Source organism: Bos taurus, chromosome 24 (assembly GCF_002263795.3).
Source record: "Bos taurus isolate L1 Dominette 01449 registration number 42190680 breed Hereford chromosome 24, ARS-UCD2.0, whole genome shotgun sequence".
NCBI classification, from domain to species: domain Eukaryota; kingdom Metazoa; phylum Chordata; class Mammalia; order Artiodactyla; family Bovidae; genus Bos; species Bos taurus.
In genome coordinates, this window is record NC_037351.1 from 4,224,902 (window position 1) to 4,295,983 (window position 71,082).

Consider the following 71,082-nt stretch of genomic DNA (forward strand, 5'->3'; position numbering starts at 1 on the left):
TTTCTCATTTCTGTGTTGTTCCTTTGCATTAAAAAAAAAAAATTAGTTTTATTAACTTGACATTCTTCCTTTTCTAGGTAATTTTTGGCCATTAGTTCTTGTTTATGGATACATTTTGTTTTCTTTTTTGGCCATGTCTCATGTGGGATCTTAGTCCCTGACCAGGGGCTGACCCGTGCCCCCTGCATTGGAAGGGCAAAGACTTAACCATTGGACCACCAGGCAAGTCCCATTCTTTTGCATTTCGACCCTGCATACTTGGGTTACATATGATAGACTGTTCCTGGAAAATAAAACTGGATTCTTGTGGTCACACATTTCCACTGTATAGAAAAATGTGGCTTTAATTTCAGAACTTCTAGTCTCAGTGTGGATCGCTGGTTTTGAACAATGGCAAGTAGACAAAGTGGTGACGGCAACCTTGCTCACAAGCCTCCTGTGTTCCAGTCTCATACTCAGCTGGACGTGCATGTTCACCTCTGACCCTCACGCTCCTTGGTCTCCATGTCGCCAGCAGATGCATCGACACTCAGAGAGGTCAAGTGAGACTGTCCATGTGACTCAGCCATGTCAGGGGCAGAACAAGGATTCCATTTACGGGTCTCTGTAGCTCAACAGCTGTGCCCCTGGATACTTGAGCGTAAGACATTTGCAGATTTCCCACTCATAGTTTAACATGATCTTGATTTTCACAGCACTGTCAAGATTTCCCAGACTCCTCTCCCTGAAGGGTGGAAATATGGCTTGTCTGATAGGTGATTTCTACAATGTTTTTGCAGCCAAAAGCCGCCTGGGGGAGCATCTTTTCTTCTCCTGCCAGCCGGACGCCTCAGTGCTCCTGGTCCAGTGGCTGAGTGGGAACATGAGATCAGGGACCCATCTCCCTGACTCCTTGAGTGGCTACTGACACCCTCTCAGCTGTGAAGACAATCCCAGGCCAGGACCAAACCGGACTCCTACAAGTAAAATCCTAATAATGAACAAGGCCAGTGGGAGAAGATATTTATAATGGTAAAAGAAAATGCTCTGTGCAGAGTATAGTTGGTGAGGGAAGATTTCACAGCACAAAGAAACCATTTCTCCTTTTCAGGGATAAATCCAGAACCTAAGTTGAAAATGTAGTTGAACTCAATGACAAGGTTTTAAAACAGACCCAACTCAAACACTTCTCCAAATAGTTCTGCTCAATGTAATTTCGAACAAGGTATTCGAACAGCATATTAAAAATGCTCCAGAGCTAAGGGTTTATTTCTTTTTCCCTCTGTAAAATATTCTGACCAAGATACAGAATCTAATTAACGTAAACCCTTTAAGCACATTAAACAGTCCTATATTCCTTCTCGTTCTGCAAATGTGCTCAGATCTGAAGGCTGTTCTCCTACAAATTGTCACGTATTGTTCATTTCTTTGAATACTGCTTTATAATGTCACAATTTCCATAGAGTGCCAAAGGGTATTTCTAAAGTCCCCTGCAGGTAAGTCGAAAAATCACTGCAGGGTGTCCCTCTGGCAATCCTGTCACGAGGACTTCATGGTAACTTCTGTAAAAGGCATTAAGGTGGACAAAGACCTGAACTATCGAACTCAAGCAACTCATTGCCGTTTCAACCGGACAGCTGGGTGACTGTGGCCATAATCTGTTAAATCCCTTTGCTTATTCCTAAACATGGCTCTCTAATGTCTGATCAGCTGGGTTATAGGGCACTGAAATTATGGAGGAATATCATCTGTGGTTTTAGGATTTTCAGGGAAAAAAAGAGCTCTACTGAAGTCAGGGTTTGGGGGCCAGCTTGTCAGTTACAGCCTGCTCCCTGGTCCTCGTGGACACTTGGCTCTGAAGGGCTCCTCCAGCGCCTGGAGCACAGGGAAGGCTCGGCTGGAGGCTGGAGGACAAGGCTCTGCTGCTTCTCTCTGGGCACGCGGGGAGCCCGACAGAAGTTGCATTCCAGGCGACCTTCTTTGCTCTCACCAGGAACAGTCAGATAATTGACCTCTGCTGCAGGTTAATCGTCCTTCCCAAACTGAGCCGCCATCTGTGAGCCGGTGTCTATTAAATGACTGCAGATGTCCTGTTAGCAGGTGGGAGCGGAGCCCTGGGACATGTGGCTGGGGAGGGGCCAGGACGAGACATTTGAGTTCTGGAGAAATAGCTGTGTGAGTGCAACCCGAGGCAGCATCTCTCAGGGCCATCAGTGTTCATGGGTGTGTGTGTACTGAGCCCTGCTAAGGCTCTGTCCCGAGAAAGAAGATGGTCTGGTTAGAGAGACACCTGCACATACAGGAAACTCAGTGACAAGCTTGCTAAGCAGTGAGAATCAACGGTGGGCTTTCCCCTGGCCCATCGTTCCCGATTTATCCGTGTTACTTGACTATGAGTCCATTAAGAATGACAGATTCTTGGGCCCTGTGATGGGTTAAATGGTGCTCCCTAGTTGGGTACTCAACTGATAAGACTCATCCTCCCATCTTCCGTTCCAGAGACCCAGAGAGCCATCTATGTGTGTGTGTGTATTTGTGTGTGTTAATTGCTCAGTGGTGTCTGACTCTTCACGACCCCATGGACCAGAGTCCTCCAGGCTCTTCTGTCCATGGGATTCTCCAGTCAAGAATACTGGAGTGAGCTGCTATTTCCTTCTCCAGGGGATTTTCCTGACCCAGGGATCGAACCTGGGTCTCCTGCATTGCAGGCGGATTTTTTACCATCTGAGCCACCAAGGAAAGCCCAATATCCACCTGGCCTGATTTAAATCAGGAAGAAGGAACACAGACATTTGTAAGTCTCCGTTACAGTCTATTAAGGAGCTAATAGGGAGAAGATGAGGAGCTGGAGGAGTGAGGTGGGGACTGGAGAGAGAAGAGGGGTGGAGAGTCAGAGAGTGATGGAGAGAAGGGAACACACTGAGCCGAAGAGTGTGGGGAAGTGCCGGTGCCAGCCGGCAAAGTCGATCAGGTCCCGAGAACGTGCACGGTGGGGCTAAGAAAGAAACTAAAGCAAGAGACTACAAAGATGGGGTCGAGAGGTTCAGACACGTCACCACGAAGGGATGCAGTCTGACACCAACTTTATTCAGCATCTCATATTTATACAGAAGAGCGTGAGAAAGACAAGACAGTTGACTTTTTTTTCTTGGTTGGCCTATACATCTTACAAACAGTCACAAGAAATCTTGAGAGCATGGGAATGGCTCCCTGTTATTATTTCTTACACCAGATAACATATCTCTGGGCGTGAGAAGTTTGCACAGAACTCCAGGTGCCTGCAGTAAATAAGCGCCTAATCTCTGGGGTGGCGGGACAGAGAGCTATGTTTGCAAGCAAACCCTCAAGGACTGAGGCAGCTCCCAGAGCTGTGTCCTTCGGACAAAGGACCCTGTTCTCACGGGCAGCTCCCCGCATCTCCCCCTTTCTTTTTATATAGGCGCACGCTTATGTTCCTTTAACCGCAGACCATTTCCATAGATGGAAGCCTTTATGATCCATAGATAATCAATCAGTTTTTAAATTAAACAAGGTGCAAGAAATAAAACAGTTAAAATTATTAAGAATAGTCCTCCCATGGCTGCTCCAAAGTACCAAATACTATTGACAGTAGGTACATTTCGAAAAAGTTCTTTAACAAAAGACTCAGCTCTTTTTGCAACATCCAAATCAGGTCTGGGTCCATTTTCAATGTTCATTATTTCCTGATGTAGATGCAGCAAATCTAAGGAAATATTTTCATTATGCCAAATACCTTCTAAATGAGCTTTCACCTTATCCCGAGCAGTTATACTACCATTATATTTTTTGGGAGTAACACAGATCTATCAAAAATCAGCATGACATTGTACTCGTAATCTCAACTTTATACTTTGAACCTCTTCACCTAAAAATTTTACAACATCATAAAGGGCATTCAATCGATCCTCTAGCTTTTTGTCAATATCTTCTTGAGTCCCCAGGGCAACGGATGCATTTTGTGCCAGATTATTAACAAAAGTTGCAGTTTGTACTGATTGTGCCAAGGACAGGGCTGCAGTAATCAAGGGAGCAATAAGAGTTACCAAAGCTACAAATCCCAGAATTATTAACCCTATTCCCCTGCGATAACGCATTAAAGCACCCTCTACTTCTCTCCAAAGTTCAAGTCCCCTTTCATCATACCAAGACCCATTAATCTTTATAGGAACCATAACAAAAGCAGGCTGTCTTAAGACTAAAACCCTAGTTTGATTAGTAATTCCCCTGACGCAGTTAGTTAAGGTACAATTGTTACAAGTTACATTATAATTTCGTAACCCAGGTTGTATTTTTACAGATCCTACTAGCAAAGCATAAGGGTGAGGCACACATGCATGAGGGTATCTCATGGTGAGATTCCACAAATAACCATGTCTCACTTTTGATCCCACCTGAAGGTAGGAACCCTCACATCAAAGGGCGGCAGCTAGTTTCCAGATTTCTGTTTGGAACACTTTAAAGCCGCCCAAATTCCAAATATGGGATACAAAGTTCCTATTATCTTGAGCTCCAGGGTTTCGGGCCGAGTCTGGAGACCAGTCCCACAATGACTCATTTGTCCCAAATATGTTATAAACCGTAGCAGTTCCATCTCGACACAGTTTCCATGGTGCAGCAGTGACTCTTCCCCTTGTTCCAAAGTCGCAGAAAGGAATATCTAAAGGACCAGTTCCATTACGACATTGAGGAATTCCAGACTCTTTTGTTACTCCAGGAATATACAGGCTCCAACCATTGTCATAATCAGCATATCCGGACTCCCCAACAAAAAGACATTCTGTTGAATTAAAATATCTAGACAGACAAATAGGTAAGCGATCAAACACTCCACGATAAGAGAAATTAACTTGATTAGGAATAACATGTTTATCTGAAAAACCACCCAAAGCCACAGTATCATTAGTGTATATGGGAATAGACTGACCCTCCCAGCCCACCGGTTGGAGAAGGGGAGGGTCGGGAAAACAAGCCCAGTAAGCACTTGAATATTCTTCAGAATGTGCAGTATTAATCTGATTTAAGATAATTAATAAGGTTATTAGGAAGCTTAAAGGCGATATCGAATTGCCCTGCACAGCAACACGATTCTGTGCCTCTCGCATCAATGCCTGAAGTTGTTGCCGAGATGGTAATTCATTATGCTCTTGAATCGTCAATCTCCTCATCTGGTTTGCTAGAGATTGTCTCCGCTGTGCGTACCAACCTTTCCGGCAACCAGCGTGGCGCTTCGGCATCCTGTAGGAAAACACAAACATGCCCTCGTCCCCAGATTAGTACTGGATCTGGTCCATACCATTTTTCCACAAGTGGGTCTTTCCAAAAGACTTTAGGTCTTATTGTTTGTGCATCAAAGTTCCAAAATCGCTGTGTTGCTGAACGGCCACTTATATCCAATTGTAAAAAATTTAGAACAAATAAAGCATGGTTTAGAGAGTTGGAGGGGGTATTGGGATATAATTCCCCCTTCTTTAGTTTTTGCAATTGATGTTTGAGAGTTTGATGTGCCCGTTCAATGATTCCTTGACCTTGAGGATTATAAGGGATACCTGTTTTATGTGAGATAGACAATTGTGTACAAAATAATTGAAAATTTTTTCCAGTGTATCCTGGACAATTGTCTGTTTTTATGGTTTTAGGGGTTCCCATAACAGCAAAACATTTAATGCAATGAGCTATACAATGTTTGCTAGCTTCTCCAGATTGTAGAGAGGCATGTAAAAAGCCGGAGAAGGTGTCAATAGTAACATGAACAAATTTTTGTTTACCAAATTCAGGAATATGGATAACATCCATTTGCCATATATTGTTTGGCAACAATCCTCGAGGATTAACTCCATAATGGGGGATGCCAAAAAATTGAGGACATGTTTGACATTGCTTAACAATCTGTCTGGCAGCTTCTCGAGTAATGCCAAATTGAAGTCTTAAGCTATTGCTGTTTTGATGGTGTAAGCTGTGGGAAGTTTTTGCCATTTGTTCCAATGAAGGAAATATCATACGTGTAGCTTCATCAGCCAAAGCATTGCCTCGTGCTAAAGGTCCAGGAAGCCCAGAGTGAGCACGAATATGACCAAAATAGCATTTATTAACTCTGGAACAAATTAAATGTTGTATATCATGAAAAAGAGTTTGGATAGTAGAATTCAGGGTACCAATAAATGGAACAGTCTCAATAGTGTTTAAGGCTCTTATGATATATTGACTGTCAGAATATTAATTAAATGGAGCAGAAATTTGTAATAGAGCCTGAAAAACGGCAAATAGTTCTACTTCTTGAGCAGACTTACAATTAGTACGCCAGGTGGTAGTATTGTCCTGTATAATCAAACTAGCTATTCCATTAGAAGAGCCATCAGTAAATACAGTTAGGGCGTCGGCAAGGGGCTGAGAAACAACGATTTTTGGGAAGAGAAATTGGTGATAATGAGCAAATTGCAAAATTTTATCTGAGGGATAATGATTATCAAGCCATCCACTAAAACCAGCTAAGGCAATAACCCAATTTAGCCAACACCATTCCCGCCTGCTCATCTCTTATCATTTTACCAATTGCCTCAAGCAGGCGGGCAACAAAATCCTAATATGGCTCATCTGGCCCCTGGCGAATTTTAGATAAATCTTCAGTCTTTTTATCAGAATTTGGAAGCTTTTTCCATGTTTGTAGAGCCGCAGCACTAATCTGAGGGTAGGCTCCAGGCAAATAATCAAGTTGACTATTAGTGTCTCGATATTCTCCCTCTCCCACCATCATTTCATAAGTGGTGTTCAGTCCTTTGTCGCCAATTGATATCGGCTGTGATCCCACATTGCTCAGCAAACTCAGATTTCCATAGTAAATAATCTCTTCCAGATAAACAAGCTCGAGCAACCTGTTTCCAATCATTAGGTGGCAGATTTTGATTTCCTAAAGCCTCTATAATAGCCTGAGTAAACGGCACAGTCGGGCTGTATTGTGCACAAGCCATTTTTAGCTCTTTCAGTTGTTTAAAGGGCAGTGGCTCATAATACCTCTGCTGTTGAGCATTTTCAAACACTGGATAGATTCCTGAAAACCCGGAAATATGTTCTCCTTTTTCATTAGCTCGCTTAATCGCTTGTTGAAGAGGAGATAATAATATCTCACTTTTAATTTTTATGTTTTCACCGAGCAAAGAAGCAGGGATAGATATAAGCTCTCGTGGTTCTATGAAAGGCGGAGGTGGATCGAGTCCAGCAAGAACCGAGGGAGGATATGCTGGAGGCGCAGGCTGGCTGGAGTGGGAGTCTCCCTATGCATCTTTTTTTACTGCTATAACAATCTTCTGAATTAAATTCTCCAGCTGTTCTTCAGAAAGCCCTGAATGCTTTAATTTCCCTTTTCCCAAGGGGGATTGCATGTTAACCATCATTTCCCAAGGCATATCCTCTCTATGGTACTGAGCCGCTTGTTCATTTAACTCTTCCTGTTCATCAGAGCTTAACACATCATCACTCCCTCCAGCCTTACAAGCTGTTCCCTCAGGCACAGCATAAAGCGGCTCAGGTGGAGGGGCAGAAGGCTCTGCAGCTTCGGGTCCGTGGAATCCCTGAGAGCCGTTTGAATTTTATGTCCCTCATGTTCAGGATCCAGACAGTCTCTAATGAGAGTCCACAAAGAAAAAGCATCCACAGGAACACGATTGGGACCATGTAAGGAATAATATGTCTGCAATTGTTTTCTTACTTTTTTCCAAATTTCCAGACTAACTGTTCCTTCCTCTGGAAACCAAGGACAAACCTCTTCTATAAAAAGTAAAAACTTCTCTAGCTGTAACTTATTTACATGAATTCCCCTACCTTTTAACATAGTTTTCAACATATGTACAAATAACTGGCGGCTATTGCATTGTCCCATGATGTATTACTCTCGACAATCACCCTCCCTGCCCTTTACTTTAATTAATTAGGAATTCCTCTTTACTTACCTCAATCTTGGTGGGCAGCGGCCGTCGTCCCGCTCCGATTCTCAAGTCCCTGTTCAGGCGCCATCTGCCGGTGCCAGCCGGCAAAGTCGATCAGGTCCCGAGAACGTGCACGGTGGGGCTAAGAAAGAAACTAAAGCAAGAGACTACAAAGATGGGGTCGAGAGGTTCAGACACGTCACCACGAAGGGACGCAGTCTGACACCAACTTTATTCAGCATCTCATATTTATACAGAAGAGCGTGAGAAAGACAAGACAGTTGACTTTTTTTTCTTGGTTGGCCTATACATCTTACAAACAGTCACAAGAAATCTTGAGAGCATGGGAATGGCTCCCTGTTATTATTTCTTACACCAGATAACATTTCTCTGGGCGTGAGAAGTTTGCACAGAACTCCAGGTGCCTGCAGTAAATAAGCGCCTAATCTCTGGGGTGGCGGGACAGAGAGCTATGTTTGCAAGCAAACCCTCAAGGACTGAGGCAGCTCCCAGAGCTGTGTCCTTCGGACAAAGGACCCCGTTCTCACGGGCAGCTCCCCGAAGGGAAGCTGAGCTGTGATGGATTTAAGTGGGAGAGACCGCATCCCACTGTTCCCCTGGGGACTGAGCTTCTGGGCGAAGATGCCTGGGTACTGGAGCGAGTGGCCCCTGTGTGCCCCTGCCCTGGGATTCCCAACCTCTACTCCTGTCTCTAGAACTCTGCAGGCGGCCTCTGCAGACAGAGGAGGGGTGCTGGCAGCTCAGGCCTGCAGCCACAGCAACCAAATCAAGACCACTTCAAGGACTGGAAGCAGTCAAGCCACAGGCTGCACTCCTCCCCACAGTCAGACGGTATGGTGAGCCCTGCAAGCAAGGTGGCTGCTAGGTGGCATCACTCATGAGAAGCTTAGCATATGTTCTGGCATGTCCTGGTTGCATAAATTTGAAATAAAATGATACTGTTTGTCGTGTCCGACTCTGCGACCCCACGGACTGTAGCCCACCAGGCTCCTCTGTTCCTGGGATTTTCCAGGTAAGAATATTGGAGTGAGTTGCTATTTCCTTCTCCAGGGGATCTTTCCAACCCAGGGATGGAACCTGGGTCTCCTGCATTGCAGGCAGATTCTTTACCATCTGAACCAAATAAACTAAACCAGTATATTAATAATAATACTAACGATGATGCCGTCATGCTTGATAAAAGACAGAAATGAACATTTTATAACTGACATGAAAAAGAATAAACCTGTTGCAATCCAGTTATTCAAAACTACTTGAAAAATGAAATATTTTGATGTATTTCATCCACTTTACATAACTATAGGTTAGATACAAGTAGCTATTAATGACCATGACATTTAGCTTAAAAGCTTGATGGTTTTTATCTGAATTGCTCCTAAGCAAAACTGGGAGCTTCTGCAGGCAGCCCATCACACACAGCAGCTTCTTGGAAAAAATGAACAGCTTGGTCTTCATTGTCTGAGCCTCTTTGGTTCCTTGAGAAATCAACACACAGGCCTTCGTCTCCTCTGTAAGCAGGAATCTGCCGGCCCCACAGAGCACATATTTGTTTGGTAGCGTTTCCTCCTCTCTGAGACAATGGTGACAACTTTGCTTAAATAGATGAACATCCCCGTGTCTCCGTTTGCACGTGGCAGGAACAGTCGGTGAATGTGGATAACGAGTTCTCATCACTGAGGCTCCCCTGGACTGGAGTGTCATTGCTGCCAAGTCACTTGGTTCTTCTCTTCCTCCACTGCTTTTCTGTCTTCTGCCTGTGACTTGATCATGGGATTCTCCAGGCAAGAATACTGGAATGGGTTGCCGTTTCCTTCTGCAGGGGATCTTCCCGACCCAGGACTGAAACCACCTCTCCTGCATTGCAGGCGGATTCTTTACCACTGAGCCACCAGGGAAGCCTGTGATGCTGCCACATGTACCAAATATTAAGTGTGCAATACATGCCCCGATGGATACTAGTTGCCAGAAATAAAGCCAGGATCTCTATAGCTAATGAATTTGACCATTTCAACTAATATTTCACTTTGGCATGCTTCCTTTTAGTACTATTTTGAAAATTCCTTAGATCTTCAATCCATGGAATGGATACATGCAAAATATCTAATGAGGTCTTTGCATTGCTGTTAACTGTTTTTAACAAAAGTTCCCCATAAATTCTATGAAAAGGGGAAAGGACAGGAAGAAGAGGAGAGGCATTTTGCAACTTACCAGAGATCTTAGTAATGATGACTGTAAACAGAAGCACTGACTAATCCTTTCCTAGGTTGGGTGGGGCATCTGGAAACAGGATTTAGTGGAAGAGGAGCAGATGCCTCAGCAGGTCCTTGGGGTGTCAGGGGAAGTGGGGGGCACCTTTCTTAGAAGCTCTGTGTATATCACTGACTGCCCCAGCATCAGATGCCTCATGTTGAAAAGACAGACCCAGAGTATCTGGTTAATGCAAATGGTTATTCTGAGCTGTTTATGTTGGGAGTTTGTGAGTAAATGTGTTAGTCACTCAGTCGTGTCCGACTCTGCCACCCCATGGACTGTAGCCCACCAGGCTCCTCTGTTCATGGGGATTCTCCAGGCAAGAATACTGGAGTGGATAGCCATGCTCTCCTCCAGGGTATCTTCCCCACCCAGGGATTGAACCCAGGTCTCTTGCACTGCCGGTGGATTCTTTACTGTCTGAGCCACCAAAATAGTCACACCATTTTCACTGCAAAGAAATATTTTACCATGAAAAAATTCTTTTTTTCCAAAAGTGCACAAAACTCTTTGGTCAAATCAATAGACATGTATCAAAGCATTAACTGTGCTTCCACTATCTGTATGATCAAAATATTAATTTTTTTCTTTGCATTTTGTTACATAGGACTTCCCTGACAACTTGGTAAAGAATCCACCTCAATGCAGGAGATCCTGGTTCGATTCCTGGGTTGGGAAGATCCACTGGAGAAGGTATAGGCTACCCACTCCAGTATTCTTGGGCTTCTCTTGTGGCTCAGCTGGTAAAAAATCTGCCTGCAGTGTGGGAGACCTGGGTTTTTTTGTTGTTGTTGCATATGAAGTCTTTTTACAAGCTGGTTGTTCTTTTGCTGCAAAACCATCTTTTGCTGATGTATGTGTGTGTGTGTGTGTGTGTGTGTGTGTGTGTATGTATTCTGAAGAGCAGTATTCATGTTTTCCTTTTTCCAAGCCTGCTCCTACAGAAGTTTCAACCTTCCAGAGGCATTAGATGCACATTATTTTGGTTGTGATTTTGTTTTACTAATCCATGAATGCTTTCAGCTGTGACAATACTGCATCTATAATTTTCAGTCTTCTATTTCTTAGAGCCGGCACGCTACGACTTCAGCAGCTTTTAAAGTCAGCTTCTGAGAACTATGCTGTCTGTGTTTTAGAAGTATGTCTAGATGCTTCTAAGGCTTGGATTTAATACAACTTTTGAAAACCTACTATCTTCCAGATATGCTAAGAACTGAAGGTACAAAAATGAAAATGATACCTTAAAAGGTACTGTAAGGTTGAATGCATGAATGAGAATGCCTGTTTCTGGTTTCCAGTAACAGTAAAGAACAGTAGAGCCCCACGTCCCCCATCTAGCCAGCCGGCCCCACGTGAATGTGAGGACTTAATGAGACCGCATCTGGCAGGTGGTACTTTTGGCTGCACAGGTGTGTGACTGGGGCTGCAAAAGACTGATGTGTACCTCTTGGTGTGCTATAAATGCATGGTCAATAACTTCAGGGCAAAAACAATGCCTTGTGACCCCAACTCTCATAGAAGACTTTTGAAAATGCCACTGAGGCAAGGACAAATCCTACCTAAGTGGTAGCTTCCATGACTGCTTTGCCAGGAAAGGAATATGAGAGGCCTGATTAAGAAAATTCCAAGTACCTGAGAATGTTTGGTAGCAAAACACAGATAAAACATCTTAAAACGGTTAGTTCTCAAATATTTTCAAATGTTCATCTCGAGTCTGATTCCAAAATAGATGAAAAGAAGCTGCTTTGGGCATCTTTTTATTCAGTTCAGTCGCTCAGTCATGTCTCTTTGAAACCCCATGGACTGCGACATGCCAGGCTTCCCTGTCCATCACCAACTCTCAGAGCTTGCTCAAGCTCATGTCCATCGAGTCGGTGATGCCATCTAACCATCTCATCCTCTGTTGTCCCCTTCTCCTCTCGCCTTCAGTCTTTCCCAGCATCAGGTCTTTTCCAATAAGTCAGTTCTTCTCATCAGGCCAAAATATTGGAGCTTCAGCTTCAGCATCGGTCCTTCCAATGATTATTCGGCACTGATTTCCTTTAGGATGGACTGGTTGGATTTCCTAGCAGTCCAAGGGACTCTCAAGAGTCTTCTCCGACACCACAGTTCAAAAGCATCAGTTCTTCGGTGCTCACTTTCTTTATGGTCCAACGCTCACATCCATACATGACTCCTGGAAAAAACAATAGCTTTCACTAGATGGACCTTTGTGGGTGAAGTAATGTCTTTGCTTTTTAATATGCTGTCTAAGTTTGTCATAGCTTCTTTCAAAGAGCATGCATCTTTTAATTTCATGGCTGCAGTCACCATCTGCACTGATTTTGGAGCCCAAGAAAATAAAGCCTCTCACTGTTTCCATTGTTTCCCCATCTATTTGCCATGAAGTGAGGGGACTGGATGTCACGATCTTAATTTTTTGAATGTTGAATTTTAAGCCAGCTTTTTCATTCTCCTCCTTCAGTTCCATCAACAGGCTCTTTAGTTTCTCTTTACTTTCTGCCATAAGGGTGGTGTCATCTGCATATCTGAGGTTACTGATATTTCTCCCAGCAATCTTGATTCCAGCTTGTGCTTCATCCAGTCCAGGACTTCGCATGATGTACTCTGCATATAAGTTAAATAAGTAAGGTGATAATATACAGCCTTCATGTACTCCTTTCTCAATTGAACATCTTATTAGTTTCAATTTTATTTCACAGATTTTATACAACATAAAAAAGCATTGAATACTGAACTTTATTTTATTACATGGTGTAAAACTGTTAATAACAAAAATTTATCATAAAAGATGTTAAGTACAGCAGAAACTCTGACCATTAATGCAAAGATTTAACATAAAGTATGCTCTATTTCATGATCTTTCACTCTACGAGAAAATCTCTAATTCAGTTTGTCTAAATGTAACAACTACCCAGTAGCCTTCACTTTTATGAGTTTTACTCCCTCCTGTTTTATTCAAAACAGAGGCTGGCGGAGGGCTGTGATGATCAGAGCCTGCCACACTCATCAGGAAACACAAGCTTGCTTGTTCTTCTGATTGTCTCAGGATCGATTATCTTCAACGACAATAGTTCTAGAATAGGGTTCAAGTTCTACAAATATATACCGAAATTCATATTCACCACTTTCTGGGTTCTGGAAAAAAAAACAAAAACAAACCAAAGAGCATCAAGGCCGTGCTTTCCCCTCGGCACTTCCCGTGAGTCCGGGTTCGGGACCCCTACCCCACACGGCTCACCTCCTTCACTTCAAGGTGCACGGTTCCCTGCTTCCCAGGCTCCGAGCCCTGGATGTAGAACTTCACTCGCATGTGTTTCAGCCCATCTTTCTTGTATTCAATAAAGCTGTCAAGAAAATGAAATAACACAAGCCTGACTTCCTTTCACTTAAGCCTCTCCCACCAGCCCCCCGGATCCCGGCTGATCCGATACCTAACGTGCTGCCTTCGGCCTCGCCGTGTCACCTCCCCGTAGCCTTTGACGGGCTCGCCGAAGACACTGATGACCTAGAGCACACAGACCAGGCCTGCTCCATCAGGGTTATGGTTTTTTAAAGCTTCCTGGAAAAATATTTTCTGACAAACCAAGCGACCCCACGAACTGCAGCATGCCAGGTTCCCCTGCCCTTCATTATCTCCCAGAGTTCACTCTAATTAATGTCCACTGAACATTTTTAGCAACATTTACCCAATGGTGTCTGATACTAAAACTTATGAGAGCAAAATGATACTTTAGTCACTAAACACACATATAAAAACAAATGACCCTATTTAAAGCAAACCAGATCGAGGGGTAGGAAACCATTATTCCTAATGGGAAAACTCAATGAAGTGGAAATGAAATTTTCACTGAACTGAAAATGCAAATACTTTGGAATATTTTCATAAAATACAAATTTGATATGAAAGTAAAACAAATATTGCTTCAACTCTGGAAATATTTAGTTTGTTTGCTGAGTGTCTTCAGTATCAGAATTTTCAGACATAAAGAAAAAGAAGTAATAGGTAAGATGAGACTTATTAAAGAACTATGTAACAATAGTAACTATGAAACAAATGGGACAATTCTTCAAATAACTCACTATAATAGATTAAACATGTCAGTATCAGAACATTAGAATTTTCTGTTTTTCAGTCAGTCACAGTGCCTGGCAAAGAACAGGCCCCTAATAAATGCTGACAAAATCAAGTTGTTAAAGTTTAATTATTCTTTGTAGAGCTCGTTCAGGCAGCAAATTAAGTTATGAGCTTGAAAACATCCCACTCCGTGTTTATTCAGGGAAGTTCTCTTTTGTTCCAAATGCTGAGGATCACTGAACGGCTAGCTTGTGAACAACGCAGCAACTCTTCATCTCTTCCAACATTTAACTACGTGACTGGTCATATTTATCATTGGAGTGTGTAAAGCGTATCTTTTCAGGTAGAATTAGGTTTCCCAGGAACTACAATGGGAACTTCCTTATTCCCTGCTGAGTTTCACTCAGAGTGGCATCTCCCCACAGCTCTCAGATCGCCCAAGTTCAGTACGAAGGAAAGACGTCAGAGACCGTTAGCTCCCGAGGCTTCTGTCCCGACAGGACTAGACACTGATGGAGCATATGGAGGCGGTGTCCAGGGAAACCCAGGGCAGGGCATGGATGCTGACAGGACTTATGCTGACAGCGTCTGCAGGTTCGAAACCTTCCCGCTCTCCCCAGGGACCGTCTCTTTGTTATTAGTCCTTGGTCTATATGAGAAACAGCCCTGCGATTTATGATGCTATATGCCATATTCTTTCAAAGTACAAGAATTAAGCTTTAAATGAATTAGATTTTTCAATGCCGAAGCTTTGCACCCAGGGAGTAAGAAATCTGGGCCTTCACAGGCTACACTGGCTTTCTCTCTGTGACTGGAAAGCCCTATGGAAAACTTCCTTCTCGATGGGATCCTTTAAAAAAAAAAATCAACGCGGTTTTTCTGCGCCTGCCTACTCCTGGGGTGTGGTTCAGGCAGGCTGTGCTTAAGACATAAGATCTGGAATCAGACAAACTTGGACTAGGTTCTGGCTCTCCCTCTTACCAGGCTTCCACCCTGGCTCAGAAGGTAAAGAATCTGCCTACAAATGTGGGAGACCGAGGGCTTGATCCCTGAGTCAGGAAGATCCCCTGGAGGAGGGCATGGCAACCCACTCTAGGATTCTTGCCTGGAGAATCCCCTGGACAGAGGAGCCTTGCAGGGTACAGTCCATGGGGTCGCAAGGAGTCAGACACGACTAAGAGACTAACACGTTCACTTTCTCCCTCTTACTGGCTTGGTCATCTTAGCTTTGTTAATTTACTCTCTTTAAATGTCAGTGTTCTTCTGCACGCAGGATAGAGACTGAGCGCTTAGAGCCTGGGCAGAGCGTGTGGTGTGCACTATGCTCTCAGTAAGCTCCAACAATTCCCACTATGATCATGAGGTCATGGATCAGGTTTTTAAAAAGACTGGACACTTACTGCATGAGTTTAACATGCTGATATAGTCTAAGCTTTTACAATTAGAATTGAAATGTCCCTGTATGGACCTCTGGGTGCTGCCCATAAATCAAAGTATTTCAAGTAGCGAACAAGGAGCTAATAACATAATCAAAACCTAACCATTCCGATTTATTACATAAATTTCACCAGTCTTGGAACCACTATGTGACTTCTACCCACCACTCCCCCGGTCACCCCAACGTTTTTTCCTTCCTATTGTCGGAGTCTGTATAACTCAGCCTTGAAGACTAACCTCGGGATGTGATCTGCACTTTTCTAGGGCTTTCCCATATATCTTATTCGGACTAGATGAAGAAAAAAGTTCTCTGAAGATCGTGTAAAACAAGCCACCTGAAAATCACAGAAAAAGGAGATCTAGCAAAACAAGAACGAGACAAATGGAAAGTAAAAAAGACATTCAGGAGGTTTATACTTGCTGTGATTTCAACCTGTAATGCTGATTCCAATAAGCACCACTATTAAGTAGGTAAAATCTCTTCCGGCTTCTTTCACTGTAAAGAGAAAACACCCCTGGTTACATGTGTGCCGGACATGAGCTGGATACTCTTGGCTTCAGGATGTCTAGCAGGTGAGATGTGGGTTTGGGACATGGGAGGGGTCAGCGTGTGTTCTGGAGCAGCTGCTGTCAAATCTGCGCATTGGAATCACCTGAAGAGTTATTTGCAAAGAACCACAGCCGACTCTGGGAGCAGGGCTGAGGAGTTGGTACTTTAGGTACTTGATCTTAATGCCTCCTTACTGTCTAAGATGAGGAAATCCTTTGATCCAGTTCCTCTGAAGCCTCCCACATGAAGTGGCAGCTCATGCCTCCCTGTTAAAGGCTAGCTCTTCCTCCTGCTCGAAGACCTGGTGGGGGCTTCCACCTTGCAAGACACGTGTTCTGGCCAGGGTACAACGTAACTGGAAGGAAGGAGGAAACGGGCCACCCCAGCCCTGAAGTGGCTGGAGGCCCCACCAGCAGAGCCAGCTATATCCCAAGGGAGATGGGAAGGGGCGCAAAATACAGACCGGGACGAATGGGAGCTGACTGATCAGCACTCTCCGATCAAACACTGAAGTCTGACAAGCAGCCTGGGAGCTGGTGCACAGCTTGGCTCGTGCTTGGAAAGATGGAGCGAGCGGGGTCCACATTAAGTGAAGTAAAAATGACAGCACTGCCACAGCGAACTGTGGGTGTGCTCGAGTGGATGTCAGACACTAAGGCCGGCTGTCCCGAAGGAGGGCCTGGAAAACACTGCTCACAAGGTGCTCTGACAGCCCTGGGGATGGCCCAGCACTGAAGCCAGGTGGGAACAGTCGTGACAACGAACAGCTCGGTTTCTGGACCTGAACCGCTCTTCACTCCTGGCATTCATTTACCGAAGGAAGGCCAACTCCATCAGGAGGCACTTGCGCAAGTATAAGATTCCCCTGGTCCTTCACCAGAGCCCCTCGGCCATTAACTTGGTGACCCTATGCTGGAAAAGGGGACACTTCAATGTCCACTGGACAGTGTCTAAGCTGACATCAATAACCTAAGGAGTCTCTACGGTCCCTCTGTTAAGTACCTGTGGTGGCTATGTAATAAAGAGCCTGGCATGTAAGAGGGTCACAGCTGCGTGGACTTACCAGATGGTCATTTCCCTGATTTTCAAACTATAACTGGAACGGCTATACTCAGTCATCAGCAACAACAGTCCCTAAACTAGGTCCTTTGAGGTGCATTGCCCACCATACCATAATGAGTAAAGTCCAATGGAAGCCTCTAAAACTGCCTCCCACTGATCAAAATAGTAAATAAAAAACAGCACTGCATCTAAGGGCCATATGTCAAAGACAGCGCTATTCTTAGAGGCTAAAGACAGGTGTGGTTGTCCCAAGAGGTACTGGCATGGCTATTAGGAAACTGAGATTAGAAATACTCACACTCAATTTTTAGTTGTGCGAAACCGGGGAAATTAGCCTTATACATACTACTGAGTCCTGTCTGAAAAAGTAAACGGTGAAATTCAAATGAGATGAAGTAACACCTGGGAAATCTACTTGTCTGTTACAAAACATTAAACAACGGTTTTATAAGCTCTCTCCACACCAAACTAATAAAAGTTGAGAAAAATCTTACAGGCATAATTCAGCAAAGTTGCATCAAAATCAAGCGTCAAATGTGAGTTCTCAAATCTGGGAAGAAAATTGTAGGCCTATCTTCTCTGCTTCTGAACTGCCTTCAACGGTTCTACCTTTTAATTTGCGTGTACCGCTTATTCTCGGTTCTGAACTTATATAAAGGGCACTGGCAGCTCCCGTCACGTTTGCTGAGACTGATCGCTACACGGAATCCCCTTTACCTTTCTGTGACGTTGAGAGGACGGTTTCCCCGCCCTGACTCCTGTGCACAGACACTTGCTTGCTGCCGTCCTCCTTCGCGCTCTGGGGGCTCCGTACTTGCGTCCAAATGGATCTCTGGGTGACTCCCCAAATACACCTAGGTCGCGCCGTCGTGTTCTGCTCTTGCAGCCCCCATCTCCACCTGGGCTCAGTCTGCGAGCAAGCTCTGTGAGGCACAGAGTGTGGCAGAAACCATGGCTTCCCGGGGCACCCATGCAGCCTCTCCGTGCACCGCACAGCTCTCAGGAGAGTGCAGATCATGCTCCCGGAAGGCCGCCCCGCTCAGGGAAGACTCCAGCTGTGAAGAGGAGACCTTCGCGACCTGCCACACACCCGGCCGGACGCGGGCTCCAGCGCTCGCGCGCACACCGGTGACGCTGCACGGGTGTGCTCGGCAAAAACGTTAGCTCCAACTGCGTCAATCAAGACAGAACGTCTCCCGAAAGGAGCTGACGCCCACTTTCCCTTCCCTTCGGCTCTCCTTTCACTGGACTGAAAATACTTGGATTCCTTTCTCTGCTGACATTCACCTGATGTCCGGCAGGCCCCTTGCAAAGGGACCTGGAAGACCGCTAGGAGTTCTGGGAGTGGTAGTTCGAGGGCGGCACTCCTCCCGGAACTGCCCCGGCGCGGGACGCTCAAAGACTACATCTCCCACAGTGCAAGGCAGCCGGGGCGCGCGCCGATGCCGTGAGGTCTCCCACACGCCCCTGCGCGGACGCCCCTGCGCGAACGCCGCGCGGCTCGGTCTGACAGAAAGGCGGGGCTTTGTTGGTGGCGGGCGGGATGGGAGCCCCTGGCGCTGCGTACTTCAGGAACCTGCAAAAACCAAGTTCGCGGTTACAAACCGTCTATCCCGATGTCCCTCTAGAAGGGGCCGTGCCAACTGGGGAATTCTCGGTCTAAATGTGGCCCTGCTGTTGCCTCTGGGCAGACGATGTAGCCTTTTCGTTTGGTGTTCTTAAACAGTCGGGCAGGAAGCAGCCCAGACTACCCCAGAGCCAGCAGGTGGGGAGGGCGAAGCCGCCTCAGCCCCCGTGGGAGCACAAAGTCCAAGTTGTGTTCTCGCCGCCGCCAGGCGTCCTCGACGTCGGCGTCGGTGCCGAAGCCGGCTGACAGGCGGAGTTGTCCTCGGCCCCGCCCCCCACAGTAACTCTGCGCACGCGTCAGCGTCGAGGGGGCGTGGCCCGGGGTGGTGCGACGGCCCGGAGGAGGAGCGTCGGCGCTGGGTATCCATGGCGATCGGACGCGGCCGGCTCCTGCAGCTGCAATGGCAATGCCTTTTGGCGCGGCCCCCGCCGCTTGGCTGCTTTGGCTCAGCTTTCGCGAGCCCCGGGGCTGCCGCGGGGCGCGCAGGGTTCAGGTGACTCTCCGGGGGTGGGGTGGCGTGGGGGCGGGCTCCCGGGAGCCCCGACGGGATTAGCCCCTCACTCCCCCGCCTCCCTTTCTCTTTCTTTTCATTGATTCCGATCTGTTTGCGCGGGAAAGGTCTGGAAGGACGGAGAGAGGCAGTGTCTAAAACTTGTAAGCCTGGGGTAAGCCCAAGTCACGGTTCAAGTCGAGGAGCTTCCCTGGAATATTCTGTCTCCTCGGTTCATTCAGTTAGTGGGCCTTGGGGCTACGGGGGCGTGCGAGGCCCTACACCTGGAGCAGCCCTCGCGGAGAGCCGCCGCGTGGACGCGCCCACCTGCGGGGGCAGGTGCGAATCTCCGCGCTCCCGCTCCGGGTAGCCGGCACGGCTCCCCTCCAAAGCGTCTTCCCGAAGTTATTTCCTAATTCTGGGGCCGGGTTTTTGTCTTTTTTATGACTTTATAAAAGTCGATTCTACTTATCAAAACATAATCAATTTTCTCTCCTGCACCCAGTTCAGGAACGGAGGACTCAGCCCCTAACCAGGTAACGCTGTTAGGCAGGTTGGTCTGGGAGCTGCACCTCCGCCATCAGGGCCAGGTTTGCGTTTCTGAGCAGACCCTGGGGGGATGCCTTCTGTTAATAGACAGACACCCCTCGGTGCTCGCTCCCTGATTCTCTTCTGCGGTCTTCCTGTCCAAGCGGAGGAGGGTGTGTGTATGTGTGTTGTTGTTGTTGTTCTGGTGACAGGGGGCTCGTCTTTGCTCCAGTTCTCTTGGGGTACCCTGCGCCTGAAGGGTGGTCCTCTTCTGCAGTCACAGAAGGAGATTGGAGGAGTGAGATCGGGAAGGGGTAGGGCGCAGGAGGCGGCAACTGCTTTCCAAAAGGAACTTCAGCTTAACTCCAAGGACAGTGGCCCACTTCACAGAGTGAGTGGCCCAGGTGTCAGAGGAAGTATCCCTGGTGCTGTCTTCATGTCTTATTATATCCCTTTCTTTCATCCTGAGCTGTTCCCAGCTCTGGACTGGTCTTCCCAGTTAGATTGCAAGGTGGAGGAATAGTGCTAAGGACCGTTTGCATTCTTGAAGACTCTCTTTTTGCTTGTAGATCTCGATTTATGGATATAGAAAGTCTGCCATATTATGCCTTCTAATAAACCAGATGTCTGTGTTTAAGCATAGAAAAGGATTCTGTTACTAAGCAGTGACTAACACTACACGACTACTACTTACCAGCTCAACTACTTAAGGTATATTTTTTTCCCCCTGAATCTCCAGGACTGTGTCCCATGTCCATCCTGCTGGGATCCATTACCCCGTTTACCCTAGTTTCAGAAGCAGGGCCCCCCTCGCTAGGTACTACAGTGATAGTTGGTTCTTGAGAATAGCTGTAAACGCTGTACATATCACAAGCCTCGTGACAAAATGGCGACAATGCCTGCAAAATTTCTATTATGTAGGAAAGAAAGACAGGAATTTAAAGTAGGAAGATTGAACTTTAAATCAATTTGCCACTGTTACTAAAATTAGTCTTTATATATAAGGTTCTGTTAGTGGGAAGCAGGATGATTGTTACATGATGAATCTTCTATTACTTTGTAAGTTGAGTGAACTTGTTGAAATGATGTAATTAGAATGCCTGTAATTATGCCTGGCATGGGAGTGTGCATGGCAGTCTGTGATTTGGTGGTATATAAATTCTTCTTGGTCAAGAAAAGTCAGATCTTAAGAATGGTTGTAGTCTAAGTAAGTGGTTATTTTTAATGTCTGGAGGCAGAAAAAATTAGATTTTAACAAAGAATCACACAAAGTGTTTAATATGTTTAGATCTTTTTAACACAAAATATGAATTTGTATAAATAAATATCTTAAACTGTAAGAATATCACAGAAAGCTGTCAAGTTGGCGTAATTTCTGCTTGGTCTAATTTCTTTGATTTATCAGATATTAAGAATCAGGCCCAGAAAGTAGGTTTTTAAAATACTGAACTTAATTCAAAGCAATCAGGTAAAGTTTGTCACTTGAAAAAAAAATCGGTTTTAAACTAAATGTCATCTTCCTAGTTATAAAGCTTAATACGCACTGCTTAACTTTGTAGCCATACAGAGCTTCATGTCATGCATGGGACTTCCTGTTGGTGAACTGTGTAGCCCTGAAGAATGTGCAGTTAGTTTATTTTATGGAGAAATGCAGATGTGCTCTCAATGGTGCCAAAGTCCAAAACGATAAGATGTATGGTGACACAGTCGTCACTTAATTACCTCACTAGAGCCTCAGTCTTCTGCTCTGGCAATGAGGGGCTCAGGAGATCTAGTTTAATCATGGAAAAACAAAACAGGAACAAATAAATAGGCTGTACTTTTCCAACAGATATGAGCTAGTGGGCCGGGAATTCCCTCTTGACCTGGAACACTAGTGTAACAGTTTTGGGGAACAATGTTAAAGAAGTTTTGAGGTTTCTGCAGGGTGTGCTCAGAGGACCTGGAGCCCAGAATGCTTGGGGGCTTTGAGATTGAAGGCTCCAGCTGAAAGGATGTTTTTTGCTGTGATAGCTGTGCTCCCAGACCTTCTTGTGTGTGGGGTTCTTAGTTTTGAGATGAGAACAACAACCCTCCCTTACAATTCATTACATTTTCAGTACACAGGAAGTATTAGAGAGTACACTGTGTTCTCTCCAGTCTTCCAAGTTCTATTTAAAAACAAGCACCACCAAAAACTCTATAATCCCCTAATCTTGTGAATCAGATGTATTATCAGTTAATACCTTGTTATCTTTCCTGGCAGACTGCTTTTCTTTTTGTGTGTGTGTGTGTTTGGTTTTTTCCTCTGAAGAGAGAAATACAAACATAAGATTTTGTAATGTATGCTGATAGAATGTGCATTTTAGATCAATGTGTTATTAATTTAGAAAATATTTATTGAATGCCTTCTTCATGCTGGGGGTGTTGTGGGTGCTGAAGAATAGGCAGCGAGCAGACCTCATGCAGAAGCCCTGCCAGCACAGCCCTTCCACCAGTGCGGTGGGCGATGGTGTCTGGTGATGTGTGCTAAGGAAAAAAATGGGGGGAGCACCATGTGTGTGTAAAGTGCAGATTGGAGTTTAGAGGGCACGGCCGGAAGACCTCGGTGAGACGGTGATGTTTGAGAGTCAGACGCGACTGAGCAACTAAGCAGGTACACACTGCATGTAGGAGGTGAGGAAGCAGGCTGTGCAGACGCTGTGAACTTGTTTTTATGCAAACACTTCCACCTGTGTTGCAACTGTCCATTTTAACTGGCTGAATGTTGCTTACTTTATGGAGGCCATGGGAAAGAGCTGATCCTGTACTGTTTCCAGGGGCTTCTTCCCTGGTGGCTCAGCGGTGAAGAACCCACCTGCCAGTCCAGGAGATTCGGGTTTGATCCCGGGGTCAGGAAGATCCCCTGGAGAAAGGAATGGCGACCCACTCCAGTATTTTTACCTGGAGAATTCCATGGACAGAGGAGCCTGGTGGGTCACAAAAGAGTTGCACACGACTTAACGACTAACAGCAACAACCAAATACTGTTTCTAGTACTTTTCCCAGTGTAGGCAACTTTGAGATGCATGTTCCTGAGTGAACCCTTTGGGTTCTTTTTTTTTTTTTTTGCCTTGGGATATATTTCTAGACCTGAAGTTCTTGGCTTAAAAAAATACCTGCCTTTGAAGGATCTCAGTATATACTAGGACTTGACTTTCCCTGCCCTTGGCACCAATCTGTGCTCACACTAGTGAAGGAGAATGCCTGCCCATCTGCAGCCAGGCCACCCTTGTCATCGTTTATTTGGTCTTTGCCACTTTGCTAGATTGAAACTGATGGATAGATCTATTAATTTACTTTTCTTCGGTTTCCTTGGAAAGGCCTAGGGTGATCGTTTTGATTATTTTTCATCTTTTGATTGAAGAAATACATAATGGCAAAAAGCTGTTATCAATTTACTAATGCATCTAAACAAATTTGTATTTGATCAGCCACAGCAGTATTTGTTTAAGTTATAAAATAGTATCTATCTGTGAGAGACGCTCCTCAGTCATCAGTCAATAGTATCTACCTGTGTACAGACTCACAGACTTCTGGGCACACTTGTGTAGGGGTCTAAAGGTAACCCATTCAGGACTGGATAGATATTGTTACTAAATGGAAGAGTAAAAAAAATCCTTCAAAGCTTAAGTAAGCTCAGAAACCTTTGTCTCCTTAAGATATTTTCTTTGTATAAGAAGCACAGGTTATCTAGAGTTTGCAGGATTGGTTAGCTGCTTAAAATAAGGAATGCTTTAAAAAACTGTGTGTGTAGTGTTGAATTGTGTATTGTGCCCCCTTCTCCCATTCTTCCCAAGTTCTTGTCTACCCAGAACCTAAGGATTGGCCTCTATTTGGAATTAGGGTCTCTGCGGATGTCATTAGCTAGGATGAGGTCATGCTGGATCAGAGTGGGTCCTAAACTGAACGCAACTGCTGCCGTGTAGGAAGACACATACACCAAGGGAAGGCTGCCTTGTCAGGAGGGAGCAGAGGTTGTGGTTAGCTTAGCTGCCACAAGTCAGAGAGCACGGAGGACTGTCAGCGCCCTCAGAAGCTGGAAGAGACGGGGACGAGTAGGTCCTGGAGCCTGGGGAGGGAGCATGGCCCTCCCTGCACCTTGGTTTTCCTGTTTGGCCCCTTGGTCTGTGAGACAACGCGTTTCTGTTGTTTGAAGCCACCCTGGATCAAGGTACTGTAAGGCACGTTTGCGCGGTCTCTTCTGACTCTACGACCCGCCCTGGACTGTGGCCTGCCAGGCTCTTCTGTCCGTGGGATTTCCCAGGCAAGAATACTGGGGGTGGGGGTGGGGTGGTTGACACTTCCTTCACCAGAGGATCTTCCCAATTCAGGGGTCAAAACGACATCTACATGGCAGGCAGATCTTTGCCTCTGAGCCACCTGGGAAGCCCACTTTGTTAAGGCAGCCCTAGGAAATTAAGACAATTAGGAAATTGTCTTTTACCTCTGGTTGCCAGTATAGCAAGATCAGTGGAATTGAAGCTTGTTGGCTATGGAAATCTTTGCTTAAACAAAAATGTCAGTAGAAGTATAAAAATTACTGCCCAGGAGGGATTCTCTGACTAAAGGGGGAGAGGGCATTGCAGAGCTTTCCAAACGAGCATCTCGCCCTGCCCTGTCCCACTCTGCGTCTCTGCACTTGGCCAGGAAGTCAGGTAAGATGAAGAGCACCTGAGTGCCTTCTGCTGCATGAAGCCGGGATGGAGGGGCAGCAGGAACTGGACGGTACTCTGCCTCTCCTGGGTTGAGATGCCAGCACACAGAGGGTCACAGTGTTTCCTGAGGGCTTGCCATGTGCCAGCCAGTATGCTCGTTTGTGAAGAGAAAAATCTAGCAAGGGAAGAGAAACTTGTGCTCTGGCTGCTCGGAAGCACCTGGGGGATCATCAGGCTGTTTGAGCGCTTGCTGGCATGTCCATCCTGGCATGTGTGTCTCCACGGCAGGCACCAGGGGATGCCAAATCTGTGGGCAGCACCATCCCCAAGCCTCCTGAGATCAGGCTGTGCTCACGGTCAGGGCCATCCTTCATCTAGATCTGTCCATGTGGACTTCATTCTTCTGCTCCCAGAGAGACTATTGCCCTGACTTCCAAGTTCTTGGGGTACCCTCCCTTTGCCCCCCAGTCATCACGCATATCTGGTAGGAAAAATGGGATGGGGTGATTAAACCAGTGGTGAACAGAGTGTATCCTCAGAGCCATAGGGTTGGTGAGCCAAGCATGTGGATACTGCGTGCTCTAGGTTCTGGTTGATTCTGAAATGGTGTGCTGGCTGGGAGGGTCAGTGATCGCTGTGTCTGTGTGGCAGGGGGGTGGGGGTCAGGTGTGTGGAGGGCAGGTAAGGAAGCAGGTTCCATATTGCCCCAGCAGAAGCAGCGTGTCCACCGGGAGGTGTGCACTTGCTGGCTTTCTGGGCATCTCAGGTCCCTGCCCAGCTGCTGTTGAGAACGGCTTGTCTTGAGGGGTGACTGTAGTGAACATTGATTTTAGCAGGTGGGTGTTTGGTCCTCCTGTAGCTGTGACTGCCGGAGCCGGAACTGGAACCGCTCGTTAGCCCTCCAAGATGGGCAAACCTGAAGATGGTGCCAGATCCAGTTCAGGAATTAAAGTGTTTTTTATTTTAAACCCTACTGAGACGTGCTGCAATTCATGGGGTCGCAAAGAGTTGGACATGACTGAGCGACTGAACTGAACTGATGTTAACTTTACTGTTTTTCTATTGTGTTATTTAAACTGGACAGTTGACATATTTTATCTTCCCTTTTTGTTTTCATTCAGTACTCTTTTTTTTAATGTATTGATTTTTTATTCAAGGATAATTGCTTCACTGTTTCCACTAAGTTCTTTCTGTAGCACCTTTTGGTTTGCTGATGGTTTATAAGATGCAGCAGAGTCAGCCCAGCCTTCAGGTTTGCTCAGAACACTGAATGTCTAACTGCCCCCCCACCCCCACCCCCCTGCCTTCTGTAGACGAAGTTTCACAGCGAGTTATCTTTGGAGTGTATGAATCCTTTCTGTTTTGCAGAGGGGAACGGACAGTTCACCTTTGTAATTAGTATTTTCCACGTCTGCTTTCAGAATGAGGCCAGGAGCCATGTTGCCTGCAGGCCCCGCTGCCCTGAGTCGCCGTGCCCGGCAGGACAAGGTCTGCAGAAGGCCCAGCACAGGCTGCTCTGCATCCCTGGACAGGTAAGGGGTGAGGTGCTCTGCCGCAGCTCAGGGCTGCAAGGGCCGCGTTATTAGAGAAAGTTTAGTGCCGGATACACCAGGTTGCTATTTTGAGCTCTCTAAGAATAGACGTGTGTGGGGAGAATGTACAGCGTGGAGAGCTGGCTATGAGTCATCACAGCCTGTCACCGTCATCGTCAGACTAGTTTCATGAAGCCGAACTTGTAGAAGTGACAAGTGCATTTAATTTTCCTTTTTAAAAAATGTTCTTCACAATTATTCACTTTCCACTTGATAAAGACCCTTGAGAAAGGAGAAAGAAGATTAAATTGTGTCCTTTGGAGAGCTCAGGAGGTCTCTGACCTACTTGGCTTTCAGGATTTGGGACACCCTTTTCTGTCACGTCAGGTTCCGTTCTGTGACCCTGAACAACAAGATCTGTAGAAAGTGACAAAAATATTTTGCTTCGCACCGCACTAACATCTCTGGAGCAGCGGCTGTGCGCTCAGTGTTGTGTGCAGTCCTGGAAAGTCGGCACCACCGGGGCCATCTTACAGGGCGGGGAGCGGGCTCACCTAGTCCACGTGCTACAGAACGTGGATTCGTACATAAAGCCTGAGTCCAAGTTTTGGACTTTTAACACTGCATCATAACTAGCTCAGGTAACAGTGTCCACACTTGTACTATGTTTTTAAAAAGAAAGGAAAAGCCAAAAAAGAAAGATTTAATTAAGGACATGAATTTAAACTTTAACCCTAACCATTCACTCTGGGAATTTTGTCGTTGTTGATTCACTCAGTCATGTCTGATTCTTTGCAGTCCCATGAACTGCAGCACGCCAGTCTCCATGTCCTTCACTATCTCCTGGAATTTGCTCAAACTCATGTCCATTGAGTTGGTGATGCCATCCAACCATCTCATCCTCTGTCATCCCCTTCTCCTCCTGCCTTCAGTCTTTCCCAGCATCAGGGTCTTTTCCAACGAGTAGGCTCTTTGCATTAGGCAGCCAAAGTATTGGAGCTTCAGCATCAGTCCTTCCAATTCAGGATTGATTTCCTTTAGGATTGACTGGTGTCATGTTGTTATCCAAGGCACTCTCAAGAGTTGTCTTCTTATTCTTCTCTGGGAATAGACTCGTCATACAATAATCTGATAGGAGAACTAGAACAAATATCGCTTTAGCTGATCTGTCCATGGATACCCGAGGGCCTTCTCTGAACCAAACGCTCTGCTTGGGGAAGGAGGCAGTTGGTGAGCCACTCACATGTGTTCTCATGAGGCTTCCAGTCCTGTGGAGGACCCAGATTGAAACAAGGAGTGGATTATAAATTGGGGTACGTGCTGTCCAGAAAGCAAATGGACTCTTTAATCCAGATTAGTAGGGCAGGATGGTCAGGCAAGATGTCTCTTGAGGAGCTGACATTTAAGCTGAGAACTGAACACGGAGACGACAGGGCCTGGGGAAGAGCCTCCAGACAGGGGCAGTGCAGTGGGGCAGTGGGCGGGGGGCCTGCACGTGTTGCCGGAGCCGGGTGCTGGGGCCGGGGGCGAGGGAGGCAGCCCGAAGGCCCAGGGGAGGGGCGGGCCTTGTTCTCCCTGTGGGCCTTTACGCTCAGAGGTGCGACACCGTCTGCTTTCTGACATTGCCTCGTTTGCGTCTCTGCCCGTGTCCCTGCTGCTCAACGAGGGGAGAGGGAGAGACACTGGCAGAGCCAAGATGGGAGCCCTGGGACTCTTGCACAGAAAGGGCCACTTGCATTGGCAGATGAACGGCCAGGTGTTTTCTGGAAGCTGCTCTGACTCCTCTCCTCCCCCCGCCCCCAGTTTGCCCTCAGAGGTCCTGCTGAAGATCCTGTCCTACCTGGATGCGGCGGCCCTGCTGTGCGCCGGGTGCGTGAACAGGCGCTTCTATCACCTGGCCAACGACAAGTAAGGAGACTGCACGTTGCTGGCGTGTCCAGTGGCATTTTGATGGAAGTTGTGAAAACTAGCGAGAGCTTCTGAGCCATTTTTGAGAATGTAGAAGAATTTCGAGAGTTTGTTTCGGATGTATGTCTCCCGGGTGAAGTTTTCAAAGGTTTGCCCTTCCGCGTTTTAGGAAAGGGATACTCTTTGCGTGAACTGGAAAAGATCCCGCTTGTTCTCAATGAAGCTGTTGGAGAAAGTGGCGTCAGGTCTGTTGTCTGGGAGGACTCGCTCTCCCCCAGAGGTGGGCAGGCTTCCCCACAGCCCGCAGCGCCGCTGTGGGACCTGCCCTGACCCACCCGGCTGCGCCTTGTGGAGCACACCCCGCAGGAAGACAAGGGAGGGGCTCCCCGAAACCCGCCTGCCGTGGGACGTGCTTGGTGCAGGGGCGTGAGGGGAGGGCAGGGAGGACAGAGCGTGCCCAGGGAGCCTCTGCCCCGGGGAAGAGGCCCACAGAGCCCCCGGGCTGGTGGGGGGGGGTCCCTGGGAAGAGGGGTGAAACCCCTTCTTCTGTGCTGTTGCTGTGATCTCTGTAGGCGGCTCAGAACGTTGTCTCGAGGGTGAGAAGTGGGCTCCGCCCAGCTTCTGGCAATCGTCATTGGGTCTTGGCTGTGACGCCCCTCTCTCTTCAACATCAGAAGGTCCCACACAGAAATCCCATGTCAACCAGGGCAGAGAGCATGACGGAGGGGAATGTGGATTTCAGGAGTGGTTTACTCGGTGAGGGGGTGGAGAGGGACAGGGGAGGGCTGTGGTATGTAGACACAGCTGCACAGCGCTCCTCAGTGCGGGGCCACAACAGCTGCATCAGAGCCAGTGGGAAGGCGAAAAAAGTATCGGATCCCTGGTGTACATTTCTGCGGATTTAAATTCTGTGTTCTAGAATCTGTGTTAAAAATCTTTCCAGCCACATTCTCATAATAAGAAGGGGACATATGTCATTCTCTGGTTGGTCAGGGTGGTTTTTTTATCTGTTAACTTAAAAAACATATTTCCTGTATGAGAAAATACGTGTCTGTGTCAGTATATATGTGTAGTGTCAGTTCCTGAGATAGCTTGAGAATGAATGGAAAGCAAGTTTTGTGTGTCTCTCCCTTGGTGACCCTCAGAGATGAAGACATTCACTGAAGCAAAGAGCAGTGAGGCGTATTTCAAGGAAGGGGTTGACTAAATGACCAGAGCTGTAGCTTCTTGGGAGTTCTTACTTAATTCAAGGACAGAACTGAGACTATTCAGATAAAGTGCTGCTGCTACTGCTGCTAAGTACTAAGCCGTAAGTTTCTTAGGCTCTGTCCCCTCGGTCCAAGGCCCACGGGGTGCAGGCCCTGGGCTCTCAGCAGCCTGGGAGCCTCAGCTGTGGTTAGATTCTTTGCACTTCTGTTGTTGGTTATCTGTCCATCCCACTTTCTTGGAAGTGGTTGTGCTGTAAAAATCTGAGCTTCTTCTGAAGTTACCCTCGTGTTTGTTCTCTTTATGGAGGAGAGTCTTAGTGGGATAAGTTGAATTGTATTCTTAAGGGTTACAGTCTGATTTCACAGCCAGACTTCATTAAACAACTTCATGTTAACAAGTGAATAGGTAAACCATGAATGTTCCTGAGAAGTTGGTGGTACTTTCTGAGCCTTGTTTGAAGAGAAGACAGGAGCCATCCCGTGACAAGTTACACTGTTGACTTACGGGGAGATGCGTCAGGAGGGTGGGGTCTCCCTTTGCCCCTGTTGTCTGGGGCGCTGTCCCCCCCACCTGCATGGGGCAGCCCTCGGCATGAGCCCCGGGCTCTGCAGTGGTGGTGGGGGGTCACAGGGAAGCCTGGATAGGGCTGAACCTGGCTCTCTCCAGTCCTCTGGGAAACACTGTTTATCAGAACGTAAAATTGGCCCCATTTCCTGACCAACCTGATGGAATTCTTCTGTGCATGGCTCATAGTCAGATAGCTCTTGCCCTTCAGTCTGCTCTAGCTTTTTAACCAGGTTGGGCATTTTGTGATCAAGAAATGAATGTTTTTGGGTTTAGGGACTGTCTGAAAGCCTCTTAAGCTTGACCTTTGTGTTTTATAAATAGTGAAGTGGAACAATATACGTAGTATTGAATATTTTAATTGTGTAGGATGTTTTTTATTCTCTTGAGGCTCCACTGATGGTGAATTAAGTGAGATAATGTGTGTTAAAGTGTAGGGTGGTGCCTGTGACCAGCCGAGGGTGTGGCGTCACCGCCCTGCCCCTCACGCCCCCCCGGCCTGTCTTCTGTAGTTTGTGGGCGCTGGCCGAGGGTGTGGCGTCACCGCCCTGCCCCTCACGCCCCCCGGGCCTGTCTTCTGTAGTTTGTGGGCGCTGGCCGAGGGTGTGGCGTCACTGCCCTGCCCCTCACGCCCCCCCCGGCCTGTCTTCTGTAGTTTGTGGGCGCTGGCCGAGGGTGTGGCGTCGCCGCCCTGCCCCTCACGCCCCCCGGGCCTGTCTTCTGTAGTTTGTGGGCGCTGGCCGAGGGTGTGGCGTCACCGCCCTGCCCCTCACGCCCCCCGGGCCTGTCTTCTGTAGTTTGTGGGCGCTGGCCGAGGGTGTGACGTCACCGCCCTGCCCCTCACGCCCCCCCCGGGCCTGTCTTCTGTAGTTTGTGGGCGCTGGCCGAGGGTGTGGCGTCACCGCCCTGCCCCTCACGCCCCCCGGGCCTGTCTTCTGTAGTTTGTGGGCGCTGGCCGAGGGTGTGGCGTCACCGCCCTGCCCCTCACGCCCCCCGGCCTGTCTTCTGTAGTTTGTGGGCGCTGGCCGAGGGTGTGGCGTCGCCGCCCTGCCCCTCACGCCCCCCGGGCCTGTCTTCTGTAGTTTGTGGGCGCTGGCCGAGGGTGTGGCGTCGCCGCCCTGCCCCTCACGCCCCCCGGCCTGTCTTCTGTAGTTTGTGGGCGCTGGCCGAGGGTGTGGCGTCGCCGCCCTGCCCCTCACGCCCCCCGGCCTGTCTTCTGTAGTTTGTGGGCGCTGGCCGAGGGTGTGGCGTCGCCGCCCTGCCCCTCACGCCCCCCGGCCTGTCTTCTGTAGTTTGTGGGCGCTGGCCGAGGGTGTGGCGTCACCGCCCTGCCCCTCACGCCCCTCCGGGCCTGTCTTCTGTAGTTTGTGGGCGCTGGAGCTTGTGGGGAACAGAACGAGCCGCAGTTCCTGTGGTGCGGGGGTGGGAAGTTTGGGGTTCAGTGGAGATCTTGTTGAAGTAGAAGAACACTGAAGTGGAGTGACCTGAGGAAATCAGAAGAAAGCACGAACAGGCATTTATGCAAAGGGAGTTTTCAGAAGCAAGCATCTTCTCAAGGGATTTTGCTGAAAGAGCTCAGATTACCTGGATGTTCTCAACTGATCATTATTTTGTATCTGTTAGTCCATGTACGAAAGCCTGTAAAATTTTGAGCTGAAACATGAAGACAGAAACCTTGGAGTGAAATGATTTTGTGAGGGGAGAAATGACTAGAAAAACTCATTCTAGAAAGCGATGTTGGTAGTGGGTAGGGGTCTGACTGCTGGCTTGTTTGCTGGGAAGTCCTGTAGTGAGAGTGTTGGAGGATCACTCTTACTACGCTGTCTGAAAAGGCTGACCCCTCCAGACCTTCCCCTCCAGAAGTCTTGCCTCCCAGGCCTCCTGCAGATCATCCTTTTTTGCATTCATTAGAAATGAGACAGGAATTAGTCAATAATTATGTAAATTTCGCCCTTCATACCAGGAAACCCTCTGTTAACTCCTGCCTAAGTTTCCCTCCTGAGTGCCTTTCCTTCCTGATGGAGAGTTTTGGTGAGGGGAATCCCCGGCTTAGCCCATAATACTGCTCCACTCCTGTGACGCCCGGCCCTTTGCCTCCTCTGGGTCAGAGTGGCATTGGAATTCCAGTGCCCTGGCCGGTGGGCGCTCTGGGTGTGGATATGATTGTTGGCGCCTATGTCTCCGTGCTGCTGAGAGTCAGGGACAGGCAGGGGTTGAGGCTGTGAGGATTCGGTGGTGGTTCTGTCACCAGTGAACACAGACCTGGGCCGGGCACCTTGCAGCTGGGCCTCAGTCACATCGTCCGTGCAGTGGGGACAGTCGTAGCCGCCACCTCCTGGGTTTGCTGGAAGGGTGAAGTGAGTGAGTGCCTGCGAAGTGCTGAAGTGTGCTCAGGGCTAGTGCTCTGGAATGTTAGCTGCTGTTAGGTGTTATTAACCGTCTTCAGTTTTTCCTCTTTGTGCAAGCAGTCCACGTTCATTGTTAAAAAATCAGAAACGTGTCAGTCACCATCAGCGTTTCTCTCTGTGTGTGTACATGTGTGTGTATGCATAAAACTGCTTTCTGATCTTTTCAAAGACACGCATGATATAAGCTAGGAAGTCACACTGTGCACCCTTCTTGCTCTCTCCTGTGTTAGGCCTGTTCGATTATTGGTGTGAGAGGGCAGCTCTTATTTGGGATGACACCAGGGTAACGCGAGACCGCTCGTCTCCCTCGGCCCTGGGAAGCACGCTTTTCCCGTTAGTATGTGTCTCTAGGGCTGGTGAATCTAAAACGCTAACCTTCATGTCGACACTTAACAGCTGTGAACGTTTAGCTTGACTTGGTCGTGGAAATAAGTAGGTAACAGTTACTTGACTAGCTGTTAAATCATGTAAAGCTGTTGCGTGATTGTTCTCTAACATTCGTCGCAGGTGCATGGCAGTGTCTCTTCGTTAACGCGTTTGTTTCCTCTCCTCCCCCAGTTTTATTTGGATCAGAATCTACTCAACTGCCTTTTCACCTAGAAGATCTCATTGGAGAGTCGATCCGGCAGAGAAGACAGACTTGTCTGTGAACTTACTGTCAGCGGGGGATAAAGAAGCTGGATATTGGAAGAAAGAGTATCTTACAAAACAGATAGCGTCTGTAAAGGCGGCTCTAGCGCGGGTTCTCAAACCTCTGCACCCCCACACAGGCCTCCCGGTGAAGACCAAGGAGGCCCTTAGGTAGGCCTCGCGTTAGCCTGAGCCCCGAGTACTGTGCATACAGGTCCCACGCACAGCTTACACGGGGAGGGACTGTTGGATGTTTTCTGGTTTTGTGTACCTGTAAAATGAATGGTATTTTCCCACCCCATACGTATGGTCCAGAGGTTTTGTGAGGCCTGGCAGTCGGCTCTAATGAAGCGGGAGATTCAGGGCCCTGCTGAACGGGCAGAGCCTTGGCCGTCTTCATCTGTGTGTCACTGGCTCCTGGCACAGAGCAGCAGTTCCACAGGTGTTTGTGACGTGAGGGCAGGTCCCTAGAGAGAGCTGCTACGGCTTGAAAACTCGGGTCAGGTGTGTGCTAGGACCTTGGGCTTCTAGGGTTCCAGGTGCTTTAGAGATGACAGGAGGCAGACCTTCTCGCCCGCTCTTCTGTCTTCAGAGTGTCCGGCCTGGGCTGGGTGATCATCCTGAGAGCAGCCGATGGGCGAGAGTACACCATGGAGCACGCCGACCTCTCCGTCAACGACTCCTCGGTCACCGTCGTCTGGTACGGCAAGGACTGGCCGCCTCTGGCCACGCTGTCCACCCTGGACCTGTGTGGGGCGACGCCGGTGTTCATGGGCCAGTCCAGAACCCCCAGCAGGATCAGGTGCGTGCTGCCGGGCGAGGCCGTGTCACGTGGAACGACACTTGGCCTGCCTTTCGTCGTTAAAAAGTATCAGTGGTATGTTTTGATCTGATTGCATCTTCAAGCCTTCTCTTTCATTCTGGGTTACTGTCGAATAGGAAAAGAAGGGGCTTATCGCATCGACAAGCTGATTGTTGTTGTTTAGTTGCTCAGTCGTGTCCAACTCTGTGATCCCGTGGACTGTAGTTCCCCAGGCTCCTCTGTCTGTGGGGTGTTCCAGGCCAGAATACTGGAGTGGGTTGCCTTTTCTTTCTCCAGGGGATCTTCCCGACCCAGGGACTGAACCTGCATCTTTTACATCGGCAGGAAGGTTCTTTTCCACTGAGCCATCAGGGAAGCCCTGTCCATGGCTTAGGAATGGTTTTTTCGTGACAATTGCCTGGATAATAGGTGGCTGACTGAGTTTTTTAGTTTTAAAAGCACTTTAACACAGAGACATATAAAACGATTATATTTTCCTTCTTTAGTAAATGATACAGTAATCATGGTTTATGCGTTAGATCGTACAGTCACTATTTTCTGTGCTTTTCTGTTGAACTCGCTCATCGTGTCACCTAGTGCAGACGGCTTGCTGTTCCAAGTCTCCACATTCCCATCTGTGGAATGGGGTGAGGCTGGCTGTGATGCAGTGTTTAGTGTGCATGGCTGCTGTGAGACCACAGAATTTCACCGTCCACTGCGAACATCGGGTCTTATTGCTGCACCTACATCGGGTCTTATGTGTTCTATTGCTGGTGCTTATTGAGTCCTTATTATTATTCCGTTGTGAGGTAGCTGTGCCCTGGGTTCACACTCATTCTTAGGCTTTTGGTTTTCCCAAGAACTCGGTCGTGCTGACTTTTCTAAGCTGGATGTTGTCACGTGTGGTTTCCCGAGCTCTGGCTGTACGTGTGTGGCAATGCAGAGGTGGCGGCTGCCTTCTCTGGCGCCGCTTTCTCTCCCGCCCCAGCCCCTCTGACCTCTCAGTGCACTGCTGTCGCCGCCCTTCGAGCCGCAGCCCCACCACAGGCTCCTCTCCCAGCCCCTGCCGCGGAAGGTGTTGAGATCTCACTGCAGCATCTGCCTTCTGCTCAGTAGAACTGCCTTCTTTCCCGGTGTCCCTGGATGTAGAGACGATTCTGCAGTTTGTAGCCGAGCCCCTCTTCTGTGGTCCTGCCTCTGGCGCTGGCTCTCTGAGGGCTCTTCCCGTGATCACTGGTCCGGTTGTCATGCTGTGACCGTAGGGGTGTCGTATTCCTAGTGCTAGTGAGTCCAGGTTTTATTGTATTCCGAAAATATTCTTACTACTGTGAAGGAAAAGATTGGCATCACTTCCCCTGGCTATATTAACTGAAGGTATTTTGGGAACAGCTACTTTTTTGGAGTGGTATCTTTATTTGCATGACTCTCTGAAATTCTACCTGATATCATGGTGGACCCCAGATTTTTCTTCTGCAGTGTTTACGTTTTATGCACTGTGAAATCGTTTTCAGAGAGTGAGTCTGCAGCCTCTGTACCAGTGTGACTGAACAGTACCTTATTGGCACATCATGAGATTATGTTTATAGGGATGAGGACAGAACAGTTTGCATCAAAGTAAAACGCTTATGAACGTTCATAAATGGATGGTGTTGAACTGTAAACTCACTCAAAGATACTATGTTCCTGAAATTGTCATCCAAGTCAGGAATACCCAATACTGCACAGTGACAGAAAGCTAGAACTCACTGTGAAAATTCATTTAATGTAATTTATTTCCATTAAAACTCACTGAACTTCGGCCAGCATTTATTTGATCAGCGGTGGTGAACAAACTCTGAAAGTGCTTCTCAGGAATCTGTTTTGCTTGACACGTTTGTTGCAGGTTTGTGAGCAGGTGTGTCCATGGTGCAGAAATACAAACGCTTGTATGCATCTGTGTGATGGCAAAAGAGAGACACAGTGATTTTTATTTTGCTTCCTCCATGATGACTTTGTTTTTAAACAATGAAAGCCTTATTTATGTGAGTTCCAGTTTGCACATCCCTGTAACACGTGCCTTCCTGGTCGGACGTGTTATGCTGCGTCCCCGGTGTTCTCTGTTCTTCAGGGGATGCTCTGCCTCCCGGACTTCTGAGAAATGTCGGGTCACCGTCAGCCTTAGTGTCTGCGTCAGAGTGAATCGTAAGGCCAAGGCCAATGGGGACTGGCATGGCCCCTGTGGTGGTTATCAAACCTGTCTGGAGTCGTGGTCTGAGGGCTGGGGTGTCAGGCTCCTTTCGGGGTATTTTCCCAGCCTCGGCCACTTGCATCCACGTTGGCGACTTCATCGCAGTGGCTGCCGCCCCGGAGCTCCTTGGGTGCTGCGCGCTCTAGGGAGGGGCTCTCCTGTCATCTCCCGCCCGCCCGCCCTCCAAGGCAGGGGCGGTCTCCCGGGACACAGGTATAGTCACGCTGAGACGGTGTGCAGGGTTGGAGCTAAGCTCTGGTTCTCCTAACTCTACACTCGGTCCCCAGCCTGGTGTTCAGCTTCTCCCAGGGTATTCGGCCTGCACTTGGTGTATTTTTAGATCGTTGCCTCACACCCACACTCACCTAACCTGTGTTTTTTGCACAAGAAGCTGGGTGAGGGGCTCAGGTGGTTAGGTAGCCACGGAGGGGTCTGGTTTCCACGCTTACAGCCCCTCTGCTTTCAGAGAGTGCACAGTGGGACACCCTGGTTTTTACATGCTCTGCCTAACGAACATATGAACACCCATCACCAGCAGGCATGTGCCTTAGGTGCTGGAGGGGCCCCCGCTCCTTCGAGAGCTCCCTCTGATGGCAGCTGAGCTGTGTCAACTGGCCACTGCGCGCTCCTCTCCCTCCCGGTTTCCCGGATTGCCTCCGGGAAGGAGAGACACTTCCGTCTGCTGCGGTGAACCGATAGCGTGGTTTCCTTCTGTTGATCTGTGTCACGAGCAGTAGCGCTGAGCTGTGTTCTGCACGTGGGAGTTATTTACTCTCAGACTCTCAATCCTAACAGAGTTCACGCTGCATCTCGTTCATGAAAACCCTTGTAATTTTGGTTTAAATTTATTTTCTGACGTTAACAACTTCCACTCTTTCTGAGTTGTTCTTGACAGTAACTTGAAGAGGTGATTCTGCTTTCAGGTAGCCCAGTGGACTGCTCCTTTTTTGCCATTTAAGGGATTTCATCTGCATTACTGAGGGCCGTACTTTAAGGCTCTGCTCCTGGTGGCGGTGGTGTCCAGGCTTGTGAGGACGGCCCCTCCCCTCGCCCCTGGGCGATGCTGCCGCTCACTGCAGCGAGGGCAGGGGCGGGGAGAACTCTGGTTTACCTGGTTTGCCTTTTATTTATGCAGGTTGTCTCTCCCTACGAGCTACCTGCGCATGGTTAGAGGTTCCTAGAAGTCTTTCTAGATGCACTGAAGAGCGTTGGCAGCACGGGCCAGCCAGCGCTCATGTTCCTCTCTGCTTTCTTTGCATGACGTTCAAAGACCCCGATGGCACTCTCTGATCACCAAGTACCAGCTGAGCCAGCTGACCGAGTCCAGCGCGGTGGGCGGTGACAGGCTGATGCGGGTCTTCTGCCTGCCCCCTGGCCTGGTGGTTGGGCTCTGGAAGGTGAGCCCGGCGTGCACCTGCCCCGCAGCCTCCCGTCCACACCCCCATCGCTCCCCTTGCACATGGGGCAGAGGGTGCGGTTCCTGCTGCCCCCTCACGACTCCACGTTTCCACCCGGGGTCCCTTTGCTGCTTACGCCCACGGCACGAGCCCTTCCTGCCCATGTGCTGGGTTCCCGTCACCCTGTGATTTCCCAGGATGTCCTGTCTCCTCCAGGCAGTCCACGCTCCTGCCTGCCGCTCCTTTGTGCCCTTCCTCTGTGGAAGCTTCTTCCTGCCCGTTTCACCCGGGGGGCTCACTGGTGTCTCTGTTCATGGTGGGGGAGCAGCCCGCCAGGCGTTTGCTTTCCCCGGGGCCGTTTCCAGTCAGCCAGCTCCTCCTCGTCCCCTGGGCGGTTGTGGCAGTGAGGGGTGACAGTGTCCTCCCCACGTGGCCAGGCCGGCTTGCCCCTGTGGCTGTGGCCTGTGAACAGGCTGGTTGTGAGAACAGTTCACACGTGTTCACGATGACCAGGCGGCGCCCAGGCCCCCATGCCAGCCTCCAGACCGCTTCTCCCCTCGTCCTGCCGTGGCCTCTGCTCTTCCTCCCACCCTCCCTCCGCGTGCGGCGACTGTGGACCAGGCCGCATGTGGCTTGCTCTGGGCTCGTGAGTCGGTCCACCTGGGCTGGCCGCACAGATGCCAGGACTCTGGCTGACCCCATGGTGGAGGTCTCGCAGGCGTTCCCTTCATCTCTGAAAAGCCTTCGAAACAACCTGGAATTAACAGTGTATATTCTCACAGTCAGCTTATGTCACAGGGCACTCTGATGCTTCACGAGTGCTGGGGTGTTAATGCTTCTGGTTCCACGCACTGTGCGTCTCGGGTGCCTTGTGGTCCTGCCGTCACTGTGACGTCTTATCAGGCAGTGATGGTGAGTTAGTGCTGCGGGGTCTTAGATGGTAAGAAACCACATCTCTCTGTGAGATGCATGTGCTGAGATCAGAAACAGTGACCCTGTGAACAATGAAAATATTTCTGCTGACACATGTCTTCTTTTAATTGCCTTTGCAGAGGGAGGAGGAGCTGGCGTTCGTTATGGCAAATCTGCATCTCCACTGCCTCGTGGAGAGGAGCATGCTGGGGTCGCCTGCTGTGTACGTATCGCTGTGTGGTGTGTGCAGTTTTGTACAGTCAGCATAAGGGAGTCTGAGGTGAAACCGTCCTAACATTCCAAGAATAGCTTCAAAGATACCGTGTTTTTAATCAGTAGCCACAAGCTGACGGGCATAATTATGCAGTTGTTGCCAACAGTAACTGGGTTACCTGCGAGTAGCCTCCACTGCACTCGTTAGGGCTCAGGCTGGCGCGCCTTGTGGGATGCGGTCTGTAGATCAGGGCAGCGCCTCACAGTAATGAGGTTCAAGCGCACTGAGACCCTGCACGCTCTTGGTGCTGCTCTGCTTGCTCGATCATGACAGCAGGCAGACCATGGCCCCTGGGGTCTGAGCTCCAGGCATGCGCTGTGCTTGGTCAGGACAGCGTGCCTGTTAATGGACCTCAGGTCAGCGTGTGGGCCGTGCTTTCCATTTCTCCGCTCCTCTCACCCCCCGGGGCCAAGGCACCCACATACTGACCTGGAAAGCTCCTGAGTGCTTCTCCGTTTGGAACGTTAGCTGCTAACGTGTTTCTTCCTGGATGAAGCCTTGTTCATCGTAGCTCTGGGTCTCCTCCCGGCGGTCCCTGAGCTGCTGCTCTTGTCTGGCGTGTCTTCCTGCCGCACATTCAGCCCTCTAAATGCCGAGACCACGCGGAGCAGAGCTGCTGTCCGGGGCGGGTCCCAGCCATGTTCTGTCGTGGTGGTCCGGGGGGTGCCCAGGGAACACGCGATTTTTGCCCATTTGTATAGAAGTAGAGAAAAGGAACATGTCCTTTCTTCTGAGCCAGTGGTATTGAACCCTATCGGGAATCCACAGAGGGGCTGGCGGCAGCTGGTGTTGTGAAGGGGTGTTCATTTTCTAGGGAGTCTTTCCTGTCGGAGCCTCTTGCCTCTGGGGCTGACAGATTGGCGTGTGTGTGTGTTTCGCTCCTCAGCCCCTACGAGTTGCCTCCTCACACACCCGTCTCGGACGACAGCCCTGAGCGTGGACTGCACGGCTACAGGCTCCACGTGGACATGCACAGCGGGGGCGCGTCCTGCCTCTGCGGCTCCTTTCACAATCTCTCCGCCAGCAAAGGTGAAGCTCCCTCAGTTTGAGTGTTTGATTCGGTGTGAAATTCAAAGTCTGAAGAGGCATGGGGACCACTTTTTATACCCGAGTTAAGGAAGGCCCCCCGAGTGACCAGTACCCATGTCTAAGGAAGGCCCCCCGAGTGACCAGTACCCGTGTCCTTCCTGGCCCTGCACGCCCTCTCCCCCCGCAGACCCCTTATCACGGGCTGTGGGGCTTCTGGGCCAGCCCCGCTTGCAGTTGCTGGCTCTGGCTCCATCATCACGTCCCCCTTCTCTACCTTCTGGAATATTCTCTGCTCACCCTTTCCGCTGGCAGCTGGTGCTTTGCCTCACCACATGCCCCCTCTCCCATCCTGACTTCTTCCTTCTCAAAGGAGTGTGGTGAATGTGGTGGATGCCCCCACAGGCCCAGTGTGGGGCGTGCCCAGGGTGAGGGCAAAGGAGGCCAGACGGCGGTGGACGGGAGGCAGGGGGCGTCACCCGGGGGTGGGGGTGACGCCGGCACCTGCCCTGGTTCTGACTGTTTTTACCTGGTGTCGTTCCTTGTATCCTGTAAACTTGAACTTCGATGTAGAGACTTGCTTAGACTCAAGTTTCACACTGGTTATAAGAATATTTTATAGGGGGAAATTATATACTTCATTTCTGAATGTCCTGTTCCCCCAGATTCTTCCACCTGCTGGATTTGACATCCATTAATACTCCCTGCCTGGGCATCCCAGGTGGCACTAGTGGCTAAGAACCCACCCCCCAGTGCAGGAGACATGAGAGGCTTGGGCTTGATCCCTGGGTCAGGAAGATCCCCTGGAGGAGGGAACAGCAACCCCTCCCAGGATTCTTGGCTGGAAAATCCCATGGACAGAGGAGGCTAGTGGACTACAATCCGTGGGGTCACCAAGAGTTGGACACGACTGAGCAACTTAGCAGCATGTTAGCAATACTCCCTGCCTACATCATCTTTTGGGGGTTTAGAAAACGGTGATTTAAAAATTGCGTCATTCTATCCGCAGTTATTAGCTAAGCTCTTGTAGAGAACCTTTTCCTTCATCAACTGGGTGACTTCCTATAACGGCAGGGTAAATGCTTTAATCCTTTCTCTTTTAACCACCAATTTGCAGATTACAAAATTGATGTATTTGTCACCTGCTTCCTTATTCTCTGAGTCATCTTTGCATTTGTCTCAATATTTCTAGGCTTTTCTGTGCGTGTTGGCACTTTTATTACAATTATGAAGAATGTATATGTTAACCTAGGGTGAATTGACATCTTTGGATCTTCCCTGGTGGCTCAGATGGTAAAGCGTCTGCCTACAATGCGGGAGACCTGGGTTCAATCCCTGGGTCAGGGAGATCTCCTGGAGAAGGAAATGGCAACCCACTCCAGTATTCTTGTCTGGAAAATCCCACGGACGGAGGAACCTGGTTAGGCTGCAGTCCATGGGGTCTCAAAGAGTCGGACATGACTGAGCCACTTCACTCACTCACTTCACTCATGGTAGAAACGGTTTTGAGGGCGCTGTCTCCTGTCTCTCTTGTTTAGTGTCACTTTGGACTCTTGGGTTATTATGTACTCAATAATTTATAATCAGTTATAGACAGTATTCTTCGTAAAGCTAAAATTGTCCCCAGTTTGGTCAGTGGGCTCTGCTTCAGGATCCTACTTCTCTGCCTGTTCATATACCTTTCTTCTTCTCTGAGTCATCTTTGCATTTGTCTCAAGAAGATTTCTAGGCTTTTCTGTGCGTTTTGGCACTTTTATTACAATTACGAAGAATGTATCTGTTAGCCTAGGGTGAATTGACATCTTTGTTGTTTGTTTGTGCCCCCCTCCCGAAGTATGTGGAATGTCTTTCAGTTTGTTCAAAAATACTTTTATGTCTTTTTGGAATGTATCAATTTTCTTCATACTAATTTTGCACATTTCTTAAGATTTTTAGTAACTATTTCCTCCATTGTTTTTGCTATATCTTCTAACTGTTTTGTAATGTCTTTTTGTGGTTTTGGTCTCAGGTCACTGCTGATCTCATAGAATGAGTTGGGAAATATTCCCAACTCTTGAATTTTTTTTAGGATTTTGGATAGAATTTTTTTCTTAAGTGGTTGGTGGAATTCACCTTTGAAGCCATCAAGGCCTGGAGCTTGCTTTGTGGGAAGGTTTTTAGATACAGTGTCAATTTCCTTTATAGATGTAGGTCTGTTTAGGTTATCTGTTCTTGTGTGAGCTTTGGTATTTTGTGTCTTTCAAGTTATCTGTGTAAATATAAAGATTGATGAGTGGGTTCATCAATGAGTGGGTTCATTGGTGGGTGGGTTCATCAACAGAAGAACAATCCCACTTCTTCTGTTGTAAATTTCTCCATGAATGTTTACCAGATGACGAGTACTTAAATCCATTATTTTATTGGTGGTTTAGTCACTAAGTCATGTCCCATTCTTGCGACCCTGTGTACTGTAGCCCACCAGGCTCCTCTGTCCATGGGATTTTCCAGGCAAGAATACTGGAGTGGGTTGCCATTTCCTTTTCCAGGGGATCTTCCCCACCCGGTCTTCTGCCCTGCATGTAAGTCTCTTGCATTGCAGGCAGATTCTTTACTGAGTAAGCCACCAGGGAAGCCTGGTCCATCATTTTATTAGAGATTATAAAATGGTGATTCCTTAATTGTATCATTCCTTCTTCATCTATTATTAGCATTTGATAAGAAGGGTTTTCTTTTGTCAATTATTAAGTTACCATGAAATATAATTAATACAGGAAAGGCCTGATACATGCTTGATTCTTTCTTGATTTACATACAGTGTAGTAATTTATGCTGTAATAGTCTTTGAAGATGACTTATAAGTTTTCTATGCTCAGTTGCTCAGTCCTGTCTCTTTGTGACCCCATGGACGGTAGCCCACCATGCTCCTCTGTCCATGGGGTTTTCCAGGTAAGAATACTGGAGTGGGTTGCCATTTCCTTCTCAAGGGAGGTATTATTGTTAATTCATGGATTGAAAAAACAGAGGTTATTTATTTTAGTCCATTTGAAGCCATTGTTTTTATTACTGTGATGTTCAGACTGTCCTGTCATGGGTCATCTGCTTCTGTTCTTCTGACATGACTCTTCCTCTTTGGTAACTTGCTTGTGCTCCAACAGGATGAGATGCTTCAAGCTCATGTTGTCTGTTTCCCACCCAGACCTGGACTTGGCCATTTCCCCAGGACTTCTGTTTCCTTTTATTTCTCACTATAGACTGTGGCATTTAGAGATCATAATCTATATCCTAAGGACGCCTGTTGCTCTTGGGTTTTCATCTCTTCTAGGGTTTTCACTGGGCAGAGCTATGAGGTTTGTAGACTTTATAATATGTAGAAATAAATTATACATTCATTTAAATTAAAGATCTTGGGGTTTTTAATTCACCTATCATTTTTATATACTTATATTTCTTTTCTTATACTGAAAGTCTTTGTTCCAAACAACATCAAAATATATAAAATTTCAACCCCCCCCCCTCAAATACTGATATTATTAGTAATAACTTATTGCATGTTAGGGCTTCCCTTGTAGCTCAGTCAGTAAAGAATCTGCCTGCAATGCTGGAGACCTGGGTTTGATTCCTGGGTGGGAGTTTGATTCCTGGGGAAGGAAATGGCAGCCCACTCCAGTATTCTTGCCTGGAGTAATCCCACGGACAGAGGAGTCTGGCAGGTTACAGTCTATGGGGTCGCAAGAGTCGGACACGACTGAGTGACTAAGCACACATTAGATGGTATTTTAACTAAGATTTTCCTTGTGGCTTTTAATGTACTTAAGATATATATATCACGTTAGAAAAAGTTAAGTCACCTAAAATAATTCTGCTCTGTGTGGTTATGCTCTCACCTTGATATACAATTAGGGTGATTTGTTTCAGTTGACTTTTTATTTTTCAGGATTGCTTTGCTTCTGTTTTTACACTAAGAAATTACATACCACATTTGTATGGTCCAAAGTTGAAGTTATAAAACAATGTAGTTCAGAGATGTTTACTTCTGCCCTGTCTCTTCACTTCTGTTCTTTCCCTCCCTCCAAAGGTAATCCTTCATATTAGTCTGAAGTTTGTTCTTTCAATGTTTCATTTTGAATACATAATGCTATATATTAATATATTCATATTTCTCCCAATTTTTAAAATGAGACATACTAGACTCCCTTTGATGTTCCTTCATTTTTTCCAATTAATAATTTATTCTGAAGATTCGTTTTTAGAATAAGATACAGGTCTTTCTCTTTTTCTCCTTCCCTACCAGCTCAGTTGGTAAAGAATCCACCTGCAATGCAGGAGACCCTGGTTCAATTCCTGGGTCAGGAAGATCTGCTGGAGAAGGGATAGGCTACCCACTCCAGTACTCTTGGGCTTCCCTTGTGGCTCAGCTGGTAAAGAATCTGCCTGCAATGTGGAAGACCTGAGTCCTATCCCTGGGTTGGGAAGATCTCCTAGAGAAGGGAAAGGCTACCCACTCCAGTATTCTGGCCTGGAGAATCCCATGGACTGTATAGTCCATGGGCTTGCAAAGAATCGGACATGACTGAGCGGCTTTCACTTGTTAATGTCTTTTTGTGGTTTCCAGCCTTTGCTGTTATAGATAGTGGTTTAGTGAATATAAAGTGAATAGCCGTGTTCACATATCACTTCATGTCTCTGTCAGCTTGTCTTTGGGACACTTTCTTAAAAATAGAATTGCTAGCTCAAAGAGTACATTGCAAATGTAATATTGAAAGATACTGGCAAATTCCTCTTTGTGAGAGTATTTCCACTTAATGGGAAATTAAGTTAATAAAATGTTGTCACTAAGTACATTTCTTCTAGGTTTTTGTTATATGTCCTCTTGAGTTTCTTTCTATTCTTGGATTTGTTGGATTTTTTTACAAAAATCAGGAATAATTATTAAATGTTATGAAATACATTTGGGCAACTATTGATGGTATGATTTCTTCTCCTTTACAATATTAACAGTAAATTTCATTAATACATCTTCTATGGGAATGTTAACATCCTAGAGTCCCTAAGACAAGCTCTTCTTCTCATATATGTGCTTATTTTAAAAATACTAGTTTCAGTTATTTGGTTTTTAGTATTTTCCATTTAAACTCAAACTATAGTTTTCAGTTTTGTATGTGTTAAATTTGTTTCGTTTTCAGTCATAAGCAAGTTTTCTACTTTGAATCCGTTTAAGATTTATATAATTTCCTAGAAATCATCTGTTTTGGGCTTTATTTTGATCTTTTCTTAGCTTTTTGAGTTGACTGCTTAGATTGTTTAACTTTCAGGTTTTCATTTCTTTTTTTTTCTCCAGTTCCCTTTATGCCCAGAATCTTAGACTCTCAAGGTTGGAAGGAATTGAAAGGTGATCTAAAGAATGATCTATTCTGGGCTTGAATTTGCTCTGCCCAGAAACAGCCCACCTGCCTTTTTTTCTGCTTTTCATTGAGCCCAAAGTAGTTTCTCTGTCCATCCACGCATTTGCCTTGATTCTGTTATTTAAAAGAGAGAATGAAATCTCATCCCTTTTCCTGGTACGCACCGTGGAGGGGCTGCTAACGTGCGCACCTGTTCCCAGGGCGCCACGTGCATGCCCGGGGCTGCTGCTGGCAGAGAGCTTGGTCTCGCGCTTCGGGGCTCCAGCCCCGGGTCCTCGGGTGCCCTTCGCATCCCGCTTTCCCTGCCTGACACGGTCTCTCTTCTCCAGGGGCTGGGCTGAGGCCCGTGTCGCGGGGGCTGCTGGGAGTTCAGAGGAGAGGACTGCCCGTGCCTCGTTCTCGTTCTCGGGGAACACCGAGTCCTGTTGACTGCACTCTGTGTGCGTCCCTCATGCCTGAGCTGTGCCCTCGACTGTGATGAGGACAGGACGAGGGTGGCAGAGAACCTGGGCGGGCGCTCGTCACAGGTGCCTGCTGCACACTTCGTGCCCGTGTTAGTCTTCACGGCAAGCCTGTGGGCTGGGCACTGTGCCCCCTCCTGGGTCACTGCTAGAGCGGCTGAAGCTTGTGCTTGGGGTCTTCCCTCCGGCTGCACCCCGGCTGACCGCGGAGCCCAGGGTCTCAAGCCCTGGGCTGCTGTCTCCTGTATGCTGTACTTTGCAGCGTTGTGCGTCTAGGGTGTGCCTTCTCCTGTGTGACTCTGTCTTTTCAAGGTGATGGGCTCGTAAGGGTGTCAGGTGGGGGCCCTTCTCTGCCTGAACGCTGACGTACCCTGAGAAGGTGAGATGATTGTTAGGACAGGAAGGAGGCTGAGTAAAAGAATGGGAGCCTGTGACAGGAGCAATTCAATTCGCCTTTCATCTGTTTTCACCATAAGGGACGTTTTCCCCATAAGGCTTCACACGACTCTCTTGCATGTTTCCTCTGCCTGTGGTTCCGCGATGCGGACCAGCAGAGGGCGCTGTTGCCATCAGAGTAGTCATCCCTCTACCAGAGCACAAACCCACGTGTCCTCTAGGTTTTTGAGAAATGCGCTTGTGGTTTCAGGTGGAATATTTAATAAATTCCAGCTCTGTCATTGCGGGAGGGGATGACAGCACAGTGCCCCTGTCAAGGGTAATGTTTTATCCTCACGGTCCTAGAATTGCAGGACGCTGAGCAGCCTGCAGAAGGGAGTGGCAAGACCTTGGCAGCTCACACCTCTTTCCTCCAGACCCTTGAGGTTTTTCTCTTTCTCTGACTTTGCTCTGTATCCTCTCGCGGTAATAAATCTTAGCCATTAAGACAGCTATGCCCTGAGTCCTGTGAGTCTTCCCAGTAGGTCCTCTGGGTCTTGGGACCCAGTGCCAACCATCTACCCACATCTGCAAAAGTACAGAAGTCATAATGTGCCCAGGGAAACCCAGGAACCCCTCCCAGGGCCGTGCGGTTACACACGAGTCGCGAATCCACCTGCCCAGTGCTGTCTGCCTGAGAAGCATGTTGGAGCCTCAGCACCCAGGGCTCTTACTGGGGCTGGCCACGTGGGCACCCTCTGCCAGCCTCACCCACATTCCAGACTCCCAGGAGGAAAAGTATTCAGCATGGATCACGCTGTCGGTACAGACTGTTCAGTCAGAGAGGAATGGTGAGGTAGGAATCCTCCTGAAACCCGTCTCCAGACCTCAGCCAGAGGCTGGCAGGCTTTCTAAGGGTAGGCTGTCTCAGGATGCGAGCGCACTTCACCCAGTGGGAAGAGCAGACAGGAAGCGTCCAGTCATGTCTTTGAAGTGTAAATGGAGCCTGAAAAAGAGCACGTTCAGCAGTGCAAAGTATGAAAGAATGTGTATTTTTTTGATCTTAGTATCAAGCTAATTATTACCAATTTTCAGAAGCTGGAGGAAAAAGATTTTGCACAGTACAGCATGTTGAGACTTTTTATCAGTGTTGAGAGGGAGAGTGATGGTAAAGAGGCAGAGGAAAAGAACTTCTAGATAACAAAGTATGCTGCTAGTGTCACTTATTTGAGTTGCTACAAAATGCATTTAAAAACTAATGGCTTTTTCCTTTTATGGGATTTGAGAATTCTGAATATGTGGACATTTGTAAAAAACAAAAATCACCCAAGGACAACTCTTGTTTCTCTTTTGGTTCATTTTCAAGTCTAGAGCTATGTTTATATTTGCGGACCACACTGTGGGAGCAGTGCCTGCTTTTTCCCCATGTCACTAAATAGCCTTTGAAAAATTAGACTTTGGGAAGTTGTATGACAACCTGTTGTTGGGTCTTATCATGCTTTATTGACCTATTCTCCTTCTGTTGGGCATTTAGGTCTCCTTTTCCATGATTATACCACTATTATCATGAGCATTATTTTGAAAAATGTTTGGTAATTTGAGAGGTGACAATGACATCTGATTGTTTTAACTTCGTAAATGTTGAATATCAAAAAATATCAAGGGTTTGGAATAACAGACGTGTCTAAAGATTATCTGAAGATAATTAATCTGAGAAAATTAGCAAAGCCATGTGTATTGACTGTTTTAAAAAGCCTGTGGACTGTAGCTGAGTTGGCGGTTGCTGAAGCAGCTGTCAGGTGGGCTGCTTAGGGCACCTAGCCGCTCAGGCTGCAGTGGCACCTGCCACAGGTGTGTGGCATGTGGTCAGGTGGAAAGGAAGTGAGGAGTGTTCCAGGAGACAGGGCTATACCAGTGCTGTCTGGTTTTCATATCTCTTTCCTAACAATTTCCAGTTGTTTGTGTTTGATTGGTTCCACTATTTTAAATGTTTACTAGATCTATGTGAGTTTTAGTTGCAAATATTTTCAACATTTTGTCTTTTGCCTTTTAAGTTTTGTACATGTTGCTTTGGATTCCTGCCCCCACCCCCAAGTGTTGTTTTTTTCTTAATATTTATTTATTTTGTCAGGTCTTAAATTCGGCACGAGGAATCTTGAGTTGCAGCATGTCGGGTCTAGATCCCCCACCAGGGATCAAATCCTGGCTCCCTGCATTGGGAGTGCAGACTCTTAGCCACTGGACCACCAGGGAAGGTCCCACTAAAAAATTTTTCATTGTATATAATCAGTCCTTTTTTCTTGTTGTTGCTTCCAAGATTTTTACACATAAAAAGTACCCACTTGGCAAGGCCAGGCGAACATTCACCTGTGTTCCCTTTCTGTTACTTCCCTTCCTTTTGTAAACCCAGGGCTTCCCTCGTGGCTCAGCTGGTAAAGAATCCGCCTGCAATGCGGGAGACCTGGGCTGGATCCCCGGGCTGGGAACGACCACAGGCAGCCTGCAGTTCCCTGCCTTCCCACAAGGGCTCCTCCTCTGCTGTGGGTCGGCCCCCTCTCCCTGTGACTCTACCAGGCAGGAAGTTCGTCCAGGCTTTACTCGTGGATTTTGTTATGAAAATGTGTCCCCTCCCCCAGGGTAACGTTTCTTACCAATGAACTTTTATCGAAAACGTCTCAGTTATTTCCATCCATTTATTCTTTTAGATGTATTTAAAATAATCACTTGGCCAGATTTTAAGTGTCTTATTTGGATTTTGATCAGATTTGTATCAGATGTGTACATTAATTTGGAAGGGATTGATGCAGTTTCATTCAGGGCTCTGGACCTTCTGTTTAAGTTTTCTTCCCTGTCCTTAGGAGAAATGTTTGTTACGTAGGTCTTTGACTTTTTTCAACTCATTTTTGTGTCATTGTGAGTGAATACTCTTAGGTTATGTTTCCATTAACTGTTACTAGATTTGTTTTATATCCTTTGGAGATTTTGTGATGTGCTTTTCATTAAAATGCTGATTAAATAATAAATAGTACCGTACTCTGTAAGGTGCAATAGAAAACACTGAGGGATCTGAAAGAAGTTATGGGCCTGAGAAACTTTTTACTTTACAAAAAAGTAGGGTTGTTCTTCTCTTGAGGAACAGAAACTGTTTAGCCCAGATAACCTCTTTTTAAGAAATTCTACTTTAAATTTTGTATGGTTTGTTTGAGATATGTTTCTTATATAGTATGTCACCCCATTTTTATTGGTTGTGATTCCAAAAATAGTTTTTTGTTTCCTCTGTTCCTTGATACTAATTACTTTCTGTGTTTCTAGGTCAAATTATCCTCTCTAAACATTTGTGGTAACAGGAAGGCATTAGAAATTGTTTAGTATTTTCTAGGTGGTGATTATCTAGAAAAATTAGAGCAGATAATTTGTATAGCATCTTCGTCAGTGGTGGTGCTTACCTTTTCCCTGGTTTGCACATTCGGTGGCCGTTATGAACAAATTGGCGCTACAGACTGCTGTCCACACGGCAGGAGAACACAGACCTCCATGCATTTCACGTCATAGCTCATTGGGAGCCAGTGGTCTTTTCCCTGAAGTGGGACAGGTGATGTGATTTGTGGGGCCCAGCGTAAAATGGAACTTCGAGGCTCCTTGTGAGAAAATTATTCAGTTCAGAATGGTGACAGTAAACCAGGAGGGTCCTCTGCAGACGCACAGGTTGTGGCCCCTGAAGCTGGCCCCCCCGCCCCCTGCCTGCCCCAGCCTGGGGACCCAGGACCTGTGGGGAGGAGCCTTGAGGTTCTGAAAGCGTTCATTATTGTTTAGTCACTCAGTCGTGTCCTACTCTTTGCAACCCCATGGACTGTAGCCCACCTGACTCCTCTGTCCGTGGGATTTCCCAGGCAAGAATACTGGCATGGGTTGCCATTTCCTCCTCCAGGGGATCTTCCTGACCCAGGAACAGAACCCACGTCTCCTGCACTGGCAGGTGGATTCTTTACCACTGAGCCACCTGGGAAGCCTTTACAGGAGCCCTTTTCCTCCTCTTTTGCATTTCTGGCCTCTTTACTTCTGTTTGAGATTCTAACTTCATGAATGCCCAGAGGTTCCTTAGAGAAAATCACAAATACATGTCCAATGGGTCTGTCAGACTTTTTTGTTCATGTTCAGGGACTTGGTCTGTAACTGCATTTAACTATTTACATTTTATGTATATCAGGGGTTTGGAATAACAGATGTGTCTGAAGATTATCTCAAGATAATTATCTGAGAAAAATAGCAAAGCCATGTGTATTCCAGGGGAGATTTACTTTAGACAGCTGAGAGGAGATTTTCTCACTTTAAGAATTAGTGCCATTTCTGTTTGATCATTAGAGTCTTGTTCCTAATTACTACTTTGTAGCATCAGGTCTCTGTAGCTGTGAATTGTTAATACTCTGTAGCATGTATTTCTAGGTTTATAGGGTCTCCCTCCCTCTTTATCCAAAACTTGCACAGACATCTGAGAGTTGCTTCTGTTCCATTTATTTGTGCTCCTGAGCTGGTCTCCAGATGGTGATCGAGGGTTCTGTCTTGTTCAGTTTATCTGTTTAGTTAACCTGTGCTCTGTTGTTCTTGCCTCAGGCCGTTCTAATCTAACTGAACCCCACCCCCCGCCCCTTCTGTGTTCTTTGCTTTAGGAAAAAATCACTGGTCTCTCCTCCCCACTGTCTTTACTTCCCACTTTTTCTATGTTCTATTTGTGATGCAAAAAATGAACTCTAATCATAGCTGAGAAATGAGAACTGTTGACAGTAGTGTCCTTAATATGCCACAGAACACATGACCTTTATTCCCAGAGACTAGGTTATTTTAGGAAAGAGATCAACAGTCCAGTATCTTTAAATGTTCAAGAGTATAGGGCTCTCTTGGAGGCTCAGGCAGTAAAGAATCTGCCTGCAGTGCTAGAGAGCCGAGTTCAGTCCCTCGGTTGGGAAGATCCCCTGGAAAAGGAAATGGCAACCCACTCCAAAGAGCTGGACACGACTGAGTGGCTAACACACAGGGGTTTAGGAAAGGAAGAGATGAACGCAGTTAGAAGTGTGCCGTGAGCCGCAGGGGTGACGGGTAAGCTCCCTAAGGCACTGGGGGACGAGGAAACTCTGAGGACTCAAGTGGGCCCTGCCCGGAGTTACGGTTGTATGGGAAAAGCGGGGCTGGTGCTTACGCAGAGGGGCCTTCGGAGGAACAGTGATCAAGAAAACAGCTAACGCTTGAGTGCCTCATTTTCTGTAACTTTCCCCTCTGCTTTCCAACTTAGAAAAAATTACAGGAATAGTTCAAGAACTCCCATATACGCGTTTCCTTTTTTAACGATAGATTGGTCTTGCTTGTTCTAGGACGTCATACAAACGGGCTCATACAGTATGTCCTCGTGCGTTCAGACTCTTTCAGCATTGTGTTTTTGAGATGCAAGGGTGATTGTCATTCCTATTCATTGATGAATTGCATTCCATTGAAAAAATACACCAGAATTTGCTCACCTATTTTCCTGTTGCTAGAGAAGGAATTTGGGTTGTTTTCTGGTTTGGACTGTTAGGAATAAAGCTACCGTAGACTTTTTATGAAAGTCTTTTTTGTGGGCATATGTTTTTATTTCTCTTGGCTAAATACCTAGGGCTGAAAAGTTGAATCTTAAGGCAGGTTTATGGATTGAAAGTTGATAATTTTTTTTTTTTAAGTATAAGAAATTTTTATGTATTAGAAGTTACCAAATTTCAGTTTTTAGAGTGGTTGTGCCATTTTACACTCTCATCATCTGTGTCTGAGTGCTCTGGTTGCTCCATATCCTGGGCAACCATTGATGTTATTCGTCTTTTAAATTTTTGCGGATCTGGTGTGTGGCACTGGTGGTCTCTCCCTGGTGGCCGCCAGTGGTTAAGCGCTTTTTCGCGTGCTCGTTATCCGTTTGTATGTCTTGTTTTGGAGTATCCTTGTGTCTGTGTATTCTGTCTCTTTATTCCTCAGTTGTAAGAGCTTTTTATATATTCTGGGTAATAGTCCTTTACCAGATACATGTCTTGCAGATATTTTTTCCCCGGCTGTGGCTTGCTTATTCATTTTCTCAGTGGTGGTGGTTTAGTTGCTCAGTGGTATCTGACTCTTTATAACGCTATGGACTGTAGCCCTCCAGGCTCCTCTGTCCATGGGATTCTCCAGGCAAGAATACTGGAGTGGGTTGCCATTTCCTTTTCCAGGGGATCTTCCCGACCCAGGGATTGAACCTGGGTCTCCTGCATCACAGGTGAATTCTTTACTGACTGAGCTTCCAGGGAAGCTCCAAATTTTCTTGATGATTTACCATTTTAGTGATCAGAAGTTTCTCATTTTGATGAAATCTCATTTATTATTTTTTTGTTTTATGGTATTGTTTTCTGTTTTCTGTTAAAAACAATCTTCTGCACCAGGTTATGGAGATATTCTTTCTTCCAGCTGGAGTATCGTTTATGTCTGTGAACCATCCTTAATTAATTTTTGTATGAAGTATGAGGCAAGGGTTGAGGTTCGTTTCATTTTCCCAAATGAATAGAAAGTTGTTCTTACACCATTTGTGAAAAGGCTTTCTTTTCTCATTGAATTATTTTGATGTTTTTGTCAAAAAATCAGTTGCTTGTAACAGTATTGGCCTATTTCTGGACCCATCTGTTCTACATCATTCATCTGTTGATCTTTATAGTAATCCCACACTGTCTTGATTGCTTTAGCTCTTTAGTAATTCTTGAAGTCAATTACTTTTCTTTTTTTTCAAGATTGTGTGGCTATTTTAGGCCCTTAGCATTGCCATGTGAATTTTAGAATCAGCTCGTCAAATCTTACTCTTTATTGATAAATTAGTTATTAAATACCTGCTGGATGGTGTATGTGTGGTTGGATTCCTTTGCTGCTCACCTGAGACTGTCAGAACAGGGCTTGTTAATCAGTTATACCCCAACACAAAATAAAACGCTTAGGAGAATACCTGCTGGATTATCATTATTAAGCCTGTATATCAAATTTGGGTAAATGGACATCCTGACAGTCTCGAGTCTTGCAGTCCATGAACATGGTGCATCTTTCTGGCTGGCAGTAGACTTAACCCTTTAGATGGATTATTATTGTTGAGATAATACATAAAAGTACTTAGCGTGGCATTTATAAGGACCCATCCTCTAATGTTGCTATTTACTGTTCGTTCCATTAATCACACAGCTTTATAAAGTACTTTCTGTTCATATCTCATTTTGATTAGCGTGGAGCTTGACCATGGTCACACTGCTAGGGAATGCCTGGGCAGGGTTTGAAATGAAGTCCTTACGACTCTTAGATTTCGTGCTTGTAAGCGTGTGTCCTGGAAGCCAAGGGTAGTGAGCCTTGTGTTGTATTTCTCTGTGTTTTGGGGGTGGCCTTTATATGTTGGCAGGTTAAGGTTAGACAGGATCCAACAACAGTTTATTCCAAATGGTTTAAGCATCACAGGAGTTAAATGAGGATGTGCTGGCTCACAGTCTCCCCAGAGAACTGTGGCTTCTCCCGTGAGAGCATCACCCTGTCACCCCAGGAGCTGACCGCAGAGTGCTGCCTGTGCCCCTGGCCCCACCCGTCAAGGCAGCTTTCCCTTGTCTGCCCCCGCCCTCTGTTCACACTGACCCAGGCGAGCAGGGACGCGCCCCTGCCAGGAGCCAGGCCACTTACCCCTGGTCTCAGGAGAGCTGGGGCGGCAGGCAGGGAGCCCAGGGGATCAGCCGTGGTTGGGGGGCTGCAGCTGGTTCCCCAGCACGTCTGGTCTGTGCATTCATACTTTCTACTCTGTTGGTAGTAAAATGAAAACAAAGCCTCTTGAGAATCTAAATCCACATTACACATTTTCAGCTAGTATGTAAACCAATGGGAGATCCTGTTTCCCTGATTTCATATCCATTTTAATCTGTCCTAACATGTCGTAGACACAGAACACAGTCTGGGTTGTATTTCTGCCGCTTCCCTGCTGTGTGGCCTCAGAGAGGGCACTGTTCGCCTCTCTGCTTTCTCAACTATGAGCTCAGAGAAGCACAGTGTCTAATTAGTAGTCCTGTTCTAGGCTGTTCTTTTAAGCTGCTGTGCACAAAGTGCTTAACTTACGCTTGGTGTGCAGGAAATACCCAGAAGCATGACCCGTTTTATGTACACTCACCTTCACACCTGCGTCCTGTGTGCAGATTGCTTACATGGAGAGAGAGCTTCCCCTTGTTCCATCTCAGAGATGGAAGTGGTTGCCAGGGTCGGTGGGGAGAGCGCTGACTGTGAAGAGCCACATTGCTGGTCTACAGGGAGGATGTCTGGTAATGACGGAAGAGCATCGGTCCTCGCTTCCTGGAGAGATTTCATGTTTATCAACTCGGACGGATGTCACTGAGCTGTCGCTGGCTGTGGTACCTTGGAGTCTCCTTTCTGTCGTGGCTTGCAGACAGGCCGGCAGTCCCCCGCGTGGCTGTGCGGTGACATGGGTCTGAGCAGGGCCACATCTGCTGGGCAGGATGGCGTTGCCTCGGCTCCCCCGAGGCCTCGCTGGAGAAGCTGGCGAGCAGGGACCTGGGCTGCCCCGTGGAGCTGGAGCGGCACTGCCCGATGGGACTCCCGCCCAGAGCCCGTGTCCTGCTTCCGGTCTTTCGGTTGTGCCTATGTGAGGACACTGTGCCGTGTTCCCAGAACAGGACTGTGGCTCCCATGACAGCTCAGCTTTGGCTTTCTCTTGTCCTGTGAATGAAACGGCGTGGGGTCAGAGAGCTTGTGCTCTTCCTGGCTCTCCTCCCCCTGCTGGCCTGTGACTCACATCGCACGCTGGGGCAGGTGTGGCCTCTGAAGAAAGCTCACGTGCGAGTGAAGGCCCTTGACCCTGTCCTGGCTGATGCAGCCTTAGCAGGGCGCGTTACAGTGGGTGCAGGAGGGTCAGCGGCCCCGCAGGCCCCCAGGCGTGCGTGCAGCCCCACCGTGACGGCCCTGGCGGTCAGGCTGCTTGCAGGCCGCTCAGCGTTGGTCCTCACGGCCTGGGCTCTCGTCTCAGCGCTGGTCCGCGTGGGCCGGGATTTCTGCTCATTTATGCGCTTGTGAGGAGACACTGTGTGGGGGCTCCTTCCCTGACCACGTCCACGGTCACCTGCCCTCCCGGCTCCTTTCTCTGGACGTCTCTCCTTCCCTTTCTGTGCACTTTCTGGCCCCTGTTTTCTTAAGCTCCACAGCTCTGTTTCCCCACTTTCCTTGCTGTTATGTTTTATCAGATCAGTGGAACCCCTGCCTCTCAGCGGCCTCTCCATGGTGACAGGGTGCTATCTGGGTTCACCCCAGGGGTCTCCCCATCTCCCTGGTGAGACACGCTCATTTCTCTGTCTTGGGAACGCAGGTGCAGATGGTGGTGCCCTGGCCTCAGCCAGACGCCGGGGTCTGTCTTTTCCTTCCATCCCCAAACCCAGCTCTTAGATCCATGAGGCTTCCTTGTAGTGGCTGACCTGAGGAATCTTGACCTGTCGTCCTGCATTGGTTGCTATATAGTAATTTAAAAAATCTTCAATCTTTTCAGGATACCTTGAAAATGAATACATGAAGCTCACTGTGATAAGTTTTAAAAATAACACAGAACACCTACCTCTTATTGGAAAAGTTGGCCTTTCTTGGAAAACTAATAGTTTTGATGGCTGTATAAAGGTAATTTTTTTCTTAAAGTACTCGGTCTCTGTATAATTAACGTGTCTGATGATGTGTGTGTGTGAGGCTGCTTTGAAAGTCCTAGATTGATTGTTCTGGTGTCGGAAGAGCTGTGCACATCTTCTTACTGCTGACCATCAGTTGATTGACTTATCCAGCGCTTACTGAGCACCTTTTGTTTTCCACTGAGCGAGGTGGGTGGGCGGCACTCAGCACCGTTTCTGAGTGGTGTTGATCGCGCCCCTGCGCTCCCTCGAAGCCCTTTGGCTGTTTGTTTTATGGGGAAAGAGTGGAGCTGTAGGTTGCACCAGGCAAGTCGCATTTACTCAAAAACGTCTTACTCATACACCCATTTAAAGTATATTGCAGTTCTGTTCCAGCATACAGATATTTCCTTGAACAGTTAAATTGGAGCTTGCCTGTCACAAACCAGCCGCACAGCGGGGAGGCTTGCTGTGGGGGCTGGTGTGGCGGAGGAGGGTGGTTCTCACACAGTCTGGCTCCTCTGGTGACCCCTGTGCCCGTGGGCGCCCTGGTTCTCACTCCTCTCCTTCTGTATTTTGTGGGGTGAACTAGATTTACATGGGACGGTTCTGCTGTGGATGCAGAAGCCCCCAGTGAGCTAGGCTTTATCCTGCCTAGGAGCACGGAAGCCTCGTCACAGGGGTGAGGGGTGATGAGTGAGGCAAGAGCCGCGTTGTCGCCGAGCATGAAGACCACTTCATTATCACTAAGGCGCCTCCCTTGGTCCACTTGCTCTTTGCTGTGATGAGATGTTTTATTAATTGTACGTGTAAACAGGCATTTAAGCTTCGGCAAAGATCTGTCGTACACAAAAGAATATTGTTCCGTTTCTTCAGGAGCACAGGCCTGGCTTTTTAAAATGGGTTCAGGTGAGTCTTACAGAAACATGTACGAGAACGTTGGAATCACAGTAGATGTTGAGGACCAGGAAAGGCAGACTGTCAACCTGGCAGACTTAAGGGGTCAGGAAGTGCACACTCTGCACATTCCCGCCTCCTGTGATTTTGTTCTCTTTCCTCTTCTCCCTCCTCTTTCACTTAGTCCTTCATGACGAGGCTCCGTGTCTCCCCAGGTCTAACTGGGGTTTTTATGCTTGCCACTTATGAATGTTTGTGTTTATTTTGTAGAGTTGCTCTATAATGGACCTAACTCTTCTGGAGGAGTACGGGAAGCCCTTCTGGTGCTTCAGTTCCCCGGTGTGCGTGCGGTGCTGCCCCGGGCCCTCCGACGGCCCCAGTTTCTTGGGGGAGGCATACTGTGTGGACTACTCGGATTCGGAAGGAAGGCTGCACATGGAGCTGGTGTGGGTCGAGGAGACGGAGGAGTACTTCATCGTCAGCCTGGCCCTCTACCTGCGGTTGGCGAAAGTAAACCAGTGGTTTGGGACACAATACTAAGCGGTAGCAATCGGTGGCAAATTATTATTGCTGTTTGTTTTCATCGGACTAACTGGTTTTGTTCCTGGTGTTTGTCGTGAGTTAAAATAAAGCACTGGTCTGTTCGGTATCTTCTTATTTCACATTATAAGTTATGCTTCCTGGGTCATTTTAAAGTTAACGTATAGAAGATTAAGTTACATTTTAAAAACACGGAAGTAGCACATCACAGTGGAAATTCACATACAATGAAAAAGGGAAATATTTACTCTTCTGCTGCCCTTGCACTTTAAAATGCAAGAAAATGGATGAGACTGGAAACTGGTAAGTTTGCTCTTGGGGGGGTGTGTGTGTGTAGAATAAAGATCATGTGACCCGATGTTTATAAAGGTGGTGTGTGTTGGGTAAAGATCATGTGACCACTGTATGTATCTGTCAGTGTGGGGGTGTGTGGGGTGTGTGTGTGTGTGTGTGTGTTGGGTAAAGATCATGTGATCACTGTGTGTGTATATTGGATACATAGGATTCTTTCTTTGTAGGTTAGAAACCCAAATAAGGAAACACATTTAAATCTGAACTTCATGGTATTCATTAGGATTAGAAAGTGCTGTATTCATGGCATTTAGCAGCCACATTAGTATTCAATAAAGGAAAGTAAAATAGACAAATGACCTGCTTCAGAAGGAAAGACGCGTGTATAATCATCTGAAGAAATTGTCATTCCTTAGAAGAGAGAAGTGTGGCGCACGTGCTGTTCAGACAGCAGCTCTGTGTCTGTGGCGTTGGAAGCAGGTCGAGCTGGGGAAAGAGGGCCGCTCTCCTTTCCCCAGCTGGACAGCACCAGGATGGAACGGGGAGCCCCGGGTACTTGATGTTGGCAGCACCGTGGGGGCTCACAGTTACAGAACTTTGTGCATCACAGCCGGCTGGTCCGTGAGTGCACACCAGGCTCCATCCGTTCTCAGCTGTTTGCACATCCGTGGAAACTGCTCTGAGGGGCATACCACCAGCAGGGGGAGCTTGCTGGAGGCAGGGATTGGCGGGTGATCGAGTTCTTCCCATCTGAGCTAACGATGGAAGGGAAAGTTAGAGGTGGAAGCGAAGGTTAGAGGGCGAGGCCGGTGAGGCACTGACAGTCCTGGCGTCTCATCAAAGCCTTGTGCTCACCACCAGGCGAGGCTGGAAGACTCACCCTTGCCCCCACTTGCCCTTTCATGGGTCTAAGAGAATGTTTAGCTGAGGGTAGCTCTTCTCGTTTATCTCCATATTTCTAAGTAAAGATCTGTAGCTGATTCTGGCTTTGTTGATTTTAGCATCTATTGATTTACGGTCCATAAAATATCTCTGTTATACCAGCCATCTCCCCTCTTGCATCATACCAGATAATTCCTGCAACATAAAATCCGTTGTTGTGATTTGTTACTATGTAATATTGCTCCTGGTGAGGCTTCTCTCTTCTACAGCCTTTTATTTTTCTTGGATTAGTAATTGCCTTCTTTTGTTGACTTGCATGGGTTTTCAATGAGCCTCAAGTTTTCCTTAAAGGTCTGTCCAGTGTTGCATGTGTTGGCCAGTTTTTCAGTGTATCCCACCTCCTCCACCACCCGTACAGGCTTAAATATGTCAAAAACTCTCTTAAGTTCTACTGTGTCTTCCCACTAGGCTTATCCCCTGAGTTCTGTCTCTGCTTGCTTCAATCTAAACTTCTCTGTCCAGCCCTCCTGGACAGCCCTCATCCTGAGAAGTCTCCTGTGTGCATCCTGTCCATGGAATCTTGTCTTCATTCTTGATTTAAAGTTGAGCCTTGAACAACGCCTGTGTGGACCCTCTACGTAGTTGAAAATTGGAGTATAGTATGAAGTTGGCCCTCCCTGTCCGGGCTTCCTCAGAATCTGCTGGTTCACCCAACCTCAGATCGAGCAGCGGAATAGTAGTAACTGTGGGAAAAAGCCCAAGTGTCTGTGGACCCACCCAGTTCAGACCCACGTTGTTCTGGGGTCAGCTGCACATCTCTTCAGTGGCGCAGGTTTTCCTGTAGGTCTCGAAGGAAGTGCCACGGGAGATGCATTTGAGGTCCATGAATTTCTGAAAACTATCTGATAGTTTAACTGGGGACAAATTGTAGGAGGTGGAATATTTTCTCTTAGAGCTTTGAAGACATCTTTTCTTGAGCATTTATCCTGTGGTTGTCTGTGAGTATCTAATGCCATTTGGGTGGATCTTGCTTTGTGTCTGGTCTGTAGTTTTTCTCTTCTCTCTGGAAACTTTTGAAATTTATGCTTGGTGTTTTGAAATCTCCAGATAATGTGTTTTGAAGTAGGTCTTTATCCTTCATTATGGGTCATTTTAATCTAAGAATTTGTGCACTTCAGCTATGCATTAAAAATGTCAGTCATTTTCTCTATCCTATTTTTCCATTCCTTTTATTAATCTACTGTTATCCTTTCTGGGTGGATCCTCTGAGTTTCTTATCTTTTCCACCTTCTGTCTCTTAGTCCTTGGTTCTACTTTCTGTAACAGTGTCTCGGTTTTCCTTTTCAACCCTTTCTGTTTAATCTTTTTTGATGGTGATGACCAGGCTTATACTGTATATGGATTCCTTTTCTAGCTCCGTATAAGACATTCCATAGCTGCTTTGCAAGTGCAGTCTTTCTCTACGGTGGGCTGGCAGACTCTCTGTGAAGGGCTCAGTGCTGGCTTCGGCATTTGTGGAGCATATGGTGTCTGCTGCATCGACTCGGCTGTGCGGCCGAGCGTGAAGTCAGCTCCGGGCTGCCTGCAGGGGAGGGGCCCACGTTCTGCAGAGCCTTGATTCACCTGAGCAGGTGCAGGCCGAATCGTCCCCAGGCTGCAGTCTGCAAGCCTGCACACAAGTCTCTAGGGTTATCAATTTCAGTTTTCAAAACAGTTTCCACCTTCACTCTTTGGCAAAATCACAGCAAGACTCATCCGTCGGTGCTGAGTTTGTGGGTGACAGAGTGATGAGAAACGAGGGACTCACAGTCTTGGAGGAGAGGATGAGTCCACAGTGGAGGAACCAGGAAAGGCCACACCTGGACCCAGTCTCCTGATGGCCCCCCCGGCCCCTCCGCCCCCTCCCCTCGCCAGGCACCCCTCCTCCCCGCTGGTCTGCTGCGCTGTGGCTGGGTGCCCTGCCTGGAGGAAACCCTTTTCACTCTGCCAGGGCTCCTGTGCCCCCTGCCCCTGCGAGTGCAGCCTCTTCACCCCACCTGGGCTGCTCAGAGCCCCCTCCCTGCCACTGCAGGTGCCTGCCGCGCCGGACGCTACATCGTGGCTAGAAATGGACGTGGGGGACGGTGGATTTCTCAAGGATTAACATGCAAACCTGTATTAGTTCTGTACATTGTGAATGTCCACAGATAATGCCCGGTGTAAATAATTTAGCCCTACTGGGGACTGGCCCATCTTAGTATTATATGCATTGAGATTACATTAACAGCCATGAAAAAAAAAAACATTTACTAATCATACTGCCTTGTCAGAGAGAAAGTCTTTTTGTCTGTAAAGCAGGAGAATCTATTATGCTGGAATATTTTAAATACAAAGTGGAATAAGAAGCAGGGCTCATGGAGCTCAATCAATTCAAGTAAAGTAATAGGTGCAAACTCTTCACTATGCAGTTGGCAAAGGAAGCAAGCGTGAGTTACATGCAGAGAAATGTACCTCCCACGGGCGTGCAGTCAGAGGGACATACTTTTATTTCAAGTGTACTCCATGTGTAAGATTTTGTCCGATTCAAAATCAGACCAGAGATCTGACCTTGTTTAGTCACTCAAGTCGTGTCCGACTCTTTTCGACCCCGTGGACTGCAGCCCGCCAGGCCTGCTTCCTTGACCATCACCATCTCCCTGAGTTTGCTCAAACTCATGTCCATTGAGTCAGTGATGCCATCCAACCATCTCATCCTCTCTCGTCCCTTTCTCCTCCTGCCTTCAATCTTTCCCAGCATCAGGGTCTTTCCCAATGAGTCAGCTCTTCACATCAGGTGGCCAAAGTATTGGAGCTTCAGCAGCAGCCCTTCCAATGAATGTTCAGAGTTGATTTCCTTTAGGACTGACTGATTTGATGTCCTTGCTGTCCAAGGGACTCTCAAGAGTCTTCCCCGGCACCAGTTTGAAAGCATCAATTCTTCAACTGACCTTGGGCAAGATGGATTTTATAGTGACTTGATAGTTGTCTATTGTTCTTATTAACATCTCTCTATGAGTCTAATGATTATAATTGCTGCAGAAAGAAAATGCTTACATGGGAAGATCACTGTTTACAAAGTGTTTTTCCAGTGTTTGTAAAGAAATGTGCCTTTAAAAACTGCAGGCACGTGTTGGTCCTACGCACCGGGTGCGTTTCGCCTGTGGAATAATACATCATTCAGCTTCAGCAAAGGATGTCGTCTGTGGTCTCCTGGGGCTTCAAGGAATAACACCTGGATTTTCTGTGAGCTCCTGCTAGGCATGTCCTGGGCTGCGGACACCCCTGGGGCTGAAAGAGCACGCCCAGAGGAACATGGTTGGGGTATGGTGGTGAGCACAGAGGTGCCGTCCAGGTGGCTCAGCCGAACATCTGCCACAGCCTGGAGGTCGGGAGAAGAGCGGGCTGGTCTGGGGCCTCGATGGGCTAACGGGGCGGCTACAGAGGGGCCCTGCCTCCGGCGGAGTGTGAGGACCAGGCCTCGAGGGCCTCAGGCTCACACATCCTCTGTTTCAGGTCCAGGTACCACGATGCTCTGCTCTGGAAAAGGACACGAAGGATGCGTGCCTGCTCCGAGAATGTGTAGAAACTGGGAATTGCTCTCCAAACGTCAGATCTTAGAGTCTTCCTCAACTGGCCTGGCCTCAGCCCCGACCGCTGGCCTGAGTACCCTCTGACTTCTCTCTCCACCCTGGAGGGGGACACAGTGAACTACCCTGGCACCTGCCTCGAGGGCATGTGTGCGTGTTTGCTGATTGACATAGAGGTATGTCACAGTGAAATGGGTGTACGAAATACGTTCATTATAAATGTATGCTTCAGGAAAGCGTCCGCGGACTCAAGATGAAACACCTGTGCTCGCTCCCTGACTTAATGCTGCCTGGGGAGAAACTGAGACATTCACCACGATTAATAATAAAAACTTTCACTAAAGAGCGGGAGCTTACTGTGTGCCAGGCACTGTGCAACAAGCTTTACTTGTAGCTTTTTAATAAACCTGTGGGGCAGATGGTACTATGATGACCTCATACGGTAAGGAGCCAAGGCTCAGAGGGTAAATACCCACAGGTACACACAGCCGTGACTCGCCCCTTTCTGGAGCCGGTGCCTTAACTGGTGCCGTGTATGTGTTCTATGTTATACCACGTGTCCTGTGGCTCTGGGAGGCAGAAGGACCATTGGGGACATGTAAGACCTGAGAAAATGTCATCAGGTAGGTAGTTAGCATCATGTAAATAAATACATATAATGAAGCCATTTCTGCCTAATCCAAGGATACAGCTGTTTAAAAGAGTTATGCCTTTCCTGAAGCAGACATTTAAATTGGAAAGAGTTTTGTACACCCATTTCATGCCGTGGAAGAAAAGTTATGACCAACCTAGACAGCATATTAAAAAGCAGAGATGTTACTTTGCCAATAAAGGTCTGTCTAGTCAAAGCTATGGTTTTTCCAGTGGTCATGTATGGATAGAGAGTTGGACCTTGAAGAAAGCTGAGTGCTGAAGAATTGATGCCTTTGAACTGTGGTGTTGGAGAAGACTCTTGAGAGTCCCTTGGATTGCAAGGGGATCCAACCAATCCATCCTAAAGGAGATGAGTCCTGAATGTTGGAAGGACTGATGCTGAAGCTGAAGCTCCAGTACTTTGGCCACCTGATGCGAAGAGCTGACTCATTGGAAAAGACCCTGATGCTGGGAAAGTTTGGAGGCAGGAGGGGAAGGGGACGACAGAGGAGGAGATGGTTGGATGGCATCACTGACTCAATGGACATGAGTTTGAGAAAACTCCAGGAGTTGGTGATGGACAGGGAAGCCTGGCATGTTGCAGTCCATGGGGTCGCAAAGAGTGGGACACAACTGAATGAACTGAACTGAACTGATGCCTTAAATCAGTGAAACCAGTATATACCAATGGAAAGACTGAGAGTAACTCAGTCACTGTGAACAAGCCAGGGAGGCAGGGCCTGCTCTACCACGAGGAGGGCTTGGTGTAAAGCCAGGAGGTATGAGGCTGCCCTTTGATGCAAGGCAAGAACGGATAAACGGAGCAGAAGACAGAACTCAGAGACAAGTTTGATGGTACAGGTGGCTCAGAGCAGAGGAGAAGAGTGGGCTTTAATGGCTGATGCTGGGATGACTAGGTGGCTGTCTGGAGGAAAGAAAAGTGGACCCACTACACCACACCCAGAAACACATCCCTGCTAGACTGTAGATGAAAATGTGAACAGCAAAATAAGAAAGCTCTGGGAGACAGTATGAGGGGCTTCCCTGGTGGCTCAGTGGTAAAGAATCCACCTGCCAAGGAAGGGGACTCGGGTTTGATCCCTGGGTCGGGAAGATTCCCTGGAGAAGGGAATGGCAACCCACTCCAGTATTCTTGCCTGGGGAATCCCATGGACAGAGGAGCCTGGCCGGCTACAGTTCATGGGGTCACAAAAGGGTCAGACACAACTTAGTGACTAAACAACAACAATGACAACCACTATTTTCAAAAGACAGCCTGGGCAGTATTTCCGTGTGTTGAGGTCACTGACAGGCACTGGACTCAAGCACCCTTTTGAACTCTTTTAGAAACACGATCCTCATTGTCAAGGGAACGTAGTCCCTTTCCTGATAACTCATGCTGAGCATCCCTCCCCGTGTCATGCCAACGCCTGCCTCTGAGTACCTGTAGAGAAGAGAAATGTCACTCATTGGCCATAGTCCCCTCCCCTCTAGAGATGCCCAGAGTCAGCTTGATTTCCGCTGGGTCCTCCCGGGGTGGCTTTTACAGGGAAGCCAAGGCAGGTCTCAATGCATCAATCAAAGAAAGCTGAGGAGTAATCTGAGCTACTAAGGGGATTTCAGTCACTCATGGATGATTATGCCCATGAGAAAAAAGGGAAGTCTATTTATATAATGTATGCATAAATAAAGCAGAATATCTGGACTTGACCATTTCAGCTGCAGTGATGTTTTGATTGCATACGTTATTAGGAAAATTCAGACTTGGTAGAAATAGAAAACCCAAAATACAACTGATAGTAGCTAAATCTTCACATAAGAACATTAGACTTGGAAGAAATAATGAGCTTGTAAGAAAATGCTTAGTGGCCAAAAAAAAAAAAAATGTTAATTTGTTAAATTTGATAGGGACTCAAAAAATCAGGAAATTAAATTTGTGCAGTGAAATATGTATGGAAAGGGATTGCTCCTGATGAAAGTGAAAAAATGCACACAGTTTTCTTGCGTGCTCTAGAAAGCTGATCAAGGATTATGCTGGTTTAATGGCATTTAATGTTGCTAAATTCTAAGGGAAATGTTTTTATTGGTGAATAGCGTCTAAACACCCTCAGGGTTAAAATGATGGGGTGAAAACATTCTGTATTGATTTAATGTGTCGAGTACCTCTTCACTGCAGCGTGCCGTTAAATTCTGATGTCACTGGACTATGGAGCCTGCAATAAAAATTATTTGATCTTTTATCTACACACAGCCTACACCCCAGTGGAGGTCTGTAGCCCCTAGTTCTTGTGCTTTTCCAATGCACATTGACCTCTTGCCTCCGGTTAGGGCGGAAGAAATTGCAGTTGTCATGGAACAAGATACTAAGTGGTATCTGGAACCACTTAGATTTACAAACGCCATCCACCCATTTTCCCAGAAGGAGATCCTTTATGTGATAAGATTCTGTTGGCTACGGTTCCACTGCTAAATTGCTCATTTGCCCCGATGATCTCCATTCTGCTTAAGTGGAGCGAACGGTCCGGTGAGAGAGGTTTGTTTCTATAGCAGCTTGGTGGCGAAGCTGATGCTTCAGTTCACGACGTGCTCTTCATGAGGCCCCGACAGGCCGGCCTGATGCCGGATCGTCAGCTGGACACGCCCTTTTCTTGCAGGAGAAGATGATTATGGTACATTTATAACTACGTTAACAATTAAAAAAAACAACAACTGTTGTTTTACTTATTTTTGGATGCGCTGGGTGTTCGTTGCTACAGGCAAGCTTTCCCTAGTCGCGGAAGGGTGGGGCTACTATGCGCTTGCGCAGTGCCGACTTCTCCTCGTGGCGCACAGGCTCTAGAGCCAGAGGCTGCGGTCGTTGGGGCACACGGGCTTAGGTGCTCCGTGGCAAGTGGGATTTTCCCGGACTAGAGATCAAACCTGTGTCCCCTCATTGGCGGGCGAATTCTTAACCACTAGACCACCAGGGGAGTCCTATAACTACTATTTAAAGAGATTCTCAAAGCTTTCTGTAGGAAAAAGTTGCCAGCTGGTGAAACTTTGTTTCATAGGGTAGAACAAAAAATGGAAAACCTTTCCACACTGGTATTATTAGGAAAAGGTTAAACGTTTCATTCCGGAGGCAGAGAGCAGCGTGATGTCATCTCACGGATTTATGTCACCGTCACATTTATTCCCCAAGGGCGTTGTTACATTAGGAAGTGTAACCATGCATCTCCGTCATTGTGATTTATGTTAAAACCTAATCGCAACAGGGAACATTACTTCTGTGGGCGGCGTGTCCCCCCGCCAATCTGTGGATGGTTGGGCCATGGAGGAATTTATTCCCTGAATGTTCTGTTTGGGACTGAAACCTGGCCCCATGACAGGACTTGAGTATGGATCCTTGGACGGAATACAGAGGGAAAGTGGAAATGTTAGCTGCTCAGTTGTGTCTGACTCTCTGTGACCTCATGGACTGTAGCCCACCAGGCTCCTCTGTCTATGGACTTCTCCAGACTAGAATACTGGAGTGGGTTGCTATCCCCTTCTCCAAGGGATCCTCCCGACCCAGGAATCAAACCTTTACCTCTACGTCTCCTGCATGGACAAGTGGGTTCTTTACCACTAGCACCACCTTGAATAATTTTCTGGGAAAGTATTTCCTGAGAGCTCTGAGCTGTAGATCAAGGCCACCAGGGATTCACCTGCAGTGTAAAGTCTGACAGATCACCCGGTGGTGAGTGGAGGAATCCCAGTGGACCCAATGGTGTGTGCCCTTAGAAAGTCCGGGGGACGATAGGGTCCAGTGCTGAGAAACACAGGAGAGGCCACAGCTGTGATAGAGAGAGAGCTGCTTCTGTTCAAACTGCCCCCTCGCCCAAGTTGTTCCATTCAACACAACAGATACTTAGTACAGAGCGGGTGCAACTTTTTACCTGTCTCTTTATAGCATTTACTCCACTTCAGCCTGGAATAAAATTTGTCTATGATTCAACAGTAATTTCTCTGTTTTTACCTTTCCGCATCTATTTAACTCAAAGATAAGGCTGAAATTCTCAGAGTTCGAATGAGAGTTCCCGGACAGCTTTCAATGAGGGAGTCAAAAACTCCCCAGGAATGAAAGCCAGGCTCCTAGCTCTGTTCTCCGCTTGCTGAACTGGAATCTTAGCGAAGTTGTTCCATGGGAGGAAGTCAGTGATGCCCACCTTGGGATCGGAAATCTGATATATATATAACACGCAGCTGCAGATGGCACTGAGCCTGCCGCGTCATTCTCTCCTTCCTCCTCAGCCACAGAACCAGGAGAACTGGAGAGGGAGGCATCAGCCGTGTGGACGAGGGAGGCAGAAGGCAGCTGAGAACGTCCCATTTTAGGAAGTTGAGAGCATCGTGATGGCGCTGTGGCTGCAGTGTTCACAGGAACCATCTGGGCCTCGGCGCAGGCGTGGAGGGTGTTGTATCCTGGTTCCAACTCTGCGGTTCACCTTCAGAATGACCTTGAGGGTGGTGTCTAGAAGAGGATGCTGACCGGGACAGCGCCCTCCTAAAGCCCGCAGACAGGGCACGAGGAGCTGATGAAGCCTCCAGTCTTCTTTAAAGTTTGCCAAGGGCAAGATACATGATGATGTCATCCCTCACAGAGCAGTCAACTAATGTCCAGTCCAAGTGCATTTGTAGAAGTGAATGCAATTACCATCCTCGCCCCGCTTGACTCAAACAATTAAACCGCTAATATCCATTAGAAAAGCAGTGCTTTGTTATGGGATGAAGCAAGTTATTTTTAGAAACAAATGAGTGCTGGAGATCTGCCCTCCCAGCATGTTTTATGGCCATGGATGTCCAGAGGAGTTAATGGCTTCGTTTTGGGGGAATGTGGCTTTCGTGAAATTCCTCAGCCACAGCTGTTCTCTGGAAGATGTATGTAATTGGGATGAAATTTCCTATGGGACATTGCGGTAAGTCCTGTTTTCACCACCTGGGAACCTCACAGCTGATGCACCCCAACTCCGGTCACCACACAAGTGTCCTACCGTCTATTAATACCAGACGGTGCGGAAGATGAAGAAGAGATTGTGAGCCTGACAGCCTGTGGGTGTGCGAGGCGTGACAAAGAAATTGGCAGTTAAATGCTGACCTATGAGTTTGATGTTTTCACTGATATTTCTCTGCAGCTCAACACACGAGATCAACTGAGCTCATATGCGCGGCGTGCTCAGTGGTGTCTGGTACATTAGGGAGAGATTTTTTTGGTGAGGTGCTTTTTCACATTATCAAAGAATTCTCAAACGTTTGACTGTTTTTCCTCCCCAAATTGAAATAGGCTTTTTAGATTGTTATGGATTATAAAAGAAATACACACTTTTGGTAAGAACTTTTAAAAGTACACAACAAAGTACAAACAGGAAAATAAAAATCACCGTCAGAGGGGCAGGTACAGAGAACAACAGCAATGGGAAAGTGGACGGAAGCACCAATATGGCAGAAACGCACAAACAGGAGAACATTAGGCACTAATCTGGTTCAACAGAAAAGAAGTGTTTAGAAAAATATAGCAAAAGTTCATTCAATAAGAAATGGAACATGTGAATAGAATGTAATCATTAAAAAATCAATCAGTAATCAAAACCCCATGTATTTTTTTAAAAAGCAGCAAAGTTCAGACTATTTAAATCTGCTTTTTTACATTATATTTAAGGGCCAGAGAGTACCACTAGCTGTCAACAGAATGTTCTAGAGCATATGAAGACAGAGAATGCTGTCCAATTCATTCTTAAACAATGAAAAACATTTTTAAAATTGTAAATTGTAGCACACATATAGAAATTGCATGAAGGAAAAATGCACAGATTGACAATTACTGTAATTCAAAATCATGACTGACCTTCACCCAATATTGCCACAGCCCCTGAGTCCTCAGGGCCTTTCCCATCAAAACACTCTTTTCCCTAAAGATAACCACCGTCCTGACTTTTAGGTTATCACATTCTTATTTGTCCTCATTCTTTAATAATCTAAGCATCCATTACTAAATGCTTTACTTTTGTTCATTTGTGAACTTTGTGTGAATGCTTTGGGTGGAGGTCCAAGGCATGCCAGTAGGACTGGAAAAGGGGGAAACAATGAATAAGGACCAGAAAGAAGTAAACAAACTGTTATTGGTAAATGATATGACTTTCTACATCAAAAACCCACACTAACCCACTGAGGAGTTATTAAAATTAGAAACTTCATTAAGGCTTCTGGAAAAATATCTATGTGTAAAAATCAATTTAATTCCTTTAAAAACCAACAATCAGAAAGTTTAATTAAATAATGCTTTATTGTAATTGCCCTCTAAATTCACCCAAATAAAAACAAACTATATAGTATTTGGGGAAAACACCCAACCAAAGATATGTAAGACCTTTATGGAAAAATCTTACAACTCTCTCAAATGACATCAATAGAAATGTAAATAAATAGAGAGTTATCACTTTTATACATGGAAAGACTGACTCTTAATAATGTCAGTTCTCAATAAGTTAATCTATAAATTCAGTACCATTGAAATCTAATTGCAAGAAAAAAAGTTTTACTTTATAAGCTAATTAAAAAGCCATGTGGAAAGCTGTGAGTTTAAGAATGGAGAAGACAAGTCTGAAGAAGCAGGTAGCGGGAGATGCTTTGAAGATTTATTTTGTAGCTACAGTAAAAACAGTGTGGGAAGTAGCTCAAGGGCAAAACCTTGATTTATAAACACACAAAATTGAGAACACAGAAGCAAAATAATACACAATGGACACAAGTTAATGGCAAGGTAACCATATAAATCAGGTGGGGAATATGGACTATTCAATAAATGGTACTGGGACTATAGGATACCCATTTGCAAAAAATCAGAATTAAAATTAGACAATCTGCACAAAAATATAGCCTAAGTAGACCAATGACATAAGCAAACTTTCAAATTTGAAATGAAAACATCAGAGAATATCTAACCTCAGTGTAGGGATGGATTTTAAATGAAAAACATAAAAAATACAAGCCATAGGAGAAAATGAGGATTAAATCAATTGTCTGTAATCAAAACTTCCATTCATGCAAAAATGAGAAGATAAATCAAAGATTGTGAGAGGTTTGTGAAGCATGTAACTGATAAATATATTAAAGTATTTATTGAATATAAATGTGTAAATATATTTAAGCAAATATACTTAAATATTTTAATTATGTTTAATATATTAAACTCCTTCAAAGCAATAAGCTGAAGACCAGAAACTTGATAGAAATTAACAAAGGGTATAGACAGATGTCTGACTCTTTGCAAATCCATAGACTGTAGCCCACCAGGCTCCTCTGTCCATGGGATTTCCCAGGCAGGGATACTGGAGTAGGTTGCCATTTCCTCCTCCAGGAGATCTTCCTGACTCAGGGATGGAACCTGTGTCTCCTGCGGCTCCTGCATTGGCAGGCAGATTCTTTACCACTGAGCCACCTGGGAAGCACTATAGACAGAAAAGTCACAGGAGAGGGACTGCAGGTCGACACTGAACACATGAACGGAGATCTGCATCATCGGGGAACTTCAAATAAAACCCAAGTGAGGTACCAGCTCACACTATCCAGTTGGCAGAAATGAAAAGATCTGACAATTCCAAGTCTTGGTGAGAACGTGGAGACTAGAAACGCATATGGTCTGCTGGTGGTTGATACAACCACTTTGGAAAGTAATTTTGCATTTCTCATAATTTTAAATATTTCAGACTCTATAATTTAGCAATTCTAAGGGTCTTAGAAAAGACCCCAATGCTGGGAAAGATTGAGGGCAGGAGGGGAAGGGGACTACAGAGGACAAGATGGTTGGGTGGCATCACTGATTCAGTGGACATGACCTTGGGTGGACTCCGGGAGATGGTGAAGGACAGGGAGGTCTGGTGTGCTACAGTCCATGGGGTCGCAGAGAGTTGGACATGACTGAGTGACTGAACAACAACAATTTAGCAACTCCATTTCTCAGTATGTATGGAAGGGAGACTAGTGCACAAGGAGAGATGCTTAATATTTATAATATGCTGTTTGTGATAACACCATTGGAAAAACTGGAAAAATCCTGTATGTCCATCAATAGGAAAATGAACAAAATATTGGGTATATTCATAAAATATAACACAATACACCAGTTAAAATGAATGAATCAGAGCTACATGCATGAACATGAATAAATCTCATAGACATAGCATGAGAATATGGTACAATTTATATAACATTTAAAAACATTTAAAACCAACTTGCATATATTTTTGGAAGTATGCATTCATAGAAAAATGCTTTTAAGGCATTAAAAACATGTATAAGAATAATAAACTTCAAATAAGTGGTTAAATTTGGGTAGAGAGGGATGGAAAGGGTTAAGGGACTGAAAATTCTTCAATATGGCAAAATAGTAAGAAGTGACCAAGTGACTATGCTTGAAATATTTCATATGTCAGTTAAAACTGTCATCAATATATATAATCATATCTATCCATCCATATCTATCTATGCATCTATTATCCATCACCTATGTATGTTAGATTTTAAGATCTCTACTGTTCTTTATTAAGGACATATCATATTTCATAGACATACTACATAGTGATTTCCTGATTGTAGTTTATGTAAAGTTTGAAGGCTTTGTTTTTTTTATTTTTATAAAGAGATATATATGTATGCATTTATTAGTTTTTAATCGGAATATAGCTACTTTACAACGTTGCATTAGCTATGTATGAAGTAAATCAGCTATATATGTACATATATCCCCTCCCTCTTGGATCTCCCGCAGGGAGATGTAAATATACATACACCTGTAATCTCATTTA

The 71,082-nt window shown here is 46.9% G+C and overlaps 2 protein-coding genes across 4 annotated transcripts; one reads left to right on the forward strand and one right to left on the reverse strand.

The window, feature by feature from the left end:
* Positions 1-12,917: 12,917 nt before the first annotated feature.
* TIMM21 (translocase of inner mitochondrial membrane 21) lies at positions 12,918-18,633 on the reverse strand. Its single transcript, NM_001035453.2, is given in 6 exon segments — positions 12,918-13,328; positions 13,432-13,537; positions 13,625-13,698; positions 15,943-16,040; positions 16,139-16,201; positions 18,035-18,633. Coding segments are annotated over 6 exon segments (735 nt in total). The 5' UTR covers positions 18,336-18,633; the 3' UTR covers positions 12,918-13,235.
* Positions 18,634-18,687: 54 nt separating this feature from the next.
* Positions 18,688-56,958, forward strand: FBXO15 (F-box protein 15). 3 transcript variants are annotated; one of them, XM_059880764.1, is made up of 10 exons: positions 18,688-18,769; positions 26,060-26,170; positions 27,974-28,078; positions 32,818-33,060; positions 33,482-33,691; positions 37,189-37,315; positions 38,368-38,450; positions 39,388-39,530; positions 55,304-55,428; positions 56,580-56,958. In XM_059880764.1, the coding sequence occupies exons 2-10, from the start codon at positions 26,061-26,063 to the stop codon at positions 56,847-56,849; spliced, it is 1,416 nt and encodes a 471-aa protein (XP_059736747.1). In that variant the 5' UTR covers positions 18,688-18,769; position 26,060; the 3' UTR covers positions 56,850-56,958.
* Positions 56,959-71,082: the final 14,124 nt, after the last annotated feature.

Bases quoted from the DNA above. Each gene is read 5' to 3' on its own strand.
- FBXO15 (XM_059880764.1), top strand. From the start codon at position 26,061: ATGAGGCCAGGAGCCATGTTGCCTGCAGGCCCCGCTGCCCTGAGTCGC. The intron at 33,061-33,481 runs GTAGGCCTCGCG...TTCTGTCTTCAG, and splicing joins AAGACCAAGGAGGCCCTTAG to AGTGTCCGGCCTGGGCTGGG. The intron at 39,531-55,303 runs GTGAAGCTCCCT...CAATCTTTTCAG, and splicing joins CAATCTCTCCGCCAGCAAAG to GATACCTTGAAAATGAATAC.